The sequence below is a fragment of the Rutilus rutilus genome (genome assembly GCF_951802725.1).
Source record: "Rutilus rutilus genome assembly, chromosome: 8".
NCBI classification, from domain to species: Eukaryota; Metazoa; Chordata; class Actinopteri; order Cypriniformes; family Leuciscidae; genus Rutilus; species Rutilus rutilus.
The window spans coordinates 45,636,029-45,708,117 of record NC_140222.1 but is presented as its reverse complement, the minus strand read 5'-3'; the positions used below and the strand labels follow the sequence as shown (position 1 = coordinate 45,708,117).

General features: G+C 38.6%; 2 protein-coding genes across 3 annotated transcripts in view; one reads left to right on the top strand and one right to left on the bottom strand.

Moving 5' to 3' along the window:
• Positions 1 to 1,361, bottom strand: part of LOC311295841 (hydroperoxide isomerase ALOXE3-like) — a 23,125-nt gene extending 21,764 nt beyond the window's left edge. Inside the window, exons 1-2 of one of the 2 annotated variants that reach the window (XM_084417363.1) lie at positions 1,115 to 1,361; positions 449 to 492 (exon numbers count right to left, since the gene is read on the bottom strand). In XM_084417363.1, the coding sequence (XP_084273489.1) occupies positions 449 to 468 (20 nt within the window). In that variant the 5' untranslated portion in view covers positions 469 to 492; positions 1,115 to 1,361. The remainder of the gene's footprint in view (positions 1 to 448; positions 493 to 1,114) is intronic. The other variant, XM_084417364.1, reaches the window with a different exon arrangement.
• A 38,350-nt stretch (positions 1,362 to 39,711) lies between these two features.
• LOC311295674 (general transcription factor II-I repeat domain-containing protein 2) lies at positions 39,712 to 41,373 on the top strand (the record flags this gene model as incomplete). The annotated part of the gene is made up of 1 exon (XM_084417138.1): positions 39,712 to 41,373. The coding sequence occupies one exon, from the start codon at positions 39,712 to 39,714 to the stop codon at positions 41,371 to 41,373; it is 1,662 nt and encodes a 553-aa protein (XP_084273264.1).
• Positions 41,374 to 72,089: the final 30,716 nt, after the last annotated feature.

Below are 72,089 nucleotides of genomic sequence, written 5' to 3'. Positions count from 1 at the left end.
ATTAATTGCATTTTGGAAAAAAAAAAGTGTCATGAATTTATTGCATTTTTTGGGGAAAATTATTGCATTTTTGGGGAAAAAAAGATTTGAATTTGTTATGTTATTATAACCTAAAGATGCTATGTGAAAGTTTGAAACAGAAAATAGTGGTTTTCATCTTGCCACTTTCTTGGTAAAGAAAACACATTCTTACTCAAATTAATCAAAATGGATTTATCACGTTCTGGAACCAAACTATAATATTCAGAAGTAAACAGTGTAGCTGACTGAGTGTTTATGTCAGAATGTTTATTTTTAAACCACAACCTTCTTGGGGCTTCTTTGACCGATACAACCCTCTAATGTCACAATGTTTATTTTTAAACCACAACCTTAAAAAAAATGATGTATTTAACGATATCTTTTGCATTTCTCATCCAAACAACATCAAACTTGGCACTGCACTTACTCATGACCGTGGCAAGACATCTTTCGAATTTGAAGTCCATCGGACTAACGGTTCGAGAGATATGCGGTTAACAGACACACACACACACACACAGACAGACAGACAGACAGACACACAGACAGACAGACACACAGACAGACAGACGTTTCTGTAATTTATAGATAGATATAGATTTTTATATATTTATTAATTAAAAATTTCTGCTGCTCCAATTAATCTCAGTGTGCTCCCTTTAAGCTCATCCACTTTGAACGTCTATGTAATTACTTTGTAATCTTTAAAGGAACCGTATGTAAGATTGTGGCCAAACCTGGTACTGCAATCACTTTCAAATTACTGTAGAGCGGTGTATCCCCTCCCCCTCCATTTCTTACATACGGTTCCTTTAATAAATAATTTATAACTTACTTTCACAGCCTTACATTGACAAAATCTAGACTGAACTATAGACTTCGGAGTGCTTACACAGATACACACGAGAATGTTTGAAAGCAGGCTTCTATCAGCGGATCGGTTTATCAGTGGATATATTAGGGAGCCGCTGATAGACACCCACTTTCAAACATTCCTGTGTGTATGTGTTGTTGTATTTATATTCCCCTTAAATGACTAAGATTTCCATCACACATCTCCATAACCTTTACATATCAAAAGATTCGATATTACCTTCAGGTTTTGAGCGCTGTCCGCTGGTTAGAAATTCCCAAGGGGAGTCCGAGCCAAACTCAGTCTGGATCCGGGTGCTCTTGAAGCTCGATGGGATTGACTATCCAGGTTCAGATAATAGGTTTTAAAAGAAAATCACTCTGAGACTTGTTATAGAGAAGTTTACGAATCCCCACAATCGATGGAGAGTACAGAATAAAAATCAACATAAAACAAATATGAATAGTCTTCACCACGAGATTCTGCCACAAACTGGTGCGTCTCACAAAATTTATACTCTTCAGAAATCATAGGGTTTTCCCCTAAGCAAGAAGCATTTGCATTGTAAATAGCTCTCCTGTAGATTAAACAGTAGAGCGTTGGATCTTGCAATGCCAAGGTCATGGGTTAGATTACCAGGAAAAGCAATAATTGATAAGAATGTAAAAATGTGTTCCTTGAAATGCACTGTAAGTCACTTTGGTTAAAGTGTCTGCCAAATGCATTAATGCAAATGTAAATAAATAAACTACAGCATTTTGTAAAACAGTCATACAGCCATAGTCAGCTTCTCCCCCTCGGGTTTCACATATCTGAGCTTTTTGGACTTCCTCTTGCTGCAGTTTAGATGTATCTTGTTTACAGAGGAGGGTGTGTCTTCCAGGCAAACAGCATCCTGCTCTCAAAAGGTGTAAACTCTGAATGCAAATTCCCATTGTTAGCAAATATTTCCATGTGAAAATGTCTCACTTACTCTTTCAGACACTCAGCATTATGTATTTCTTGAGTCAGTTACTACTTTTACTCTTTATCTCTGAGCATTTGATGTTATTGTATTGATTATCTTTGAACTGATTATGTAATTGGCATGATACATTTACCTGACATAATAAATTGTTACATTTTATTTTATTCTGACTTACTCGGAAATTATTTTCCCAAGTAGATTAAACGTATTCGTATGTTACCGCAAATCTGCGTCAGATTATTTACGGACTAGATTCGAGTTTTGAGTGGAGCATAGGGAACACCAACTGTGATTTTATAGAGTTCTGGCTAATATTGGCATTAATTCAAGTGTACTTGCAAAACTAGCAAAATGCTGCTCGACCAACTTAAATAAGGTGAGTCTTACCTCTGTTTAATGTAATATTACTTTAGTCAAGTCTACATGGGAAACCATGGCATGACCAAACCAAAGGTACTATAAGAGATGTAATATTGGTCGGCATATAACTGTATTAGTGGCCATGACCTCTGTCTGAAGAAAATGTTACTTTAATTCAAGTGTATTCGAACCAAGGGGGCTGTACAAAATACATTAATCTTATGACAAGATGTTTTGTACCAGAGTTAGCAAAAGCTATTTTCCATCTGCTATTTTCCATATATCTTTGATTGTGTAAGCGTAAATGCGACCGTCTAGGGTATTAGCCAATTACCTCCGTTTAGTTACCCGAAACTATCGTGAACATAGTTTCCTGATCTGAATGGATAAAATATAAAGTAAAGAGTTGAATAGAATAATCAAACATTCCCCCACATTTAATGTTACTCAGATATCATTAAAACCTTTTTCATATATGGAGTCAGATGAAATAACGAGGTAATAAATATGAGAAAATGTATTTCATTTAATCTTGTGTTGTGTTCACCGGCTGGCGCCGGGGCAGCGGGTAGCACTTAGCTGATCGTGAGCGATGACGGGTATTAGCCGCGGGGCTAAGAAACCCGAGGTGCTGGTTTCGCTGGATGAGGAGGCGACGTGCTCTTAGGGCGGCTCGAGGCAGAGCTGGAGCGTTTAGGCAAGAAGTGTCTCATAGCTTGAGAAGACTTCTGTTCCTCGGTGAATCTCTCAGAAAACCCTTTCACAGCCGGGCCAAAGAGACTGATGCTGGAGATAAGTGAATCGAGGAAAGCCATCCTTTCCGCCTCTTTGATGTCAGTGAGGTTCAGCCATAGGTGGCGCTCGAATTAGACAAGGTTAGCCATGCCTCTGCTGATCGCTTGGGCGGTAGCCTTTGTAGCGCGCAGCTCTTGGTCTGTGGCGCTGCGCAGGTCACGGAATGCCTCAGGGTTCTGGCTTGGAGAAGTTTGGCCTGAAAAACTTGTAACACCGCCACGGTGTGCAGAGCCAATGCAGCCTGGCCGGAAGCTGAGAAGGCGCGTTCAGCGAGGGCTGAAGTGTTACGGCAGGGCTTCGAGGGGTGTACCGCTCTAGATCTCCAACCAGAAGCAGTGGGTGGGCAGAGATGAGCAGCGACTGCTTCCTCGAGCGGAGGTAGCTTCTCATAACCGTTTTCCACTGCGCCATCAACAGAGGAGAGCGTAGCGGAAGCGCTCGCGTATGCTGAGTATGACACGCGCCATGAGTTCATCGTGGACCTCAGGGAAGAAGGGCGCTGGCTTGTGACGGGGGCCTGCTGGTGCCCTGGCAGAAACCATCCATCCAGCTGACTCCTAGGCGGCTCCTTGGGCGAGGCCCACTCGAGACCGAGGTCTGAAATGGCCGCAGTGAGGATGCGCAGCATTTCGCCATCAGAATTAGTCCTGGTAGCAGCAGCGCTAGCACCAGACTGTGAGAGGGCGGGGTCAACCGAGCCGACCACTCTTCCTCAGACGCAGCAATGGAGAGGCTGTCGTCGTGTTCGTCGTCCGATCCGCCGAAGGAGACGTGTGACCGTCTGCCTCGTGAAGGCTGGATCCGCCTATGGATCCCTCATGTGTCAGAGGCGCCTCGCCATAGGATGTGCAGTTTCCGCAGCACAGCCAATGGGCGAGCTAAACGCTCTGCTGTGTTCGCTGTGCAGCTGCACTGCGTTTTAAATTATTAAGCTTCAGTAAATCCCACCTTTGTCGTTTGGCTATATTAGTTTGGAATAACATTTTACTATTCCAAATAAACTTTGAAAGGTGTTTATTGAAGTTTTTGAAAAAGGAACTTGCTAAATAACTAGGTATAGGTTGAAATAAATATAAGAGCTTGGGAAGGATATTCATTTTAATTACATTTATTCTCCCTAGAAATTAAATCGGAAGTAAACACCAGGCTGTCAAATTGACCTTGATTTTTTCTATAAGAAGGGAATAATTATTGTTTATAAGATCATCAAGTGAAGCTATGATAAAAATTTCAAGATGTCTGAAGCCATTGTCTGATATTTGGAAAGTGGAGATTAATTGTAGGTGTTCTTAAGATTTATTTTATAGCCAGAGAGACTTTTGTAATAAGAAATACATTCCAATAATACAGGAATAGACTGGTCTGATTTGAACAAATATTAATACGTCATCGGCATACAATGATGCTCGATCTTCTCCTCCCACTGTAATGCCATGGACATTTTTGCTCTGTCTAATAAGTTCTGCTAGGGGTTCAATGACTAGAGCGAAGAGCAAAGGTGAAAGGGGGCAACCCTGCCTTGTGCCTCTTCCTATGCAGAACGGAGTTGAAGTGAGAATTGCATTATTTTAAATAAATAGAATGAGATTCACAAACAAATGTAAAGAGATTCACAAAAATGATCAAATTCACAAATAAATAGATTAAGATCCACAAATAAATGTAAAGAGTTTCACAAAAATTTATAAAACTTAAAAATAAATAAAATGCAAAGAATTTGCAAAAAATATATATATATACATATATATATATATATTTACAAATGTGTTGTATGTCACAAACACAACTCTGGCATTTATTTGTGAACTGCTTCTTGTGCATTTGTAAATCCCCTAACGCAAGTGGACTCCACCCACCCTTTACTCAAGCCAATCAGATAACGGCCACATTGAGCTGAGCAATCGTGGCACGTTCTCGCTACAGCCAATCACGTTAGACTTTACACTCCGGGCGGTAACTGAATCTGATTCATTTAGAAGATATTTGCACCCTTGAAATGGAGCTGCAATCTATGGGCACTTCATTCAAATTGAACTGTTTGCGTGGTTAAAATGCCCATTTCCAAAAGACTGTTGGAGTTTAAGGCATCTTTTATATTTCTATCAGGATTACACCCAAATTATGATCATCACAGATCCCGAGCATCATAACACTCCCTACACCGCACTCAAGCGACGCGACACAGCGCGTCAAAAGCAAATATAGTGCCCCATTAGCTTCCCTGCTACCATAGCAGTTTCAAATAATGTAAAACTAATATGTTTGCAATGTTGACACATTTTGCCCATGACGTCTGTATTCTTACCTGCAGATATATGACTTGTCTATAATCTTCCTTATTGACCAGTGCTGGCTACATGAAAATTCATAAATCGTGACACTGGACGCAGTGCGACGCCATAATTCATTGATAATAAACGTATGCCTGTTCTTCTTCTGAAGTAGCGGCTATACACGCAACTACACGGAGGACACATAATCTGCACATTTGCTTTGTCCAGTGTAGACACGATGTAAGAAATAGCAAAACGGATGATTTTGTCTTTTAAATCACTATCGTGGTGACAAATAGCTATAGGACATAAATATTATGTAGAATACCAAATATCAGCCCAAATGACCATCACTAAAGAGTACATCTTTGCATTTATTTTGGATGCTGTAAGTAACTTTTACAATAAAAAAAAAATATTAAGTCTGATTCATATGAAATATTATTTGTGTGATCAAGTGTTTTAACGGATAAATAAATGCAAATCGCTTCTCTGTTGGGCATTTCACTTTTAAATGGATGATATATCTTGAAAGGCAACAACATGTCACACGTTTAAAAAGAACCCACCTATATATTCTCTACAAACAAAGGGAATCATAGTACAGGTATTTAATGTTTAAAATACTATTTAATATTTAATTCTCTGTAGATCATTCGATTCACAGAGCTTAGATTTAAAACTTGACTGAAGAAGTGGGAAAAGTGGTAATTTCACCTATATTACACAAACTCACGTATTTATCACGAGGTTGAATCCAGTTATTCATTAGTCAGCAACTTATTGATGCCTTTCTGTTCTATCATGAATAACGTCACACTTCTACAGGGTGGGCCATTTATATGGATACTCCGTAATAACATGGGAATGGTTGGTGATATTAAAGTCCTGTTTGTGGCACATTAGTATATGTGAGGGGGCAAACTCCTCAAGATGGGTGGTGACCATGGTGGCCATTTAGAAGTCGGCCATCTTGGATACAACTTTTGTTTTTTCAATAGGAAGAGGGCCATGTGACACATCAAACTTATTGGTAATGTCACAAGAAAAACAATGGTGTGCTTGGTTTCAACGTAACTTTATTCGTTCATGAGTTATTTACAAGTTTCTGACCACTTATAAAATGTGTTCAATGTGCTGCCCATTGTGTTGGATTGTCAATGCAACCCTGTTCTCCCACTCTTCACACACTGATAGCAACACCGCAGGAGAAATGCCAGCACAGGCATCCAGTATCCGTAGTAATGGATTAATAATAGTAATAATGCGCTGTTCTCATAACAGAGATTTAAGCGGCATTTTCAAAGGCTCATAAAAATGTGTCTTGGCTTCATACACAGTCTAATGGTCTAACGCAATCCATAACTCTAACGAAATCCAAATTTTAAACATATTTTACTTTAGCAATTCTATAGGCCTTAGCCTTACACTTCCTATTTGAGCCAATGCAGATGAATGAGCAAAGTTATTTGAGGGCAAGACCAGCCTGATTGTAAAGCCTAACGTGATTGGTTGTAGTGAGAACGTGCTACGATTGGTCAGCTCAATGTGGCCGTTATCTGATTGGCTTGAGTAAACGGAGGGTGGAGTCCACTTATTTGTGGATTTGTCTGCACGTCCACGCTAGAAGTGTTTCAAAATCCACAAATGTGTGAGGGCAGTTTTTGACATCTAATGTTACGGACATATTATCATGGTACAGTTCAGCCTGTTATTGATTTTTATTTCCTCTTCCCTTTTATCCAAAGAGACAGAACTATTTGCACTGTACTTATCAATGGGAAATACATTATGCTAAAATAATCTGTCATATACTGTGGCTCACATTAATGGTGTTGCTTGCAAGTCGCAGCAGCACGAATTACGTGACCAGCAACATATTTCTGCTTCAAATATTGTGCGTAGTTAGCAGTGAGTGGTGGTTTCAGACATTATCAAGTGCATTTGTCAGTGTCGCACTCGTACTGACTCTTATTCTGCCTGACAGAAAGAAAAGCTCGTAGCTTACTGAAGGCAGAGCGTTTTGACCAATCAGATGAAAGGGGCATTTCAGCGCCGCCCACGTGTGCACATGAAATATTGAACCCATAAACCGATTTGTAAACCACTAACGAAAAATGAAAAATCGAGCCAAAATCAAATTTTTCGTTTTTCAAACTAAACAAAAAAACGAATAAACGAGCTGATTTTCATTTCTTGTTACTCCATTCCAAACAGAAATGAAATGATCAAAAAGTACACGGACCCATGTATCATTCCTTCAGTCACTGTTTTTATTTAATATTGAAAGTAGAAAAAACAGTTCCTTTTTCGTTTTTTAATTTTTCCAAAAAAACGAAAAACAAGAATTCAGCTTGATTTTTCGTTTTTCGTTCTGAGGTAGAAAAATGAATAAATATATTCGATTTCTACACGTGGGCGGGAATGAAACGCCCCTTTCCTCTGATTTGTCAGCCGAAGATCAAACTGTCCCGTCATCAGGGGCACTTTCAAGTTAAAATCGGTGCGCAACGTTTTGCTACGGTTTCCGGGTTGAACGTCATGTTTCCTGGAGACGGCGTGCACCGGTGTGCAACGGGGTTTGAGATACGTTTTCTCTTGTTTGGTGGGTGTGTCAGAACTGCAGTCCAATCAGCAGCAACATGTATATAAAGCACGTGGTATTAAAGTGAACTCGCACAATGGGTTCAAGGAAAGTCATTTACAAATGTGTTTGATGCAGCTCGGTATACGCAACAACTGAGGATATTAGAAGACATGTTTGTCGTAAGTATATTTTAAAAATATAGGATATCAACATAATGATGTAGTTGTTTATATTTTTAGCTTCATTGCAAGTGTATGACATTTGGTATAGAAATAAACAATGGTAATTAAGTGCTTTTCCTAAAAATGAGAAAGAAAATACAGGGTATTAAAACAGTATGAACTACAAATAAAGTCAGTATGTGAGGCTAAATAGATGTGTTTTAGTCTGAATTAGGTAAGATGTGTGCTTCAGTTTCAGCAATCCCTTCACTCGATTGGGATGTTCTTCTCAGCTGCCATAGTTGCAACTCTTGCGTCATCAGAACAGTGTGTTCAACGCATCACCGGTTCTGTTTAAAAAACGTTGTGCAGTGTTTTGTCAGGGCTGAACGCAGCCCAGTTCTTCCTTAGTTCCGTACTGCAGAATAAGAGTCCTCCGCTGCTGCAGCTCTTATCTTGTTTAAAAAAATAATTAAATTAATTGTAAATTAAATATTTAAAACATTAAAACAAAAAGGAAAGAATAATGCATTGACTAGCCTATATATAATAGGCCTAATGTTCACACATGAACTGCATTCAGACTGACTATCTAACAACCGGAGAACAGAGAACAACAGAACACATGTAGGCCTTGAGTTTTATTAAAATGTATTAGCCTATAATTTAGGCTATATCTAAAGGATGCGCACTTGTGCGCTGTGCACCGGGTCATGTTGAGAGTAACACGCGCGCGTCACATCGTTGTAAAACAACGCATTTTATTATTAGCCTATTCAGAAATAGTCATCTTCATTTATATAGCGCTTTTAACAATGTAGATTGTTTCAAAGCGGCTTTACAGTAACAAACGTATAATTTAAGGTAACAGAGATTGTTTTGGCTTTAGGGCTGTAGTCAAGACCACCTTTGTCGAGTCCAAGACAAGTCCAAGACCAGGACTAGTCGAGTCCAAGTCAAGACCGAGTCCAAAGAGGTTCGAGTCCGAGTCAAGACCAAGTCCAAAGAGGTTCGAGTCCGAGTCAAGACCGAGTCCAGGACAGGAAAAAAAAAAGTCTGCTAAAAAAATATAGGCTATAGCCTATAGAAATTAAATCACTATGTAATAATGAAATAATGAATAATTTTAATTTTATTTAAAATAATTGACAAATTCAAAAAAAAAAAAAAAAAAAAAAATTATATAGGCCTAAAGGAGCACACACATTCGAAACGAATGTTTTTTTTTTCGAAACGACTGTCTGACTCTGATCAGCCTCACATTCTGTTCCTGTCAATCATACACGCGATGTCAACCAATTAAACTGCATGAGGGAAGGCCGAGCCAACTCACAGACACACACACACACACACACACTAGAGATGCGGATAAACCGCGGATCGGGCGGATGACGTGACGAAAAATAATATTTTAATTAAATTCAGGCGGGTGGCGGCTGAAGCAATCAAATGAAAAAAGTTTGCCACTAAGCAAACCTGCAAGTTATGAGCTGGGTTATTTTGTTTCGATATTAGCTATATTTTAAAACAGCCAGTCATTGGAGCCTAACGTTACCACTCGTGGAATAGGCAAAGAAAGAAAGGTAAGAAAAAAGTCGGAAACCTTTGCCCATTAATTAGATGTGCAAGGCAAGCAGGCTAGTTTTCGGGGTGTTATGGACAATCAAAAATGTGAATATTCACGTTGCACTAGCGGTGGACTTTCAGCGAGTTTATTTAAACATTTATTTTTTAAAGAGCCGTTTGTGAGTCAAAAGAGCCGGCTCTTTTCAGTGAGCTGATCAAACGAGCCCGTTCACGAAAAAGACCCGAAATGCCCATAGTTATTAAGTGGCCAGTGTTTCACTTTCCCTCCAATAATATTTTGTTTTAATATCGCGGCGACGTATGTGTGATTACTGGGAACATAATAAAGACTCCTGGACTCGGTCGAGACCAAAAGCCATATTTGGCAAGACCAGTGGCCGAGACCGAGACAAGTCCGAGTCCGAATACCAGCGAGTCCGAGACAAGTCCGAGACCATAGAAAAACGGTCTCGAGTCCGGACTCGAGTCCAAGACCGGACTCGAGTCCAAGACCGGACTCGAGTACTACAGCCCTATTTGGCTTTATAGCGGTTCTTTAATAAAGTTATTTTCCAGCTAAAGTTAGTTTTGATTGATTCGCTTCCGTCGCAACGATCATTTGTTATTAAATTAGGAGCCGCTAAGACAACACCATTCTCTCTACACAGACTTTAAACACGAACCTGTGAGAAACACTGATGGCGTTCACATGCGCATTAAGAATTGGTTCTATAGTTATGTGTGTTTGAATATATGTGCGCAGGTTTGTTGTTCCCTACAAATCAAGCCTTAAACTACTTGTCTGGGCTTAACATTTTGACATAGAATTTTGTCACTTCGGGATAGGTACGCGAAACCGAAATTTTCCAGAAAACGCTTTATCTGTAGAGTGGTAAAGGGATCCTCCATAGGGAGAGACTAGTTGGTACTTCAGCACTGCGTTGTCATCGGGTCCAGGCGAAGGTCCTTCATCAGATCTGGATACGGCCTGGATCCGGCAGGCTGCAGGAAAACCTCGGGATAAACAAAGACACTAAAATTAGCGTAGATGCCATTCTTCTTATGATGTAACGAGTACATCAGGAATCAGGTACATCATGGGAAGTGTTCCCGGTTCCAGCTGACCTAATCTATGCAGCCTAACATTGGATTATAGAAGTCTATAATGTATTATGTGAATGCTAGGTCAAAGAGATGTGTCTTTAATCTAGCTTTGAACTGACAGAGTGTGTCTGCTTCCCGGACAATGTTACGAAGATTGTTCCAAAGTTTTGGTGCTAAATAGGAGAAGGATCTACCGCCAGCAGTCGATTTTGATATTCTAGGTATTATCAACTGGCCGGAATTTTGAGATCGCAATAGACGTGAAGGACTATAATGCGTTAAGAGCTCGCTCAAGTACTGCGGCGCTAAACCATTTAGTGTAAGTAATCAGCAATATTTTAAAATTGATGCGATGTTTAATAGGGAGCCAGTGCAGTGTTGACAGAACCGAGCTAATATGGTCATACTTCCTGGTTCTGGTAAGAACTCGAGCTTAGAGTCCTGCACGGGCTCGGGTACCCGACGGGTGACCCGCAAATTTTGCTCAAACGGGTGAAAAATATCCAACTGTGTCGGATATGGGTGTGGGTCGGGTCTGGACACGGGGGAAACACGGGTCTAAACACGGGTTTAAAACAATCACATGCAAACGTAAAAATATATGCATATTTTTAGGAACACATCTACAAAAATATGCCTGTATTTCAAGTTGATAAATAATTTAAAATCCACATTTGTGCCCACGCGCCACGCCCTCCCAGGATCTATAACGGTACTATAGGCTACTTTCGTTTCACTTTTAAAAATTCATCATAACCGCGCGCGCGATCTGCTTGCAGTCGTCGAGATGGATGCTGAGGAGTTGAAGAAAAGAATAGCTAGTGGAGATTGTAAAGTTGTCGACAATACGTCATCAAAAATCAAGTCCAGTGTGTGGGAGAAATTTGGAGTTATCTGAAGAAAACATTGTGAACGGCTTATTTGCTGCATGCATTTTCGTGTTGGATAGCCGCAGATGTGGAACTTCGCTGAGGAAGCACGCAGGAACTATGGTAACAAACCAAGCAGTTTTATCGAACAGTATTTTTTCAAATTTAACACAGTTAACTATGTGTGGTGTGCAGGGCGTGTTTGAACGCAAAATTGTCAGATGTAGGCTAGATGAAATTGCGTGGCATAGTGTTTTAGCCGCGTCTGTTCGATTGGTAAAATGTTATAAGGCTACTCAGTTTTGTGGTAACGTTTGCCATGTTCTTCATATACCGGCCTTTTGACAGCTTCGGCTGAAGTTGTCCTTGTGTTAATTGTCGTGTAATAACTTCTGTATGACCTGGCAATAAACATTTTTGTAATTGTGTCTATAATGTGATTGGCTAAACTGATATTTCGGGTGCGGGTCGGGTGTCAGTTCTATTTTAAGCGGGTCAGGTCGGGTGCGGATTTTAATTAGTGCTGTTGTCGGAAAACGGGTCGGATGCGGTTTTAAGCACTGCGGGTATGGGCGGGTGCAGATTTACAAAATCGGACCCGTGCAGGACTCTGCTCGAGCTGCTGCGTTTTGGACCAGCTGTAGTTTGTTTATTAAGCATGCAGGGCAACCACCCAGTAGAGCATTACAATAATCTAGCCTTGAGGTCATGAACGCATGGACTAATTGTTCCGCATTTGTCAATGAGAGCATATGGCGTAATTTAGATATATTTTTAAGATGAAAGATTGGTATCAAAGAGCACACCCAGGTTCCTAACCGACGACGAAGACTTAACAGAGCAGCCATCAAGTGTTAGACAGTATTCTAGATTATTACGTGAGGAAGTTTTTTGTCCAATAATTAGAATCTCTGTTTTTTCAGAATTTAGAAGTAGGAAATTACTAGTCATCCAATTTGTTATATCAGCTATGCATTCCGTTAATTTTGTGAATTGGTAAGTTTCGTCAGTGAAGAAATATAGACCTGAGTATCGTCAGCATAACAGTGAAAACTAATGCCATGTTTCCTAATGATATCTCCTAAGGGTAGCATGTACAGAGTGAACAGCAGCGGTCCTAGTACTGAGCCCTGTGGTACGCCATACTGAACTTGTGATCGATGAGACATCTCATCATTTACTGCTACAAACTGATAACGGTCAGATAAGTATGATTTAAACCATGCTAGTGCAATTCCACTAATGCCAACATAGTTTTCGAGTCTATTTAAAATGTTGTGGTTGATAGCATCAAATGCCAGCACTAAGATCGAGTAACACTAATAGCGAGATACAACCACGATCGGATGATAAGAGCAAATCATTTGTGACTCTAATGAGAGCTGTCTCGGTACTATGGTACGGTCTGAATCCTGACTGGAAATCCTTGCAGATATCATTTCTTTCTAAAAAGGAACATAGGATACTGCCTTTTCTAGTATCTTTGACAGAAAAGGTAGATTCAAGATCGGCCTGTAATTTACTAATTCTATACACCACATCACTGGGACACATCTTACAGGCACATGGTTTTTCCTACCACTGCTATGCTGATGACACACAGCTCTTCCTCTCATTTCAACCAGATGATCCCACAGTAGCTCCACGTATCTCAAGCTGTCTGGCGGACATCTCGACATGGATGAAGGAACATCACCTGCAGCTCAACCTGGCAAAGACTGAGCTTCTCGTCCTCCCTGCCAATCCATCTCTACAGCACGACTTCACTATCCAACTAGATTCATCATCAATCACCCCTTCAAGGTCGGTCAGAAATCTTGAAGTAACATTTGATGACCAGCTGACCTTCACAGACCACATTTCAAAGACAGCTCGATCATGCAGGTTTGCACTGCACAACATCAGGAAGATCAGGCCTTTCCTAACTGAGCATGCAACACAACTTCTCGTCCAGGCCCTGGTCATCTCTAGGCTTGACTACTGCAATGCTCTTCTGGCTGGACTTCCATCATGTGCAACTAAACCTCTACAAATGATTCAGAATGCTGCAGCTCGTCTTGTCTTCAATGAGCCCAAGAGGGCCCACGTCACTCCTCTGTTCATCTCTCTGCACTGGCTACCCCTCGCTGCTCGCATCAAGTTCAAGGCATTGACGCTTGCTTACAGATCTATCACAGGCTCAGCTCCCTCCTACCTTCACTCACTCCTACGAGTCTACATCCCTACCAGAAGCATACGATCGGTCAACGAGCGACGTCTCGTGGTTCCATCACAGAAAGCCACAAAATCACTTTCCAGAACATTCTCATTCACAGATCCATGCTGGTGGAACACTCTCCCCACCCTCATCCGGAATGCAGAATCCCTGACAACATTCAAAAGACAGCTGAAAACCCATCTCTTCCGTGAGCACTTTACCTTATAAAAAAAAAAAAAAAACCTTTCCTTTTCCTTTAAATCCTCGCTTATCGGGCTGATGCTACTCTGAATAATGCCTGAACTTCGTATTTTGAGCACTTCTTGCGTTGTTTTTGCCTCTTCACTATGACTCGCTTAACTTAGTCCTAATTTGTAAGTCGCTTTGGACAAAAGCGTCTGCTAAATGACTAAATGACTAAATGTAAATGTACGATCAAGTTGCGGTTTTTTAACAAGCGGTTTAATCATAGCCAGCTTAAAGGTTTTTGGTACGTATCTATGGAGCCAGAATGGTGACTTTAAAATTTGGCATCAAAAATTAAAATTGGCATTGAAAACAAAAGCAGAACTGAAATGGGAAACATTGGCATTGAAACATTTGTATTGAAAACAGTTGTATTGGCATTGAAACAAGTATTGACACTGAAAAAAGAAAATAATTAAAATCTTACCATCTTATTCTTTTATTTTATTGGGATTTATTTGTATTTTTCAATGACAATCTTCAGATTTTTTCTTCATGTCACTCTTTTTCAGTGACAGATTTTTTTTACAATGTCAGTTTTTTTTTCAGTGTTACTGATTTCCAGTTTCAACTTTCTGTCACTGTTTTGGCGTGGAGAGGGGAGGGGTCTGAGGGAGGGGTCTGAGGGGAGGGGTAAGTAGAGCGTAGTTTGCATATAATTTGCATATCGGCATACTGAAGAAGTAGGCCTACGTCACTTTTCTGGAACCCGCCGTCAGCTCTGAAGCCTCTGGCATGGTGGCGTGACGAAAATGTCCAGTTCACCGGGAACTTCCAAACCGCAAGTAAGTTTTTCTCTGCCATTTACATGTTTATTCACATGCAACCTGGCCGGTTTGGTTAACTTTTAACGGCCGTTATGCTGTTTTTTTCTACGTCGACTGGAACATGTAAGTTACTAACATTAGCCGTGTTGGCTAACTTAACCTGTGGTTAATGCAGGGTCAAAAATAAACACCCGCCAAGCACCATATGCACTGAACAAGGCTAAAAGTCCGGTTTGGCAAAAAAAATTATTAACGTTAGGTGTCTGTTGGTAAATACTTGTTGCCGCTAAGTATGAATACATCACAACAGCGGCTAACGGTAACATAGCCTGTAACATTAACATTGACATGATAAACAGCAGGGGCCCGTTCTTCGTACCTTGCTTATTACATCCGAGATCAAATGACACATCCAAGATGATATCATCGTGCGAATCATGATCTGGCTAACTCGGTTCTTCGAACACACTTGCCGGATATGATTAGTATCGCTGGATTGAGTTATCTGAGATAATTGTGCGTTCATGCGCTGGTTTAAAGGGGATATATGTATCGATAGTAGAAACATTGATCAGCTACGCTGCTATTGGCTGCTCAGCGTGGCCAAAGAGCGCGCTCAGTTTTTCTCCTCAGCAGAGCAAGAACTAATAGTCGGAAGTTTATTCGGAAATTTAATGTTTAATCAAAACGCCAGGGAACACCTCAAAGTCTGCAAAAGCCAGGAGAGAGGGCTGGCAAAAAGTAGCAGACAATTTAAATCCGTTAGAAGTGGCCATGCTAGATGTTTTTATCACTTATTAGCCTATATTTTTGTATTTTTATAATTGCATAATTACTTTGTGCATTGTAATGTCAGTCACCATACTAGAACATGGGAACAAATAAAAGTGAAGTACAAAAATATTCTACATAATGGTCATTTTTAGTTAGATTATAGTCTATTTTATAAAAGGCACTGTTAAATAAATGGTTGTCTGTTTATAAAAGCAACCAAGAAAAAGGCTGAGAAAAAAAAGAAGAAAAGATCTTACTCTCCTACACTGTAAAATCATTTTTGCTGCATTAAATTAAGGCTGTATAGTCATTTCAACTGTTAAATCTTGAGTAATGATGAATTGCTTTGACTTGTGAAAGTGAAAACTGATAAACGTATCCAAGGTAATACTAGGTTATGACTCCTTTAATGTAAAAATACTTTGCCATGAGTTATTGATCACATTTTTCCCGAGTGTAGTTCATTGTAATGACATTGTGTTTTCCTCTTTTGTGCAATTTTACATAATACACCAACACTTGTATCTGTTCCCAAGAAAGTGGAGCTGAAATATGTGCAGTAAGTGGACATTTTCTAACTTTCCAAAGGAAAGAAAGAATAAGACTTTGTAATGTCCATTTGTTTCCATTGCACTGGACAGTGAATAAACCCTCTCAGATAACTGTCATATGGAGGAACTAGCCTACCTGCAAGTGCATAAATAACTTTACTTAATTTATACTTGTATGCTTTATGGCTGCAATATAAGTTGCAGGATTCCACATCTACAGAAAGGCCTACAGAAGAGTCTGCACAGACAGAGGACACATAGGCCTACAGGTGGGCAGTGGATAGCCAACTTTTCCTTTTTATTTGTTGCATGAGGCATGTGTCTAATATCTCTTGTTGCAGGCACTTGACCACTGGCTTTTCTTTACAAAGAACAATTGAAATAAAACTCAAGGAATTAAGCATAATTGTATTTTATTAAACATTTAATGAAAGGTTTTTTTTTTTTTTTTTTTTTTTTTGGCAATGTTGTGTAATATGGCACATGCAACAATGTCACAGGCCCTGTCAGGTGTGCAACCCTCAGACTTTTCAGACACTGACATCTTCCCTTTAGTTAGCTAAAGTTCATTTCATTGTGTGCCCTTGTCCTGGCTAGAGCTGCATTGTAACTGGTTTGGGTCAGGGAATGGGGTCATAAAACACCTGTCTGCAGGAACATGTCATAATCACCTATGAACAAATGCAGTTCTGTTAGGATCAGCATAAGTGTATGTAATACAGTGAGCTTGATATTTAATTGTGGAACTTTTCTTACCACTTTCAAATAATGTGCATAAATGTGAATCTCTGAAAATTCTTCAGTCATGCACAGATCCTGGCCATTTTGCTTTCACATTTGTGATATGGAAGATTTTAGTCAACTGCCTTTTTTATATATATATATATATATATATATATATATATATATATATATATATATATATATAATATTATTAATCTGGAATATTAAGAATCCCAATAGTAACTGGGCTGCACATTTACATTGTGAACCCCCTTTCTGTTCACATAATCCCCTTCATTGAGGCCTTGATGGCAGTCTATGGTCTAGCCTATAGTCTATGGTACCAATCACGTTAGTGAAGCCTGAGTGACATATACTATTACAGTATATGGCATGGTCATGATTGAATGATCTTCATAAAAAATTATGATAGCCTAAAAAAAACCTGCTTTAAAAAAAACTGCTTTACAACATTGGGTCTTCAGTGGCTTGGAAATGCCACCAAAAAAAAAACTAAAACTGTTTTTTAAACCTAAAAGCGCCAGGTAAAGTCCGAATGACACGAAGTTCTCCGCATCTCCAATAGTGTAAAGGAAAGAGCCACTCGCAAATAATTTTAGGGCAATGCAAACAGTTTGTGCTGTAGTTAAAGCCCGACTCCGACAAGTCTAAAATAAATGTGCGTTTCCAACAAATTAATAATGTAAACGACAATCTCACGAGTCACGAGAAAAATATATATCTCAGAAAGTGCACTATCGCGCTGCGCTGGACTTCCGTATCAGCTCCGCTTATGAAGCCGCAGTCTAATCCTGTTAACATGAAATAAGCTGCTCCCGAGCAGGTTTAAGATTGCGCACCTATTGCTATGACAGCAAGTCCAGGATGAGCGTCGAAGAACCAAACAATCCAAGATCATGCCAAATCCCCAACAATCAAATCCAGCTAACTGAGTTAGCGACGTACGAAGAACGGGCCCCAGGGCTTCGGCGGTGTAAGTTAAGCTACTGACATCCCCAACCACACGCACGCACATACACACACACACACATACTCACACACACCGGAGAGCCTCTCCTCTTTGAGCCGCTAGTTCGGCTTCAACGCAGGTAGTAACGTTACACAGTAACTCCTAGGGCTGCGAATATGCTTCTAGTAACGGTAAAAAAAAAGTTACAGCGGACTCTGTTTCCAGCGCGGTCATGGGGAGTCTGAGCAGCTACTGAGCTGTGACTACCAGCTCCATAATACTGATTTCTCAGTTTATCTGCCACTGGCAGATGAGCCAGAGCGTTAAATGGGGACCCTGTGTAAATGGTAGCTAATGTTAAGTCTCCAGCCCTGTTATGTTTTGCCGTTGTGTTTTTCACAAAGAAACTGGCCGGGTTAAAGTTAACTTTGAACGGCTGTTGTGCTGGTTCCACAGCGGTCCACTGAAACAAATGCTAAGGTAAGTGGTGTTGGCTAGCTAACCTGTGGTTAATGGTAGTTAGCGTTAAGTCTCCAGCCCTGTGATGTCTCCTTTCTTTTTCTTTAGGAGTTAGAGGCCAGTGCTATTACTGCTGCACAAGGCCTCATAAACGTGCTAACGCAAAACATTCAGCAGCATCACACCCCAGCACAGCAGAATCCAGTGCAGTCACATGAGCACCAGAATCGACAACAAGCACAAACAACAAAACAAACTGTGCATGAGGAGATGGCCAGGTGTCTTTAAACTTATTTGTGATCATATGTTGGACTTATTTGATGGAGAATTGTATTTCATAATGTTGATTTATACACTTCTGTTAACCTCCTAAACATGCAGGTCATTTCCTGGCTTCTTTACCAAAAGGAAAGGCAAAATCCGCTTTTCACCCTTACAAACCACTCCAGGGAAGCCGAAAGTCTGTAAGATATTCAGTGTGTATGTATATTTGGTGAATAAGGGCTGTACCAGCACGCCTTCTGCAGCTGAAGAGCTGGAGTTGAGCCAAGCAGGGTTGGGGAAGAGGTCCCTAACTTTGACGGATGATATGAGCCATGCAATGGTATTGCAACCACTCTTTTAATTGAAATTAAGCATCATTTTGGCATTACAGTACACACTATTATTAAACTTGTCAATATAGTTATTGTGATGCTATTACTATACAAAACAATTTAAAGTATTATACTGTTATTTGTTTTATTATACTGTCCTTTTTTAAACCTCCTTTTCCCATTTCTGTTATTCATTTCTCAGGTAAATAAAATTCTCATTGAAGAATATCCCAAAATGGAGGGGGTGGAAGGGTGGTTGTTCTACAAGGCTTCAGGTGCATACCATTTTCAAACACCTTTCATTTTGATGGTGCAGGAACACCAACATTCAAAATTCTTTCTCTCACGTTCTGTATATGCAGGTGGCCACAGTAGAAGAAAATTGCTTGCCATTCCTCCTGATGTAGACGGTTATACAGGTAGACTGACTCGCAGTGTTTCGGGTGCTGGGAAGACGACCATGTACATTGTTCCACTGCAGCAGGACCTTGATCTTGCTCCACTGCCATCTGATGCCACTGAATTTAAAAAAATGCCAAAGGCTGCATGCCAAGTGTGCAAAGAAAACATGCCTCTGCATATCCTAGCATTGCACATTGAGGATTGTATGGAGTCTGCAGCAGATGATGATGAGGTTAATGCATATAACAGAGAAGATATTGCAAAACAATACATATATTTGGTAATTAATGGTAAAATATCATCACATTGTTTTTGTCTATGGTAACACTATTTCCTAACACATTATCCCCTGGTTTCATAGACAGGGCTTAAGACTAGTCCTAGACTAAAATGTAAGTCTGAGCTGTTTCCACTGAAATAAACTTGCACTGACTGATCTTAAAAATATATCAGTGCCTTTTTAGTTTTAAGATGCACATCGGTAATGTTTTTTTTCTAAGCATGTTTATAAAAATTACTTAAATGTCCTAATTGATCTATGGTCTAATCCTGGCTTAGTCTAAGCCCTGTCTGTGAAACCGGGCCAAAATCTCAATATATCTGTGTATTGAATTGAATTGATTGAATTGAATTGATTTTTATTAAAGTGTCTTGCACTTACGTGCCCAGCCCAATTAGGCTTAAAAGACACTATCGACATAAAACAGACATAACATAGAAAGATGACCATCATACAAAGTACATAGGAAGATGACCATCATACAGAGTACATTACCATCATTTTCACAATATAAACAAACAAAAAGAAACACTGTCAATTTAGGCCAGGATATAAATTCCTTTGCCTAAGTTTCCACGCCTTTTCCACATATCTAGCCAAACTATAAATTTCATTTTCAAAGAGCCAGCTCAACATATCCCCATCCGTCATCCAAAACAAATCAGGCTTTTTATATTGAATTCTCTCAAACATACCCATTCTTAAATCATGATATACAGGACAGAAAAACAAAAAATGCCATTCATCCTCAACGACCCTTAAATCACACAAAACACATAGTCTGTCCTCTTCTGGTACACCTTTATAGCGCCCCACCTCGATCTGCAAAGGCAACACCCCTGCTCTGAGCTGGGCACACAAAGACCTTTGTAATCTGGTTAACCAACATTTGACATAAGGCTCTGTGGAGTAATCATTTTTAAAATGAACATAGCTTCTCAATTTGGACTTATTTAACACCTGCCATTGCCATTGCTCTTTATAGGAATTAAACAAAAACTGTCTGACCTGAGATATATTACATTGTAAGTTATTTGTAAATATATACTGTGCTTTTGCTGATGAGAGTATTCCAAGGACCTCCATTGACCAAGGATAGTTGTGAGCTTTATCCCAATTAAAAACTTTCCGAGTAAGTCTATCTTCAGTTAATCTAATAAGGCGATTCCATAATCTCATTACTTCCGCCTTTTGTTTCACCAAACAAGGCTCCCAACCCATATCACCCTCTAGCGCAGCTCTAGTAGTGAATCTGTGCACTCCAAGGAAACACCTCATGGCTCTGCTCTGCAATCTATTACATTCTGTGTAAGTGAAGACTAAAATATACTCCTAATGATGCTAAATTTGAATTTGACTTTAGGAAGCAAGAATTAAACCCTGTACCATAATAAGATAATAACATCATAAAGTGCTTTCTGTTTCTCAGATGTTTTTAAGACAATTGAGATCATCACTCTGCTTGCAAAAAAAAGTGTCTGGAATTTTTATCGTAACGTATGCATGTCGTAGCATTGATTATTTCTCCTATGTATTTATGGATACAGCTGTTTGTTACTTTACAGGACTGGCAAGGAAGTGAGGTCCAGGTTCTTTCTGTCACAAACTCACCACTTGTGCGCCCTAACAAAGAGTCCAGAGATTGTGGCCAGGTAATGATTTTGAGCTGATATCTTGAAAAATATAATTGCAGAGAGACCTGGTGCAATTGATTTGAATATATGTTGTCTACAGGATAGAAAGGAATGCCCTATATGTTGTGGCTGCTTTCCATCAGATGAAATTGTTCTGCATGCAAGCCTGTCTGGTGAAAGGTTTGCCATTCTATCTGTTATCATATACATTTTATTTCACAACATATTGTCTGTGTTAAAGCTGTGTCTCCTTGTAATATAATATAATAATCTACAATGTACTATATCAGTAATTTGGAATTAATTTAAATATAATTTGCATCTTTGTTTTGTCTTATCCTTCATAATGCACAAGAAACGCTGTGATAGCACAAGAGTGTAATGGCAAGGTCACTCAATGGGCATCTAGGTTTACAGATATGTCCAAAATAACATCAGTAGAATGCCTTTTTACTAGGGATGCACGATATTGCATTTTGGCCGATATTCAATATGCCGATATTTTCAAACTAATTTTGTCCGATGCCGATACCGATACCGATGTATATACACATTTTCCCCCTGATATATTTACACTTTAATTTTACTGAAGAGAAATCCAAGTCTCTCTAATGTACTACCTTTACCGTATTACACTCATATGTTGTAGATAAGGCAATACACAAGATAAACAAAACAATATTTCATTCTACCATAAATGTATAATTTTACAAATGTAGACAGACATTCACCCCTGAAAAATAGGTAAATTATTTCACTTGGAGAATAAATGATATGCCAGTGCCACATTTTTTTTTTAAGTTCAGACTTCAAACTTCAGTCCTTAGGAGTAAAATAAAGAAAAATACATTTTCAAATAAAAAATGTACATCTTCTCCTACTTGAACAGGTCTACCAAATGCTCCCGTTTTCGGTGCTGATGCAGTGGTGACGCGTTCATGTAACCTGTAAGGGTGGCACTGCCAATAAAGCAACTAAAAGCTGTCACAAAGAACCGCAAAAGTAATGATTATGAATATGTCGAATATTGCAAGGAGACATTTTAATTGATTTAATTCAATTTAATTTAATTTAAAGTTTTCTGTGTCGGCTGCAAAGATGAAGTTGACGATGACTCGCGATCTTCGCAGTAGTGAACGTGCCAGAGAGAAATGCACATTTCGGATTACATAGTTTTCTTTCGTTTTGAATTGTTCTGTTTAAAAATATGATTTCAAGCGTTCTGTAGATAATAGATATATTTCTCAGGTCTGTGAGGCAAGTAGGCTATGCTGAGTTTCGTTTCATTTATGAGACTAACTCCAGTTCAATCGCGGGCGCCTCCGTGTCGTGATATCTATTATCTATTATCTGCTTTACTTATTATTTATTAAATCCAGGCAATTGGTTGATGAAACATTGATTAAAATTAAGATACAATTAATACAAAATGAAATTCACTTAGAAAGGCTTTGTGCTTTCTGTTTGAGGTCTCTGTGGAAGTTTTAAAGCAGTCTCTTTTAGTGCCGCTTTCAGAGCGCTCACATCCGTAACCGAGAACTGTCACTGTTTTTCCTCATAAATGCGAACACGAAAAATAAAATAAAATGAATATTTTATGCTCTGTGGAGAGCATAGTAGCTTGGAGAGCTTACATTAGTAAGCTACAGGACATCGTCTTTCAAACCATGACCTGCACGAAAGAGAAAAAAAATTACTGCGTCATTGTACTGAAGGGTTACAAATTTAAGAATCTATTTCAGATATGCTTCCTTACATAACATCACGGTGAAGAATACTGATTTTAGCTTTACAGATAAGACTCAAAAACAACTCAGCAAAGTTGCAATCTCTATTGTGTTTTAAATGAGTCAGATCACTGAGATTCTCACCTTTCGGAGCCCAGACATTGTAGCTGTAGGGGAGACTTTCACCTTTGTCTTTAATGGCTCTGGGATGGCCCTTGGAACCGGAGTTCCTGGTATGCTGAATAGGTATGCTGATTAAATTGAGACTGCCAGTCTGGGGCGGGTTCCTTAACCTGTATACTCATTTACATGCTTTGTTTGAATTTGTCTCCACCTTCAAAAGTCCCTCCTCCTAAAATGCCTATAAGACACCATGTAAATTTATATACTTTAGATTATGTTGGATTCCTGCAGCCATGAAGTCCTCAATAAAGAATAACTTTGTTTGAACGTGATCCCAACGTCTCCTGGTCTGCTTTGAAGAAAGAAAAACTTTACAACAGTACCCAGCACTTCTGAAAATGCACTTGTGAATGCATCTCTGTCCCCAGCACATTTCAAACCAAACTGACGCCCATGCTCGAAATGCCTCCACATGTTGGAAGTTTACGTTGCTGGCGCTCATGCTACGTTCACGGTCGTCACATGCACATAGGAAACACGCCACCCTATCGGTAAGGCTCATCGGCAGAAATATTCATATCTGCCGATGCCGATGATGGTCATTTACAGCTTTTATCGGCCGATACCAATGTTGTGCTGATATCATCGTACATCCCTACTTTTTACCATTGTTTTTCAGGTTTCAGGTTTTTCAAACCCTACAGGATGTAGTAGTAGAGTTGTATCTCTTTATGATTGATACTATTATTTTTTTGTGACTTTCTGTTATTGCTTTACTTAACCTTTTTTGTTTTGGAAGAATACAAAGTTATATGTAAAGTGGACTGTGGTCTTTCTCTGTGTTCCTATCTGTGTAGTCAACCCTCCTCCAACCACCCCAGCCGGATGCTGATTACATAATGAGTATCCTAGTCCCTGAGCTGAGTGAGAAGGGAAGTCCAAGGCAAGCAAGAGAAAATGCCATCATCAACTTCCTCCAGGACTTTCTACAAGACCTGGAAATCACAGGTTTGACTTAAACTGTCTTTATCGCATGTTGAAGTACTATACAAATTTGCTATGCAAACAGCTGTTACCTAAAATGAGTAGAGCAGAATGTACATTTCATGTACAAAAAGGACCATCAATATATTTCTTTTTAGAAACATTAATGTTGTGGTTAGTGGCGGGTGGCAATGTTTATGGCGAAATGGTCCAGGTTTTGAACTTCACTAGAGACTTTCTGGACTTCACAGCCCTCCACAGCCCAAAGACATAAGTCATAGATCTAAATACATGTTTCTTAAGAAAAAAAAAGACATTTCCACCATAAATTCCCAGAATACAGGAATATTGTTTAAGCTTAATGTGTCCCCTCCAATGTTGAATGGAAACATATCCCTGTAGTGACAACATAGTATACTACAAATGTAATCAAAAGATTTCATACTGTATATCTCAGGGGTGGGAAAACTACGGCCCACGGGCCACATACGGCCCGTTAGGCTGTTTAATCCGGCCCGTCGAGTATTTAAAAAAATGGCTTAAGATCGCATTCATTTTTTGCCTTTTTCTTGCAATACTTTGCTTTATATATATTGCGTTGCATATATTTGACAATCGGAATATCAGATATTTCATGCCATAGCTAACAAATGTAAAAAAGGAAAAATGACATAAAAGCAGATCATCATTCATTCAGCGCTGTTGTGGCTGCGGTGTGTCACGTAACAAGCTAGACGCGTCACCATGGAAACCAAACAGACAGGCATAGACTTGGTGCACGTTAATGTTTATTTTTTTTTTTTTTAAACTCACAGAGAAAAAAATGTTTGGTAACCGCTTGCACACATGTTTAGTTTTTCCTTTGATTTGTCTGCTATTTAGTTTTGCTACTCTGGATTTGTGGATGTATCCTCCTTTATCGCCCGGCTTTCGACTAACGTTACGCTCCCCTGTCTGCCATGTACAACCCGGTTTTGTTCATTAAATGTTCTGATCTGCCTTTGCTTTTTATGTTTTATTTTATTATACTTAAAATAAATTTGTATAATCGTTTATTTCGTTTTTTTTTTTTTCACAAATGTATGACTTTTGGAAGTGCAAATTGATTGCAGTTTTAATAAAGTTGAATTAACGTAACCTTCTGTCATTTTTACTCTTCTAAGTGTACACTTAGGTGTTTTGTTTCTAATTTACGGTTAGGCCCATTAAATAATAATAATAAGGATAAAACATATTTAAAAAGTATAGGCTATAATTATCAAACATCTGACTAATTAAAAATTAACCTCAAAACATAACATATGCTAAATGGGGGATATCTAGCATAAAAAAAATGTATTGTCAGAATGTCGTCTCTCAGTTGTTGAATTTCGCGCAGACGTTGCCACAACCCATGTGTTTGCTCAGCCCGATCTTATGAAAGTTCGAATACCACGAATTGTATTTGTAGTTCTTATGAAACGCAGTTTTCGCGTGCATATGATACGCACTTAAAGGGATAGTTCGCCCAAAAATTAAAATACGGTCATCATTTACTCACCCTCAAGTTGTTTCAAACCTGTATGAATTTCTTTTTTCTGCTGAACACAAAAGAATATATTTTGAAAAATGTCGGTAACCAAACAGTTGATGGACCCCATTGACTTCCATAGTATTTTTTTTTTTTCCTACAATGGAAGTAAATGGGGTCCATCAACTGTTTGGTTACTGACATTTTTCAAAATATCTTTCAAATTATTTCAAATATTTTTTAAAAATTGCACTCCGCACCCCTAATCCTAACTAATGGGTTTACAGTGCGCAGCATATGCACGCAAAAAATATATATTTTTGGCGTATAAATGGTACGAGAAATTTAATTCGTGGTATATATACGCACTTTCATGAGATCGTGTTTCATAATCTGCTACTGGGCCGGCCCTCTGTCAAATTTTAAAACCCAGTGTGGCCCTTGAGCCAAAAAGTTTGCCCACCCCTGGTATATCTGGTGTTCTTTTGGATAACATTATTCTAGGACTATTCCTATCATTGTTTTTTTTTTTATCTTTCAGTTATTTCAGTGAATTTTAAATAGAAATTAATGCAGCAAGGTTAGTTGAAATAGGCCTTTGGGATAAATCGTGTAGATTGGTAAATAGGGTTGGCTTCCTGCAGTGTTGGATTTTTACACCATTTTACTCAACTACTCTGATTTGTTTTATCATGCAGGTCAGAATGAAGACCAGCAAATGGCACAAGCCCCTTCTTCCATCAGAGAAGGCAGATTTTAAAATAAATCTAAGATTTGAACACCACTGTAATGAAAAAATGCCGGGTCACCATATTTGTTTCCCACTTGTAAGTGCCTGCACAAATACAATAACTATTCCTGTTGAACATATTAAAACATACAAGGAGTTCAGAGATATAATGACAGTAGACATCAGAATGGGTAGAGACTTCGGGCGAGTGTAGAGGTCATGTTTTTTGACCACTGATGTTTACTTCCCCAAATCAGGCAGTATTGTGAATATTTTTGGCATTTCTAATGGCATTTTTGTTAAAGGACAATTCCGGTGAAAAATTAACCTAGGGGTAATTAATGTTTACCGAGTCGATCGTTCTCTGGGATGTGTTTTCATGATAATCGAATGTAAAGAGTTTTATCTCTAAAAACAGATTAGCTTATAACACTAGTATATGGGGCATAGAATAAGTAAAAGTAAATCGCTAGTTAATACCACTAACAAGGCTCAAAATAGCCTCACACTAAAACGGTAGCATAATGAGGGTCCCTACATGCAAACCGAAGCATTGCGAACTTTGTAAGTGTACAGACAGTTTAATAAGAAGATACTTTATAAAGACAGTACATTACGCGTATACAGGCAGGAGCCATCTTGGAAAACAGTCTCGACTAGTCGAGCCACGAACACCGTGCTAAGTGAGATGAACTGTGACTTGGAATCTCATATAGTACGTTGTTTCTGGAAGAAAGCACAGAGAAAATAAATAAATAAATAAATAAAAATAATTATAAAAAATAATTTAAAAAACTTAATTCCTATCGACCAACTCACTTAGCGTGGCGTTCGTGACTCGACTAGTCGAGATCTGTTCAGTGAGCTATTTATTATTCTGTGAGAATCTTAACAAAAAAAGACAGCTAGCACAAGTCAAACCATAAAAATAGCTCAACATTAGTGTTTGGTTCTCCCATTGCATTGGTTTTTTAAGTTGGGACCACTGCTAACCATTTATTTGAAAAAGGTCATTTAAGAACTCTGTATTTGCATTTTGTTTACAGAGCTCTGACAAATGTACATGTAATATGAACCTTGAAATGTGATGCTGTTCCTCAATTCAGCGTTACCTGTACTATTGAAAAGTTGAAATTGTTCAGTCTTCCACATACACATTAGTTTCAACACGTGTATGGCAAATTCATGTCATTCAAGTGGAATCAGCTTTGTAGGGGTTTACGTTTACTGAATCGTCAGCAAAAAAGAAACTTGGTTGATGTCAAAACAATAAATGGACATAATGCCTATGGCCTTTATCATTTTTCTTTTTCATTGTGAATATTAACTGAAGTGTTTTACCTGAGTGTCTACAGCATTATACTGTAAAGGGGAACTGATGTGTTTTCCACTGGGAAAAAAAAAAGCATTTCACTGAAGATCAAAGTGTACAAATCCACAGCTTTATTTTAAATTCTTCATTACCAAGATATCATTAGCAAGACGCCAGTTTAACATATCTGCACACACTAGATTTAAAAGTTTAGCCAATAAAAACTGTTGAAAGTTGTGGGAGGTTCATTTGGTTGTTTAAAACAAGTAACAGCAGAATAAAACAGTGGATATCTTTACCATGGCAGACTGAGTTGTTTATATACTGCATAGTAAAACATATATCCTAAACCATCCCCACAATAGTTCTGCACAAATACCTATTCATTCAAGCAATTCCAATTTCATTTGTAAGAATCAGATAAAACATTTTTCAAATCACAAAAAACATTGAACATCTATATTGCAGACTGCATGTTATCCTGCCAAGTTTGAGTGAAGTGTTACATAGTCAAGCTCTGTGGTCCTAAATGGTTTAGCTCCGCAGTACTTGAGCGAGCTCTTAACGCATTATAGTCCGTCACGTCTATTGCGATCTCAAAATTCCGGCCAGTTGATAATACCTAGAATATCTAAATCGACTGCTGGCGGTAGATCCTTTTCCTATTTAGCAGCAAAACTTTGGAACAGCCTTCCTACCATTGTCCGGGAAGCAGACACACTCTATCAGTTCAAATCTAGATTAAAGACACATCTCTTTGACATAGCGTTCACATAATACATTATAGACTTCTATAATTCAATATTAGGCTGCATAGATTAGGTCAGCTGGAACCGGGAACACTTCCCATAAATCCTGATGTACTCGTTACATCATGAGAAGAATGGCATCTACGCTAATTTTAGTGTCTTTGTTTATCCCAAGGTTTTCCCGCAGCCTGCCGGATCCAGGCCGTTTCCAGATCTGATGAAGGACCTTCACCTGGACCCGGTGTCAACGCAGTGCTGAAATGCCAACTAGTCTCTCCCTATGGAGGATCCCTTTCCCACTCTACAGATAACGCGTCGTCGGGAAAACTCAATTTGCGTATCTACCCCGAATTGATAAAATAAAATAAAATTCTGAATCAAAACTATAAGGAAACACCAGTAATTTGTTTAGGCTTGGCTTGTAGGGAATTCCAAACCTGCACACATATATTCAAACGCACATAACTATAGAACCCGTTCTTAATGCGCATCTGAACGCCATCAGCGTTTCTCACAGGTTCGCGTTTAAAGTCTGTGTAGAGAGAATGGTGTCGTCTTGGCGGCCCTAATTTAAAAACAAATGATCGTTGCGACGGAAGCGAATCAATCAAAACTAACTTTAGCTGGAAAATAACTTTATTAAAGAACCGCTATAAAGCCAAAACAATCTTACGTTAAATTATACATTTATCTCTGTAAAGCTGCTTTGAAACAATCTACATTATTAAAAGCGCTATATAAATGAAAATGACTTGACTTGACTCAAGCGCAGCCTTGTAAATGTCTTTTCCATTGTCCTGGGTGGGAGTGATAGGATTGATGGCTGCCCTCAGTCCAGCCATAGCCTGTGGCCCCAGAGGTAGAACTACTCCACCAGCGGCAGCAGCATCTTCTCTGTCAGGGTTGAAATCCAAGAAGTGATCTTGCAAATCCTATAAATGGCAAGTAATTTTATTATAACACTTTGCAATTGCCCTTGTGTACTTCACACATTTGATCTTCAAAGAATTCATTATAATTTGTTGAGAGTACGAAAATATTGAATATACATTGCCGTTAAAATGTATTTAGACTTCTGATTTGATCTATTTTTGCATTATTTGTCACAATTGTTTCAGATCTCAAAATATGAGACAATGGGTAAACCTGATTAAACATAGCTTGGATTCAAGATTTTTGAGGTCTACCTCTAGATTCTCTGGAGCAGCCACAGGATACTGGAGCAATCCAATGGTACAAAGTTGATTGGGAGTCAGGTTTTGTTCCGTTCGCAGAGGATGGTTATCCCACCCGGCTGTAAAAGTGTCGAAGTCTATTTGGAGGCGTGGTACAAATATGTACTGGGCACAGAATAACTGAAGGCTGTTGGAGGGATCAAGCAGGCACTCATCTTCAAGACCATGAAGTAGCTCATAATATACCCTTGTTACTGCCATCCACACATCACGCCATAAGCGCTCCACCCTTTGAGATCAAAAATACAAAAAGTGCACCGTATTAATATTAGAATCACAGCCAGGGGTTCACTGCCATCCATTTCCTAGGTAACCAAAGGTTGAAATAATCTATATTTTGTGTTGAAGTCTCTCCCTATGGAGGATCCCTTTACCGCTCTACAGATAAAGCGTTGTCGGGAAATTCGTTTCACGTACCTACCCCGAAGTAACAAAATAAAATTCTGTATCAAAATTTATAAGGAAACACCAGTAATTTGTTTAGGCTTGGTTTGTAGGGAATTCCAAACCTGCACACATATATTCAAACGCACATAACGGAACCAGTTCTTAATGCGCATCTGAACGCCATCAGCGTTTCTCACAGGTTCGCGTTTAAAGTGTGTGTAGAGAGAATGGTGTCGTCTTAGCGGCCCCTAATTTAATAACAAATGATCGTTGTGACGGAAGCGAATCAATCAAAACTAACATATTTATAACACGGAGTCGGCTTTGCAACCTTGGCTTAATTAAGTATACATGAGATTAAATAATGATCTGAGATGTTTTAACTCTGCTTCAGAATTTCAATGGCATCAACATCTATTCCATGTGACAATATTAGATCTAGAGTATGATTACGACAATGAGTAGGTCCTGACATGAGTGGGTCAAATCAAAATCACCAACAATTAGTACTTTATCTGCAGCCAGTACTAACTCTGATAGAAAGTCAGCAAATTCTTTGATAAAGTCTGTATGGTGCCCTGGTGGCCTGTATACAGTAGCCAGCACAAATCTCAAACTGGATTTATCTCTAACGCTACATAACGTTACAGATAGCACCATAACTTCAAACGAGTCTCGTGTTTATAGTAGTAATCTTGCGGGGTGGACTCATTTAAAGTAATGTAATTGTCTGGTTTTAGCCAGGTTTCTGTCAAACACAGCACATCTAGATTATAGTCTGTAATCATATCATTAACAAAAAGTGCTTTTGAAGAAAGGGATCTAATATTCAGCAACCAAAGCTTTATCATTTGTTCATCTGCATTATATTTGTTTTTTATTTGTTGAACATCAATCAAATTTTTACCCTTAAATGGGTTTGGGAGTTTATTGTATTTCCCAGGTCAGGGAACAGACACAGTCTCTATATGATGATAGCTAGGTAAAAGAGGCTCTATGTGATGGGATTTATCTGACCTTGGTCGAGGCCGCTAGCAGACGGTCGGTTTAGCCAGTCTGTCTGCTTCCTGACCTGAGCTCCAGATTGTCATGTTTGAGCTCTAAGACTATGTGCCATATTACTAGATAGAAGAGCAGCACCATCCCAGGAGGGATGAATACCATCTCTTTTCAACAGGTCAGGTTTGCCCCAAAAACATGAAGCCTATATTATTTTGCGGACACCACTTAGACAGCCAACCGTTGAGTGAACACAATCTACTAACTATCTCATCACTCCTGCGAACAGGAAGGGGGCAAGAGCAAATTACAGTGCCTGACATCGTACTTGCAAGTTCACACACCTCTTTAATATTAATTTTGGTGATCTCCGACTGGCGGAGTCGAACATCATTAGTGCCGACGTGAATAATAATCTTAGAGAATTTACGATTAGCATTAGCCAGCACTTTTAAATTTGCTTTGATGTCAGGCGCTCTGGCTCCCGGCAAACATGTGACTATGTTCGCTGGTGTCTCTATTTTCACGTTCCGTGTAATAGAATCGCCAATAACTAGGGCACATTCAACAGAATTCACAGTGGGTGTTTCACTGAGAGGGGAGAACCTGTTTAATGTTGTAATCGGAACGGAAGAGCAGTGTTTTGTCCCGCGACTACAGCGTCTCACCGTCACTCAGTTGCCCTGCTGCATGGGCTCTACTTCAGCTGGAACCGAACAATGTAAAGAGTTCACTAAGCTAGTGTTTAACTCACTGTGTTTGTTTTTCTGATTCTGCTAACCACAGGACTTGAAAAAGGCAAAAAAAAAAAAAAAAAGACGGCAAACAATGATGGCAGATTAACAGGCTAGCGGAAGGCTAGCGATTGTGATTTAGATTAAAGCTAGCGAAGTCAGATCAATGTGACAGAAAAAATTAGATAATATCAGATATCTGGTTGATGAGTACGATTTAGTGATATAAACAACAAGGAGTGATAATAAACAGAGATTCAAAACGGAAAGCTATATGGAGCCTGCAGACGCAAACCACACGGCAGCAATAATTCCACCTTAGATTCAGAAATATACAAAACCACTTTTTAAGGGCAAAAATCAGCAATCTGCACGTACCGGTAAAACTCTTAGTGAGTTAACTGCTTTGTTCAGCAGCCCAATAGCAACAAGTTTAATAGTTAAACATCCAAATTAGGGATGCGCGGTATACCGGTACTGCAAAAATACCGGTATATATTATATTTCAAACGGTACAATATCATAATTTTGCTCAATTCGGTATTTGATGCGCTGCAGTTTCGAAGTTCACCGCTAGGCGGCAGTGCGCTACCCAAACAGACGCGGGTCACTTGAAACCGGCAAAAAGTGACAACGGAGAAACAAGATGGATCGAACTGATAAAGCTAATTCTACACGCCCGCAATTAATCAATAAAGAAGGTAGTAGGAGTGAAATATGGCATTACTTTGCCTACAGAGGTAATGAAAAAGGTGAAGCTACAGACGTGAATGCACCACTATGCAAACGCTGTTTGAAATCATGTGTCGCAACGGGAGGCAACACTTCAAATCTGGCAAAGCATTTGTCTCTTGCTCATCCTGATTTATTCAAGGAGTTCAGAGATCGACAGGTGAGTCCATCATTTAACTGATTTAATTTAGACTTATTCACAACACTGATCAGCGCACTAGCCTACATAACTGCTTATCAATGAAATAAGATACAGTAAACACGAAAGCTCGAATGTGCTTGCATGACACGCTAGAACCAATGAATGAAGTTTAGGTCTCATAATTTTTGCACTTTCAAACAATAATATATTTATTGAATTTGAATGAATAAAGAGATTAGTAATATCAATTTTAGTATTAGTGATAGTAAAATAAATGGCATATTACTATTACTGCCGCTGTGGCGACCCCTAGAGGAATCAGCCACAAGAGAGAGAGAGAGTAATAGTAGTAATATGAATATTACTAATATTAATGTTAGAATAACACTTTACAATTAAGCTACATTTGTAAACATTCATTAGGTAACCTGACCTAACAGTATTATAACATTTATTAATCTAGATGAATCAGTAATTATTATTTAAATATACTAATACTAGTTTAGCATGTTAACATTACTTTATGGAATGCATTAAACTAATTTGAACCCAAACACAAACCAAACAGTAAGCAAACCAAGATGAATAAATGCTATAAATGTTGATAATTCTCTGTTGATGCATGACAGCTAATGGTGTACATGTAATTTAAAATTTCCTTGTTTTGACACCCACAGAAAGGAACAAAAAAAGCTACTTCAGCTTCAGGTAGCCAGCCTACTATTTCAGAAGTGCTAGCAACAACAAGGAAATATGAAAGCCACTCCAAAGAAGCAAAACGACTTAACAGAGCTGTTGCAGAGTTTATTTGCATGGACCAAATTCCCATTTCTATTGTTGATAAAACCGGGTTCAGAAACCTTGTGGAACAGCTTGACAGAAGATATGAGATGCCAAGGAGAAAATACTTTTCTGAGAAAGAGATTCCTGCTTTGTACAACGAAACAAGGTCTGTGCTTGAATCACAACTGTCCAACCAGCCTTACTTTGCTTGTACTACAGACCTTTGGACGAGTCGAACAGTAGACGCATATATGGCTGTTACAATTCAGTTCATTAGTGACTCTTGGGAAATGCAGTCCTGGTGTCTGGGATGTGCTGCAATGCTTTCAGATCACACAGGAGAGAACATCAGGGAGGTCCTTGAAGAAACAATAACTCAAACATGGAAACTGGATATGACACGCCTGAGTGGAATCACAACAGATAATGCATCCTCAAACATCAAAGCATTTAAGGGGAATTCTTACCACTGGGTTCCTTGCTTTGGCCACAACCTACATCTGGCAGTGAACAAGGCTACAAGTCTGGACCGTGTGGCATCGTGTCTGTCCAGGCTCAGAAAGACTATATGTGCATTTTCTAGATCGAACAAAATGACAAGGCTTTTAAAAGAAAAGCAACAGCTCCTTCACCTCCCAGACCACAAGCTGGTTCACGATGAACCTACCCGTTGGGGTTCTACATTTGATATGGTGGACCGTTTCTGTGAACAGCAACAAGCCATCTGTGCTGCTTTAGCAGAAAACAGAAATAAGTGGTGCCTAATGCCTTCTGACACAGACATCACCACTGTGGAGACAGTGCGAGAGGTCCTGGGCCCACTAAGTGCCTTTACTGATGCCCTGTGTGGAGAAAAAGAGACAACACTTTCTTCTGTCATCCCTGTGATGTGGAAGATACTTTCACATGTACAGGACAGTAATACAGACTCGGTGCTAACCTGCAACATGAAAACAGAGATCAGGAAAGATCTGGAAATGAGATACAGCAATGAGAATTTACAAATACTTCTTAATTCAGCCACCTTCTTTGATCCTAGATTTAAGAACACATTTGTAACTAAGGAGAAGGAAGTGACAGAAGTACTACTGCAAAAAGCTGCCACAGCTGATCTCTCTAATATACAATCAGTGATGGAGTCAACTCAGGCAGAGCAGGAAGAACAAACTGCTGCCAAAAAACAAAAACAAGACTTGGGTAGCCTCCTGTCTTCTATTGTATCAGAGAAAAAAAGAAAACAGGTGGGAAATGAAGATGAATGTCAAGCCAGGAGAGAATCTCTAGAGAACCCAGTTGACAGACTGAACAAAGAACTCCAAATGTACAAGTGCATGGAAGAGACCAATGCCACAGAAAACCCACTTTTCTTGGTCCCCATCCTTTCAATGTATGCCAAATACTACCTTTGCATTCCAGCATCAAGCTCAGCCTCTGAGAGAGTTTTCAGTACCTCTGGCCTCATCTGTAGCCCACTAAGATCCAGACTATCAAGTGACAATATTGACACATTAGTTTTCCTGTCCAAAAATCTGCAGCTGTCAAAGGAGCTGTCAAAAAAATAAAGATGTGACGATATGAACACGTTTTTTTTTCTTTCTGCAAAATCAAAATTGAACCTATGTTCCCTCTAGGTTTTTTTTTTGGTTTGTTACATTGATACGTTTTTGTTTTTTTGCACCATGTGATAAGGAGTAAAGACTGACAAGATATGAAGATATTAAACTATTTTAGTAGTATCTTTTCAAAATTTAACCTACTGTATGTTCCCTGGCTGTAGGTTTTTTTGATACTTTTGGTTTGTACATTTGGTGCAGCAGAGTTTCAAGCAGTGTTTTTTTAATAAAATTGTTTCAATTCATTTAACTTTTGAGGCTGGTTATTGGTCACCTGTGGTATCGATTTAGTATCGATACCGAGGTATTAGATTCTGGTATCGTACCGAAGCCAAAATTGTAGTATCGAGCCATCCCTAATCCAAATTGCAATGATCCGGTTTGTATTTTCAAGTTTGTAATTGTCCGTAACACATTGTGCTCATAGAATATACTTTATAGTTGTTTGTGCTTCTACTTGTGCACATAGGCTATTTAAGTTTATTCTTTAAAACCTATGATTGCTTTACTGTAAGTGTTGTATGAAACACTTAGGTTAAAGTTTGTAGATGCTATGCATACTAGGCCATGTATCTTGTGTAAACTGGATTAATTGCATAACAACTTCAAGTTACATGTGTGACTATATTGAATTTGTCTCCTTAGTGGACAACTCTGCTATTTTCCATATAGCTGCAGTAAAAGCACGTACAGGAGCATAGAATTGCCATGTGGCTACAATGTGACTCACAATTGCATTAACCATGAAAATGCCTTCCTCACAACAGGATTCAGTAACTCTGAACTTTGCACTTTAACATGCTCCTTAACTGAAACATTGGTGTGGGAAGCTAGAGCCAGATCACACCTCATACTCACATTCTCATGCTGACTCCCTGTTACAACAACAAGACCAAATGTGCATCACAATTGTAAAACCTCCTCACCTTTGTTTGGGGCATGATTAAATTTACACACACACAGCTAAATGCAGCCACATAGATGACACCCTAGCCGCGTTTCCACTGTCGGGCCAGTGCGAGTCAGGGCTTTAAACGTGCCGTGCCGGGCTAATAGCCTCGGACCTGTAACACCTAGCCCGGGGGTCGGCAACCCGCGGCTCTAAAGCGCGCAAAAATTTTGCACGTACTTTCGCACGTACGATCACACCGGTGTGATCAGTCTAGGCTGGTCCCTGGAGCGTACGATCACAAGGGTGTGATTAGAACGGGCAGTGCATGACGTGATCAACTGCTAAATTCAATGAGCCAGAGACAGGCGCGCTCAGAGCTGTCATATGATATATCACAACTTTTCAGTGTTTTCAACCACATAACGTTTTAGGTTTCAGACATTTAACCCTCTGAGGTCGGCAAACGCGCCCCCGCGTTTTGCTGGATTTTTTTCACATAGAAGCAACATAAACTTAAAAAAGTCCGTCATTTACGGTCATATTAATAAAATAAATACATGATTATAAACTATAGAGGGTCTTCTTTTTTTGTGTACACTCACATTAACATCAAAACCTTGTTTTTATTTTTAAATAAATAAAATAAACAGGGTGCGCTTTCAGCTCACTCTGTCTCCGCAAAAATCTTTTTGAAACAAGTCTGGAAAATGAACTGAAACTCAGCTAATACTTATCACACAACCATGAAACATGCGTCTAAAGAAAGCTTTAAATTTCTACTTTTAAATAAAACAATTCACATTCAAAACAAATATTCTCCTGCAATGTAATCTGTAAGAAACTAAAGAGAAGTACAGTTTCTCCCGTCTCACCTAATTATCGGTAATGAGTTCACACCCACTCGCAGAGCGCGCTATTCATAAGATAATGAGCTGAGGTGATCTATGCAAAATAAGGTAAACGCCCCCTGAAATGCCTTAAAACCAGCAAGTTTCATTTATTCACTTTCCTGTGCTGTTGGAAGATGACACGAGTTCAAATTTTGCTCAGAAGAAGAGCAGGACTCTGACGACGAACGTTTGTATTTTGAGCGACGAACGTTGAGCGACTTGATCCAGCCGTGGATAATATTTCGGGTAAGTCTTTTTAAATTTACTTGCATTAGTTGACACATGTTCGCATTTATGAGGAAAAAACAATATTACGTGACAGTTCTCCATTATGGACGCGAGCGCTCTGAAGCAGCACTAAAAGACTTTCAAACTTTCACAGAGACTTCAAAACAGAAAGCACAAATCCATTCTTTAAAACGAATTTCGTTTTGTTTTAATTGTATCTTAATTTTAATATTATTTTCATTAACAAATTTCCTGGATTTAATACATAAAAAGTAAATAGGCTAGCAATCACAACATAAGGTGCTTGAACTGGAGATCATCATGAATGATGAGGAAGATTGTAACTCAGACGAACGGCAGCATGTTCAAGAGTGAATTGATCACGCCGAGTAAACACCGAGTTTTCACGTGAGTAAATACGTGAACTCAAGTGGTCTAGTGGTAGAACATTTGCCTAGCGTGTCAGAGGTTCTGAGTTCGAATCTGCACTCATAGTTTTTTTTTTTTTTTTGTCAAATCAGATTATGTTTATCAGTGGTTGTATATCAGGCAGAGACATGTGTGTGTGTGTATTTTGTTTTGTAATTTCACTGGAACGAAAAGAGAGTCTCCACAACGGATTGAAGCGCGCGTCCGAGTGAAGACTGCGCGAGCCTAAAACAAACACAGTATCCGCGTCTGACTCGCGGGAATCCACGGCGCAAACCTGTGAGGGGCTGTGTTTTCTCGAGCCCCATATCAGCTCAAGAAAACAAGTTTATTCAGATCATTACTTGTTTACACCGTCTCGCAGCGCTGTGAGGAATAATAATAATAAGGGAAAATGTCCCTCAAAAGGTAGATGTAAACAAACTATTAAAAGGTAAATATAATTTTTTTTTCTTTAAATAATTTTTATTGTGTTTTATTAGTAACAAATTTGGGGAGAGGATAAATATTCCAAAACTGAAAATACAGTATGAGAATTTACTGCACAATTACTAGACATGTTTACCTTGGATATTATACAATTTACAAGCACAATTTGTGGAAAAAAAAATGTATATAAAAAATATAAATAAAATTTATTTTTGTGTATAAATATATACACATGTATATGTGTGTGTGTGTATGCACATATATATATTTGTATAAGCAACGTATTAAACTGCAAATTAGCATTTATATTCCTTATAATAAAAATGAAAGACCTATGTTACAGACATATGAAAGACAACATTTCGTTGATTAGTTTTGGATAGATTATACATTTTTACTGTAAAATATCTGCCACCTCAAATAAGCTTTTATTTGCCAATTTTTTTGTCAAAAATAATCAAATAATCAATCAAATCCTTAACTTTGAAATATGTATGATAAAATGTATACTTTAGTTTGTACAAAGAAAGATTACACTTGAATTGTTGTTTATTTAAATATTTACAAGGTAGATGTAAACAAACTATTAAAAGGTAAATATAAGCCTTTTCTTTAAATAATTTTTATTGTGTTTTATTAGTGACAAATTTGGGGAGAGGATAAATATTCCAAAACTGAAAATACAGTATGAGAATTAACGGCACAATTACATGTTTTCCTTGGCTATTATAGGCCAAATTGCAAGCACAATATGTGGAAAAATAAAAAAGAATTGAGATGCTTCCAACTGTTGCTCTTGCATTCTTGTGGCTCAGTGACTCACCTGAATGAATGGCTCATTAAGTATGCGGTCCTCAGGTGTGAACCACTACATATGCATGATCTGTGACGCCCACTCCGCATATGGCCTTTCCAAACAGAAAGTGCTTTGCAAAATTCAAATCAATGTATTGTGTTATGTGAAGGATTAGGCAGGGTGATTTTCACATAATTTTGAAGAAAAAACACTAGGCGATGACATCCATTAGACAAAAGTCTTATTGGCACATATTTAGTGTGTGTTTTGTGGTCTTATTTCAGAAACTTTAGTTTTTAGTTTTTTCAATAACCACGCATAAACATTATTCTCTCAAAAATGCAGACATGTACATTCTTGTTGCTCACATATTATGGTAGCCCTGTTTGTGCTAAATAGTGTGTAATTTTTTTTTGCCATTACTATGTTTATAAGCAACTGAAAAAAGCACAAATGTCAGGGCATGTCAGAACATCTCAAGGACCCCAAAAACACCTCAGACCCCAGAGGGTTAAGTACTAAAAAAACAATATATTTAGAGTTTGTAAAATACACACTGATGTCAAAGGAATTAGGCAATAATAATCCTTTCCATTATAATTCGACACGTTTTATTCATATCAGATACACATTGTGTAAGTAACTTTAAAGTTTACTCTATTCATCTCCCAGTTCACCAGCCACAAACTTTTATGTATTTCGGGAGAAGTGGATGAATTCACGTGTTGTAAATCCAACAGATCCGATTCTCTGAACTGCGTCTGCGGCACAAACTAAGATGGCGGCGCCCATCGCGCATACAGCTCAACTAACGCGATCGTTATAAAGGTGTTTAAACAACAAAACACTTCCACTTGCATATATTTGACAATCGGAATATCAGATAGTTCATGCCATATCTAACAAATTTGTGAATATTTTGAATGAAAAAGGAAAAATGACATAAAAGCAGATCATCATTCATTCAGCTCTGTTGTTGCTGCGGTGTGTCACGTGACAAGCAATGACGCGTCACCATGGAAACCATAAAGTGACACATTCTAAATAACGGTCGCCTTGAAAAACTCTATGGAAAAAACTCACGTTGGGGGTTGACAAACAAACAAACAAACCGGCGGGTGTGTCATGGGCCATGGATCCCAAGGGGAAAAAGAGAAAGATAGTTGAGGAGAACAGAGGATTCAACAGTTCTTGGAACGAATCATTTGCTTTCATTGCCAATGCGGAGGGATTGCCTGCATGTTTGCTTTGTAATGAGAAGTTGTCAAATAACAAAAAGAGTAATGTGGAAAGACATTTCCAGGGAAGGCATGCTACATTTGCAGCCAAGTACCCAGTTGGGAGTGAGAGAAAAAGTGCGATTGCATTACTTCTGGAGAAATTAGAGGAGCGCAAAGATAAATTTAAGAAGTGGATTGCATCTCCAAACTCCACTACTGCTGCTAGTTTTGTTGCAACCCGGGAGATAATAAAGCGTGGGAAACCGTTCACAGATGGTGACTACATGAAGGATTCATTCATTAAAATATCAGAGCACCTATTTTCAGACTTCAAAAACAAAACCGAGATAATACAGAAAATTAAAGACATGCCTCTCTCCGCAAAGACAGTGAAGGAAAGGGCCATAAAAATAGCAGGCAACATCACCAATCAGCAAATCAAGGACATTAATTCAGCTCCAGCATACTCAATTGCCTGTGATGAGTCGTGTGATGTTATCGATATTGAGCAGGCAGCGCTGTTATGCAGGTATGTTAACTCTGATGGGCCGCAAGAAGAAATGATCGAATTAATACCACTGAAAGGCCAAACACGCGGGGAGGACATATGTGAGGCTGTGCTGAAGTGTTTAAATGACAATGGAATAAACACCAACCACCTGATTTCAGTGGCTACAGATGGGGCACCCAGTATGAGGGGATCACAAAAGGGGTTTGTGACTTTATTACAGAAAGCGTTGGATCGAGATCTGCTTGCATTTCACTGCATCTTGCACCAAGAAGCACTGTGTGCACAAACATTCCCACCGGAGTGTATGGAGGTGATGAACCTTGTCATCGAGATGGTGAACAAGATAATTGCAAAAGCATTAAACCACCGTCAGTTCCGTGCATTGCTTGATGAAGTTGACAGCGAATATTCCGATCTCCTGCTACACAACAAAGTCCGATGGCTGTCCAGAGGTGAGGTTTTGCGTCGCTTTGTTGCTTGTTTAGAACATGTGAAAACATTCCTGAAAAGCAAAAACCTGAACTACCCGCAACTGGAAGATACCGAGTGGCTGGAAAAACTGCACTTTATGGTGGATATGACAATTCACCTAAACATGCTGAATAAAAGTCTCCAGGGGCGGGGAAACACTGCACTGCAAATGCTGGAAGCTGTTTTGTCATTCGAGCGCAAGCTGACTGTATTCGCCAGAGATGTAGAGCGAGGCACGCTCTCTCACTTCCCCTCCCTGAGAGAGTTCAAAGAAGCATATCACGATCACACACTCAACGGTGATTATTTACAAGGTGCGATCGTGGATATGCAAACTGCATTTGGGAGCAGATTCAGCGACTTCCGAAAGGAAAAAATGACACTATCTTTCCCTGTCACTCCCCTGGAGATTGACCCGTCCTTGTTGAACACATTCCCAGGAGTAATTCAAGCTGACCTTGAAATGGAAATGGCCGATTTAGCTGACAAAGATTTGTGGGTGTCCAAGTTCAAAAGTCTGACAGCCGAACTTGAAGACGTCACTCGCCAGAAAGCCCAGCTTGCCCAAAGCCACAAATGGAGCGAAATTTAAAGCCTCCCAACTATCGAGAAACTTGTGTTTGACTCATGGAATGCTCTCCCTGACAGTTATAGGAACATGAAGAAATATGCATTTGGAGTATTATCCATCTTTGGATCAACATACCTGTGCGAGCAGATATTCTCAAACATGAACTACATCAAATCCAAGCACCCGCCTCACAGAAGAGAGCCTGCAGTCCTGCATGAAGATTAAAGTTACATCTTACATGCCGATGTTGAGAAGCTGTCCAGTGATGTCCGAAAACAGAAGTCACATTAAACGGGTAAGAACACAATCACACAGGCACATATTTAGTAACAAAGTGGCTTTTTCATTAAGTGATTTCTGATTTTTGTCAGCATATATTTGGAATGACACATATTATTGTGTTTTGTTGCTCAGGTCCGAGGATGGCTGCATTATTGTGCGTGTCAAAAGAGAAGAGGATGATGCTGCATTTTACCCTTGCACTGACTTACTTGGCAGAAATTTGCAGAAAACTAATGCACAGAAATCGAACTTAAACTATTATTTTTGTCACGGGCATGATTGGGCTGCTTTTATGTTTTTAGTGTGTTTTATACTGTTTTAATGTTTTATGCATGGTTTAAAGACTTTTCCAGTTCATTTCAAAAGGCTGCTGTTTTATTGCACTCTATCTGTTGTATTGAATTGTATTGTATTATTGAGGATTGAAGAGGACTGCATTTGCACATTTTGTTGTTTTTTCGAATCCTAAAGTAAAAATGACATCAAAAATCTGATTTCTTTATTGTATTTCTTTAATTTCATCAATGCAACGAAACATAATACATTACAATTATAATGGAAGTTAAACTTAAAGCACCATCGTACAGCAGAGTAGTCACGTGGTGCGTCATTCTCTCCAGGATGCGCTGCAGGGAAAATAAACATTTAGGGCCTTATCTTGCACCCAGCGCAATTGACTTTGTACACCGACGCATGTTTCATTCCTATTTTGCACCCGCGCAAAGCACGCTTTTCCCTCCACAGACGCACGTCGCTAAACTAGGGAATGAACTTGCGCTCCCTGGGCGGTTCAGCGCAAAAAAGGAGGCGTGTTCCGGCGCAAACAATCCCTGATGATATTTTACTGTTCCATAAAACAATTGCGCCACTGGCCAGAAAAAAACTAGGGCCCTATTTTAACGATCTGAAACGCAAGTGTCAAAGCGCAAAGCGCAAGTAACTTTGTGGGCGGGTCTCGGCGCTGTTGCTATTTTCCCGGCGGGATAAATGACTCTTGCGCCCGTCTATCTATCTATCTATCTATCTATCTATCTATCTATCTATTAGAGAATCAAAGTGTATGCGCGTTGTGCACGCTATACATTATGGTCAAGCATGCGCCCTCATGCGCAAATTCATTCCCTAGTTTAGCGACGTGCGTCTGTGGAGGGAAAAGCGTGCTTTGCGCGGGTGCAAAATAGGAATGAAACATGCGTTGGTGTACAAAGTCAATTGCGCTGGGTCCAAGATAGGGCCCAAAGTCTTAGTGGCGCGTTGCGTTATGCTATTTTAAGGGCGCATGCTTGACCATAATGTAGCAATCCGCCAAGGAAAAAGCGCGCCTGCTCTTAAAGGGAATGTGAGATGTCGCTCTGATTGGTTTATTTCACGTTACGCCCAAACCACGCCTATGAGTAATGAAGCTACTTCAGACCAACCCCTTTTAGATTTGCGCCGGGCGCAAGAGTCATTTATCCCGCCGGGAAAATAGCAACAGCACCGAAACGCACCCACAAAGTTAATTGCGCTTTGACACTTGCGTTTCAGATCGTTAAAATAGGGCCCTATATCATGAATGCTCATTATGTATTTGTAGCCTACCTATAATTTTGATACTAGGGGGCTAATAAAGCTAATATAGACACTTACAGCATGTGTTGCCTTCATTATAAGGCTTATATAAGGCTTTTAATTTTTTGCGGCTCCAGACAGATTTTTTTTTTTTTTTGGTCCAATATGGCTCTTTCAACATTTTGGGTTGCCGACCCCTGCCCTAGCCCAAAACCATGGTGCACTGTCGGGCAAGAAGCTCTGCAGCGCTTCACTAAAACATGCCTCTCTGGAACAACGTTGCACAAACCCATCATTTCACCAACAAAAGGACATTTTATCAGAAAACTAATCAGAAAGAAATCGAAAATTAAATTTTTATGACGGAGCTAAATATGGATATCAGACCGTCTGGTATAAAGAGACGAGACGTAGCCCACTGACAGGTAAAATAAAAACATGATTGTGATAGCCATATTTATATAATTTGTCTAATTTCTTAAAGCGGTCATTTACCATGTTTACTATGGTAACGTTAATGGTTAGCACGCATAGTCTTTTGCATTGCGTATAAATATTTTTGCCTTATATATGGTGATCAGAATCCACATTGTATCACAAACAGAAGGTATTCAAACATGAAAGGGAGTTTTGAGCTAAAATTATATTAAAAGTCTTTATTCCTGATGTTAGCTGGTATATGGAATCATCCAGCCCTGTCGTCTCCAAACTCAGGTGAACTCCTCCCCTGTTCGTAACCACTCCTCAAGCCTGTGCCGGCCCACTTTGGACCAAGGTATTCGGCGGGCCAGAAAACCCTGGCTGTTGGTCCCGAGGAAGCCCCGGAAGTGACAGTGGAAACGCGACTGACCCCGGTACGCACGAGCATGCCCGCTTTTGGCCCGACAGTGGAAACGCAGCTCATTTGATCTTCACACAAAGTCAAAGCAGCAACCATCTGATTCTGCCTCACAAATTGAATGTATACAATGTTATTTGAGTCTTTACATCTAGATTGAATTATAACTGTGAATTTCATCCTGTTATTGTTTGTTTTGTTTTTCTTTGGATTTACTTTTTAAGTTATCATTTTTCTCATATCAAAATGTGTGTTAGTATTTCTCATTTTTACCATAATAAACAAATTTGATTTATCATTAATACCGTTGAAACATTTCTGAAACTTACTTGATTTCTGCTTATTTGTATTTTGTCCATTTGACTATATTGAATATTTTTGAACATCAATTTATGTGAATCTTTGTGTTTGGTTACACTGAATATTTTGCTGATACTCTTCATGAAATGGTCATTTGTTATAATGCAACTTATTTCAATGTTTCCAAAAACAGTGCAAGAGCTTGTAAGATCTTGTTTTATTCTCACTATGACCACTTTATCAAGTACATCAATTTAAGGGCTTTTAACCAGAGACAGATTTTAATCTGGCCATATCAATCCTCTGACCAATGACAAATGCCACATGTATGCTTTTGCTGTTTGTTGTGCTATATGTTCTTTTAAGATCACAGGATCCCTGCAACCAAAGTTCACATCCTGTGTCCCGTCTCAGAAAGAGGAACCAGCGTTTGCTCCCAGATTCAGTGCCTGTTCTTGTGGAGGTGTGAAGTGTTCGATGGATGATTTGCATATCTATGAACGGTGCAACAAGTCAAGTCAAGTCAAGTCATCTTCATTTATATAGCGCTTTTAACAATGTAGATTGTTTCAAAGCAGCTTTACAGAGATAAACGTATAATTTAAGGTAACTCCATCAACACCATTTGATGGAACCTCCTCATGCAGGGCTGAAAGGACAAGGGCTGAAAGGACAAAGACTGAACACTGACCAACTGCTATTGCAACAAGCCTGGACAGAAAGTCTGAAGATGACATCTACACACAACAGAAAGCATGTCTTTATGGATTGTGTCACCTTTGGACTCCATGTGTGTGGCCAACAGTGGAATTATAGGATTGAAAATAATCCAAGATATTTCAAATTTACAGAGACATTTGCTTTTACTGAAATGAACAAAGACATTTGTTTTTGCTTTTTCCACCCCCTCTTTCTTACCCCAAAGGCCTGAAGGCCAAAATGCATGGACATCGGGGGCTAATGAATTGTCACACCTTTAGTACAACGGGGAAAGTTGTAATTATCTGATTGGTCAGTTTGAACGTCTTACATTTGGGTTAAAGTCACATGGTCAGGAAAGGATAAAAGAAGATTGTTACTGTTGCTCTGGGCTCTTTCTCTCTTCTAAAGTTTCTCTCCCTCTCTCTTTCTAGTAACATTTTACATATATGCTGGGTACAAGTTTATTTTAATGGTATACGTTTTTATCATCTCATACATCTATTTTGTAACAATTTTAAGTTTAACCATAACCATATTGTCATTAAACCTTTTCATTTACAAATGCCAACTAGATTTGATTTGGTACTGACTTTGAAGTGCTAACTATTGCAATACAATATCGTCACTCTCTATAGCAACGCTCTCCCACATATTAAGCTATTGTAACTGCGCTTAATTCCGTCGTTGGTATAAGTGGCAGTGGGTGGAATAGACAAGAAATGTAGTTTTCTACCATCTTGCTGACAACATTTCTTTAGTCATTTGGCAGTCTTGCAGCCTGAACCCCTGCAGGAGATCCACCCTTACACTCTCAAGGTTTGCATGTTAAACATTAGCAACATTGTTTGGTTGTCTCTATCAGAGAAGGTAATCAGTAACTTGAAACCAGTTGGACCAGAACGTCCTTGATTGTTGATTCAAGGCGTGTTTCAGCATCTCACTTTTGGGACTTCCTTCCATTGAGTATTAACTTTTTTGTGAGGTCATGTGATTCTCTAGAAGTCCTCTAATTATCCTAGATAAATATTCAGATTATTCAGTTTGATTGTAACTTATTCTCACAATCAACAGTAAAACCTGCATTAAAGTATGGTTAAAGGTGTTTCTTTATGACAACAGAGAGAGATGGCATCAGTCCATTATAACAGCGCGTATTTCCTTTTCCTCTGTTCTCATGAGCGTTTCAGCTTACACCACATTTCAGAACAAAAGAGCAGAAAACTGATCCAGACTAGGAAATAATCACACTGATTCTCTGAAAAACAGCCATACATCTCAACACGATTTACGGGAACTCGTGGAAAAGTGACTCGGTGACTTTAACTGGCACAGTATCTACATGTTGAAGTGTACCTGGGAAGTCTCTGTCACAGCCATGTTCATCTGCAAATAAACTTTGACCCTTAAATCACAATGACAAAATTACACATTCATATACATACAATATGAACACGGAAGTCACTGCAAATAGATTTTCTATTGGGAGTGCAGGGAATCAGTATACTGGTGAGGATCTGCAGCAGGTGTGGTGATGGCTGACTAAGTGCAGGTGGGGACCAGGAGGAATACTGGGAAATGTGCTGACGGGTTACTGAGCTGGTGACTGTGACATCTCACTTATGTAAGTTTTATTTTTACAAGAGGGAAGCAGAATAAATATGTCATTGTATAAGAGACGATATGATATACATATTCTGAGTCTGGTGAAACTCTAGAGGACTTTTGGGAAACGTTCTAGATAAATTAACCGACAAACGCCTGTCAGCCATCATCAACTTTAACCTCGACTTCTGCATTTCCTTCTACAGTCACATTTAGAAAAACATTAAGCCCAAATATTCTCACCGTTCAGTGAACCACAGGAGTCAGTAAATCTCAGTGATTCTCATCATACTGAACAACATTCAGTGTAAATAACTCTTTGTGTCACCAGTCACCAGTTTTTGCCAGTACGGAATCCAAAGTCGTGGTCTCCTCCGCTCACGCCTTCGTCCAGAGGTGTCGCCACACTTGGACTAGAGCCCGTGAGACTCTTCTCCAAGTGGGGGCGCGCACCAAGGCTAAGGCCGATCGCCACCGGTCGAAGCCTCCCGTATACGTCGTTGGTCAAAAAGTGTGGCTTTCTACCAAGAATATTCCTCTCCGATCCGTATCTAACAAGCTTGCTCCCAAATTCATCGGCCCGTTTTCCTGTCACCAAGATCATTAGTCCGGTGGCAGTCCGACTCAAACTTCCTCCTGCGTACAGGAGAATTCATTCCGCCTTCCATGTGTCTAAAATTAAACCTGTGTTTTATGCACGCATTAATCCGCCAGTCCCGGTTCCCCCCCTGCCGCGCCTCGTAGATGGGGAACCAACGTATTCGGTTAACCGTATTCCGGACTCGAGACGGAGGGGACGCGGATTTCAGTACCTGGTGGACTGGGAAGGTTACGGTCCGGAGGAGAGAAGTTGGGTTCCTGCTAGAGACATTCTGGATCACTCCCTTATCGATGATTACAATCGACAGGTAAGTCCGTTGGGGAACGCCAGGAGGCGTTCCTAGGGGAGGGGGTACTGTCACGGTTTATGAATTCACTGTCTCTCTCTCGTCTAGCGTGCTGTTGTGTGTGTGTGTGTGTGTGTATGTGGGCGTGGTCACTGATCATCGGTGATCAGTAGCGTCAGCTGGTTTCAATTGTTTGTCCCTTTATAAGCTCAGTAACTGGTGTCTCATGTTGCCAGATCGTTGTGGTTTCCCGGTGTGTTTCCCGTGCCTGTTCCTGTGTTCTTTGTGTTGGATTGGATTCCCCGTATCTTCGTTGTTCCATAATTAATATCTTGTATAATGTGAATGAGGTTATAAAAAACCTGATACAAGTGGGACAAAAATTATTCAAATGATGATCATCTTCTGGGAATGTGAAGATAATAAACAGTTTCACTGGTCTGGCAGTTTTAAAGTCCGTTCAACCCCAGATTAAGTTTCAACCACTTAACAAATGATTGCTCTTTCGCTTTTCTGAATATTCACCCTTCCTGTCGACTGGTTACAGCAATGATCAAACAGCCAAACTCATTGATAATAAGAAACTTCATGCATCTCAAGCTCGGGTGTGTCTGTGAATGTAATATCCGTGTGATCCAGATAAACTGGTAATTAAATTTTCACTAGGAATGCAAGTAGTGATGTCCGGTTCGTGAACGAATCGTTCTTTTAAACCGGTTATTTTTAGTGATTCGGTCAAGCCAGTTCACCAAATCGGACTGAATCGTTCAAAACAGTTTGCGTCTTGAGTCAGCGCTGATCCACAGTTTTCTAAAGTATAACAGTCCCTCCACCTTGAAATAAACCAATATTCCAGAGTATATGTTACTCCAGTAACTCCAACAGTTCACTGAGCTGAGACATGTTGATAGAACTGAGAGAACTGATGAGCACAAGCAGCTGTACTGAGCATGCGCATACTACTGAACGTACAGGTACAGCGGTTCTCGAATCACCAGTACAGAATCGAGAACTGTTTCTTTCGGACACATTCGACATTCTGAGAACCGATGAGCTGAGTATGCACTAACATTTTTTCACCCTCAAAAGAACTGGTGAACCCTTTAACGCATTGGGGAAAAACTACTAGTCATATATTTCAAACCTTAGTTAAGCAAAATTATCTTGCATACTATAATGTACTTAAGGCATCAAGAGTAAAAGTAAAGGAATTCTGGAGGAAAAAAACTTTGTCAGGGTTTTTATGATGTTTCTGCTTTTATATTACTGCATATGTTGCATTTTACTTCTGAATATTTTCAAGGTTGATACATTTAAACTATATACTTTTGTGTAGTTTAATGTAAAACAATGCATCATATTGTAAAATAATTTTGTAGTGTTGCTGTCCCGTGTGGGAAAATCACTTCGAGTATTAACGTAGTTCCTTACATACCACCACTGGTTATTTTGAAAATTAAAGTAACAAAATGTAGGCCTATTGTCACAATATTAACAAATTGTTGCTAACTACAGCTCCGTCCCATTTCAAAGGGCGCATCTGAAGCGCTCGGACCGGTCTAGCCTAAGGAGGACTGTTCTTGTCGCCTAGCAACAGTGACTGACAGCTGCCGATGACGAGCGGGAGTAACATTCGCACTGGACTTTTTATATTCAACTGGGTTTTATATTCAAATAGGGCTGAAAACCTGTGTAAATATATTTACCATGGTCCATTTATGTGCATAATAAAAATGATAGCCTACACTAGCCTACAAAATCGCATCAAGGTAAGATATAAATGAACATTTGAATCTTCGGCTAAGCCGAAAGTACGTGACATGAAACATCCTTACCATGTCCTCCAATAAAATTATAAAACATAAAAATGACAATAGCCAATTCTGGCTCCATAGCTGTTTACTCAATTATATCAAATGATTTATCAGGATGGCAGCATACTCTCGCACCGTTGCTTGGCGCCTGGAGCGGTGATCGGGAACACCTGGCTGCTCAATTAGGAAATCCTACGGAGGCTACACGGTGTGTCGTTCGGAGGACGCATAGGCTGCATCGTCTGAAGTCCGCAGCCTTCGAAGGATGCAGTCTTCACATTGGGACACAGCTTATGAGTTACACAGCCTCGGAGAGCACATGGACACTGTTGAGAGAAGACGCTCTTGTTTCCTTCATTCTTTCCAGCTAATATTGGTATGTTTAGAGGTGTTCATTTGGTTAAAGTTCACTGAGTAATGAAGGCAATATGTTGCTGAATTTATTATATGTATTGTGAGTTTTCAGTGACGCACATGGAGCTAACAATTGATCTGTGCACCGTGTATAATGTGGAAAAAGATTTGCACAACTGATAATATTCTGATCAAATTGTCCCATGTCATTTCAGGGTCAATAAATACAATCATTGGAAGCCATCTTGCTGTCTGAAGTGTTTAATATCTTCAGAACTGGATCTGCTGGATCTGATAAATCCATTCTGATTTATCAAACTATTTCTAACCTATAGTATTGCAGTTTTGCTCTTCATTTCATTCCATTTAATGTGAATTATATTTATTTACCAACAACAAATAGAATGCATGAGTTTCCTTGCAGTCTTTTTAATTCTCAATATACACATGGCAAAATGTGAAAAAAAAAACTATACATTTTCAACATGCAGATATTTAATCAAGTATGAAACTACAAATTCACAGTTGAGAAAAAAGCTTTAAGCTGTAGTAATTGCAACTTTTTGTCTTTATATTTCTGCAGTTGGACATGCTGACTTGGAGAGTTGCTCTGTCAATTTGTGTTTCCTGGATGGCACAATGATATTTGTCAGTTGATATAGGATGTGTACTGTGTGGTTTGATCAAACTCTTTATCTTCAAAGTATTGTTCAGCCTGTCCAGCTCTTTCAGTAGTGTCCTCATTCATCGCACTTGTGTTGATCTCCAGTGAAGCTATAGGCTCAATTAATGATAAAGTCATTGTATGTAGTAACTTTCATTTCTAGTAGTTCAAGCAGAAAATCAACAATATCATCATTAGATCTGTTGCATTTTACATCAACCAGTGTGCAAACAATGCTATTTCAAATTTTTGCTGTAAAAATGTTGTCAGAGGTAGATTTTTATGATGATGTTTCTATGTTTTAACTTCTATTGCAGTTGGTTTGAATTGAGTTTAACATTTTGGACACTATGCCACTTATGCCACTTTTTGGACGCTTATAGCCACAAACTGAATAGTGGCATGTTACTAATGTGATGGTTTAATTGACAGACATGTTAGTTATTTGTGCACCAATTATTTCACAATTTTGAATACCCTTTTGTAATTGTTTTAAATAATCATTGTATTTATGTTTTTTTTTTTTCCATTTACTCTAAATAGTTTTTTAACCCCTAATGTTTTTAAATGCACTTTATAATGTTCATTAAATTGATCTCCTCAGCACAGACAATACAAATTTCAATCATTTTTAAACCCCTAATCTTGTATTAATGTAATTCTTAACATTGTCTACATTCAAAATTGTCATATGATACCATTGTCAAGACAATGTTCACTCCAGACTGAATTATACTGCTGTTTTGTCTGTAAATAGTTTTTTAATCTGTTTTTAAATGCACAATTATTTTAATTCAAAAGATTTTAAAATGGAGTTTTCTTATCCATATGATTAATGCTGAAAAAAAAATCAAGGTTTATTCACATCCATCTTTCAAATATAATTGTATTTATTTGTATATTAAACACAACAAAATGGTACAATTGACTTTTTTTATTTAAATAGTCAACAATTTCATACATCACACATTTTATCTATTTATACTATATATTCAAATTTACCAACACAATTCAATACTACAGCAGGGCTCAAAATACATACATAGAAAGTAATAGTTCACAATTCAGCACCGTATGTATAAAAACCAATGTGTGAACAATAACAAAACATGTCTTCAAGTTAGCACATGACATTGAGCATAAAGTAATTTCAACTAAACATATCTGATATACTATAGCTGTGTCCCAAAGTGAAGGCTGCGTCCTTCGAAGGCCGTATTCGAAGGACGATTGCGTCATCGCGCCGCGACGAAGGCTAAAAGCGATGCCAAATGCACCCTTCTTTCCCCGTGAAGGGAAGGATACAAAAACGGATCCTTAGTGGCCTATCCTACCCCATAAGTCATCGCGCGCCGGTGACGAAAGCATTTTTATTTGAAAAAATGGCGTCCTCGAGTTCGGTGGGTGAGGGAAAATTCACTTTTAAATGTAAGTATTATGTTTTCATTTATTTAAATAACTAGCGAAACCACAGTCAAAAGCCACAAGTTTTTATTTCTTTTAAACTTCATCTTAACTCATTTGTTACCATTGGGTGGCTTTATTTGTCAGGTGGTTAGACGCAAAACTTTATAATTACTGCTAATTACTTTAATAATTTTCAGTGAGCAAGGAGCAGACCGCTCAGTTTATTACACTGCGGTCTGAAAACGACCATTTATTCACCGGGGTGAAAAACTCCGCCAGCGTGGCTTGGAGGTAAGACAACACATACTTGTAAAATTTGCAGTAGTCTGTCTCACTTGTGTATTATAATAAATATCACTCACACTAGAAAACCCACAACAATAAGAAAAGCAGTAGATGATGCAATGGGTTTCACTTTTATGTGTTTTTGTAGTGCTGTCATGCAAGTTATCTCTACAAAGGTTTTAACCACATTTGAGTATCCAGAAATATGATTTCTAAACTATTTTGAATGCATGTCCTGATGTGTCTTTTTTCAGTTTTAACAATGCACTAATGTTAAAATTTAATTTGCACCCCTGTGTTATAATTTTTCATTAGTACCCTTTTCTGCTTTTTTAGAGCAATTCTGGAGAAAATGGGCCTGCTGGGGAAGGTAACCCCCATGCAGGCAAAAAAAAAATGGGACAACTTAAAAACAAAATACAAAGTAAGACAGTTAATACACACATCTTTGCTGAAATGTATTGTGCTGTTGTTGTTAACAAGCTATGGTTAATTTGCCCTGCCTTAGGATTGCAAGTGTCCTGGGACAGGAGAGGGAGTGGGTGGGAAACCCACTGCTGAAACGTGGCCCTGGTTTGTCCTCATGGATGAGGTGTTGGGACAGAGGCATTCTGTCAACCCCCCTGTCCTCATCACCTCAATCCCTGAGGACACACCAGGGGCCAAGTTCAGCAGTGGGTGGCCACAGTGAGGAGGAGCCAGCACCCGTAGCAGCAGCAGCACCACCAGCACCCACAGCAGCAGCACCACCAGCACCCACAGCAGCAGCACCACCAGCACCCATAGCAGCAGCACCAGCAGCAGCAGCAGGACCCGCACCACCACCACCACGAGCACGGAGAAAGCGGGACTATGAGGAGGAGATGCTGGACCTCATGAGAGAGGACATGGCTCTGCAAAGGGAGGCAGAGGAGAGGAGAGCTCGAGAGAGCAGGGACCGGATGGACAGGCTGTTTGCGCTTCTTGAGCGCATGGTGGAGAAATAGTTTTTTTTTTTATATATATAAGAGGATTTTTTATTTAAATTAAATGGAAAGAGGAAACTTAAGTTTTGTACAGTTTATTTTTGTAATCTAAGTTATATTAAATGATGTATTTTTTTTCCAAACTTGTGTACAATTTATTTAAAATGAATAATAAACATTACTTTTGTTCCATTTCTGTGCATTGTTTATTTTTTAAGTAACTTGATGTGTTGGAATATGAAATAAAAAGGAACAGTTCTTGACATTGCTTATTTTTTTTAATGAAAGGTTTGACAGGCAGTATTTTATACAATAATAACATTTTGAAAAAATAAATAATTATATAGATAACGTTTTTTATAAATAATAACCATTTACAACATAACTTAAATATCATCTGACAAAATAGTTTTAATGAACAGTACATAAAACAAGATTTCAGCTGAGCAGGGAGACTCTGGTGGTGCCGCTGGACCCGGGTGGGCTCCACAATAGAGACGCTGGTAAGGCCTCTCTGCTGGTGGGACATCATCTAGGATGGTCTCCAGAGTGTATAATTTCAGACTGCATAATTTCCACTGTCCACTGCATTGTCAAACAACAGGTTTGCAGGGCTGACTCAATCGACGGCCGCCATCTCACTGAGATCATTTCAAAAAGAGGGAAGAATAAAATAAATTCTCATCCTCAAATCAAAGCATCAAAAATTTCAACATGTAAGCCCATTCTATGGACATTAATTTTTGGTTTTGGCCATTATAGCTTTAAACTTCTCTGACTTGCCTGTTACCAGTAATCATGGTCAATGGGAACCTCCTCCAGGGCAGACACCACTGCAGAGAGCTGGTCACGCCAGGGAGCCCCACTGACCGTCTCCAAAACACGCTCCCCCTCATCCTCCTCATCATCCTCCTCATCATCCTCCTCATCATCCTCCTCCTCATCATCCTCCTCATCATCCTCCTCCTCATCATCCTCCTCCGGGGCCATGATGTCACCAACCCCAAGGCAGATGTTGTGGAGGATGGCACAGGCTGTTATGACCTGAAATGAAAAAAACAAAACAAAAAAAGATATGGTCTGGAAGAAAGAGGTTAATTAAGTTTTTAGCAAATGTATTTTTCATTTAACTTACATGAGGTACAAAGGTGTGGTGCACCTCCAGCGCTTTCAGGAAGATGGATCTGAACCTGGTCTTCATCATCCCAAAAGCACGCTCTATAATGGAGCGTGCCCTGGAATGATGGAGATTAAAGCCCTGGGCGCCCACACCTCGTACTGGCCTCTTGTAGGGAGTGATGAGGGGGAGTGGGTGTTGGAGACACGGGTACCCTCCGTCTGCGAGGATGAAGTGCCCTGGAGGAGGGTACACTGACCTCCTGTACAGTGGGCTGTGGTGGAGCACCCGTGCGTCATGCACTGACCCCGGCCAGCCCACGTAGGTGTCAATGAAGCGGCCCTGATGGTCACAAACAGCCTGGAGGATGATGGAAAGGAACAGTTTCCTGTTCCTGTAGCTCTGACCATCAGGGCCGCTTGGAGGCTTGATGCGGACATGGCAGCCGTCGATTGCTCCTGCAGCTTTCAAGAAAGCTCTGTGTCTGGCCAGCCCTGCAAACCCACGGCAAACTGCCTCCAGGTCTTCTGGGGTGTTGGGGAACCGAATGACCTGGTGGCAGATGGCCACCACCTCCTCAGCGACCCGGTGGACAATGCGGTGGACAGTGGAACGAGGCATGTCAAATGCTCTGGAGACGACCCTGTATGATGTACCAGACACCAGCCAGAAAAGAAATACCAGGGTCTCTATTGTGGAACCCCATCCGTGTTGCCGGTCACTTCTCAACAGGTCCAGCAGCACTCTCAGGGCCTCCCTGCTCAGCCGAAAATCAGGTCGTGTGTCACGGTCATTAAAGAACCCGTCCAGCACTGGCACACTCAGGCTTATCCTGCAGTACAGGGGTCTGGTCTGATTTAGGGAAACAAACAAAGAGAGATTGTGACAAAGTAATTGTTGGAAGATATAGTGATACTTAAACTACTTTTAGTAAGTATTAATGGCACATTGGGGAAATTTTAGTAGTTATATTTAAAACTTTACTTATGTACAAGTGTTATCTTGCATACTTGTATTTAATTTACTTAAGATATGAAGAGTAAAAGAACAGTTAAGTATTCTGCATAAAAAACTGTTTGTCAGGGTTTTTATATATGTTGTTGCATTCATATTACTGCTTGGCTATGTGTATGTTGCATTTTAATTCTGAATATGTTGAAGGTAGTTATATTTTAATTTACTGTTGAATAGTTTACTATAGAACAAGTTATCATATTGTAAAATACCATGGTTTTGTAGTGTTGCTGTCCTGTGAAAGAGAAAAAAAACCTCATTACTTCACATTTGTATGTGAATACTTAACAAATGTACTTGCTTACAGTCAACCACAGGTTATTTTGAAAATGAAACGAGCACAATTTTTAGGAATTGTTGCTATACAGATGCATCATGCCATATAAAAGGCTGCATCCGAAGGCGAGCGGGAGTAGCCTACCTATATATATATATTAAAGAGGTATATTTCACTGTATTTATTTAAGAAGTATATTTCACTGTGTTTATTTATTGGTTTGTGTTTTATGCTTCGACTGCGTTAAAACAAAGCACGCTGGAAACATGCCTGAATAAGATCACCATGATCAAGAACATAAAAATACATAAAAATCGCTGGTAGTTGGGCTTCGCATTTTCGTAAGGTAACTTAGCCTATAACTAAACATTTGAACAGCTTTATGTGTATTTTGTATTTTCATAAGTAGCCTATCATAACATGACTCAAGTACAGTCTCAACTTGTGTACTCCAGCAATTAAGGACGCAACTTCTGAATTGGGATGCAGCAAACCAGTTTACTTTACCTGGCCACGGTCTTGACAAAGCCGGAGATACATCACCCGGCGGCGCCTGGGATGAAACATCCCCACCATCTCCTCCAGTAAAACATAAAATAAGAAAAATAAAATGATGTAGTCTTGCTCCATGTTTATTTTTAATTGATGCCGCGTAGGATGGCAGCTCTCCTATCGCACCGTTGCTAGGCGACAGCATAATGGGGAACACCTGGTGGCAATTACAATCCTACGAAGGCTAGACTCGGAGCGTCCTTGGACGGCTGGGAAGGCTGGGTCCTTCGAAGGACGCAGCCTTCACTTTGGGACACAGCTTATGTATGTTCATCACCTTCACGTCATCAGCCATCACTGATAACTCATCACCTGCTTGTCATTTATCACCATAGACACTAATATTCATCACAGCTGTCTCACTTCTTCTTCTTCTTCTTCTGATTCTTGGCAGATGACTATTTTGTAGTATACCGCCACCAACTGTACAGGAGTGCGTAATACCATGCACGTCATAGAATCTAGGTTTCTATAAAAAAAAAAAAAAATTATACCAAAATTAAATAGGCCAATTATACCCTTTTCATTAAACCAGTATTATTAAGATAAATAAATAAAGCTTTAAGTCTCTCCCTTTGTCATGCCATTTTCTTCCAGAATTTCATGAATAGAGTTCTCCCCTTCCATTTGCTGCCAGATTATTCTATTATCATTATACTTCTCACAAGTAAAAAGTACATGATTAACATCTTCTCTGTCTTGGCACACTATGCATAAACCATTACCCTTTCCTACTATATGTAAAGTGGAGTTTAATCCTGTATGTCCTAATCTAAGTCTGGTATAGACCACTTCTTCCCTTCTGTTTAGATTCAGTAAAGTAACCCTTTTCCCTGTCACATTCTTCTGAGATTTATGGTAGTGTCTTGCATTAAATTCTGCCTCCCATTCCCTTTGCCATTTTTGTACAATTACTGATTTAATTATAGACTTGGCTTCACCCTTACCCACTGGCACATTAATTCCTATATATTTGTTTTCCAACATCTTTTTTGCAATATTATCCGCCTCCTCATTACCTTTAATGCCTATATGAGCTGGAACCCAACAAAACTGAATACTGATCCCTAGATTCTTGAGTTGTAGTAACAAATATTTAATTTCAATGATCAAATCTTCTCTTGAAGAGTGACCTGTATCTAGACTAAGTAAAGCTGCCATGGAATCTGTACATATAATATTTCTCAATGTCTTAACCTCTTCAATCCACCTAAGGGCTGTTATTAACCCAGTCATTTCAATAGAATATACAGATAAAAAATTATTTAGTCTATACCCCTCTCTTTTGTTAAATTCTGGGATATATATCCCAATACCACAGTGCCCATTTTTTGGATCTTTTGATCCATCAGTATATATTTGAACATATCCATTGAATGATGTTTTTAAATATCCCTGGCAATATGCTGCAAAACTTTTTTCATTTGTATACTCATTCTTTTCTTTCAGTAATTCACTCTTAACCTCAGGTGATGGAAGAAACCATGGGGGAACCGCACTTAAAACCAGTGAAGGACTAAATTTAAATTCTTCAACTCTATATTGTTCTGCTATACTGTTAATGTTCCAGCCAAACCCTTTTGATTCTGTGTGATACTCCCAGCAATCATTAAGAACAGAAATTGCTGGATTATTGATACTTCCCATCAGCCTAACCCAATATGTTAGAGACAACTTAATATATCTTAGACTAAGTGGATATTCTTCAGATTCTACTAATAACGCACTTGTGGGGGTTAGCTGTCTCTCTTTGTCTCATCATCACCTTTTGTAGTTCCATTCTGATCAATCATCCTTTGTGCATTCTTGTCTATTTAATGTGTCTGTATCCTGCCATATGTTCACCTTGATTAAGAGAAAACTGTTCCACACAAAACGTTCTAGCTTTGTTCAGAAGGAGAAAGATTGTTCAGCCTGCACCCTGACACACAGGTTAGTCTAAATATATCTTTAATGATTTTTAAATTCAGAATATGACTTTAATATTTTATTTATAATATTTTGTGTAATTTAAAAGATACTCAAACTAAATCACAAAACATATGTCTGATAATTATAACCACATCATGTTAAATCATGTGACTCCTGTAAGTGATAATCCTATTATTAAATCTTAAAATGTTTTTTTTTTTTTTTTTTTTATGTGCATACAATATTTCTTATAGATATGGCAAGTCCATCAAATGTTGTTGGATATATACACAACGTCACTAACATAAAACAGGGCCCCAAGAAACATTTTTTTTGACGCAACATTACAACAAAAAGACATCACTTCAACAATCAGAATCTTCAGGTCTGAACTACACGGGCAATTCAAATCATCAGAAAATGATCGGTGAGTCAGTTACACATGTTATTCTTATGAAAAGTACATTCACAATGACCTTTTAGCTCTAAACACATTCTTAAAAATGGTTCTAAACCATACCATGTTAAAATGATTTGATTCATAAAAATTGCAGAACCCTTCCAGCTAAATAAAACAATATTTGTAATGAAAGCGCTAGAACCCATGGTGTTATAAAAATACTTTTATTATGTTAGATTATTCTCATTAATATTAATAACTGTATGTGATAAATATTTATTTGATTAATATTAATATATATTTTTTCCTTTTGAATTTATTAATATTGGGGGTTTGTTTTACCCCTCAATCTTTGAGATGTAATTTAAACTTATAGCCTCAAGATTGATTTAGTGGCTTTAATGATCTTGTGACTGGGATTGTTTATGCATGAAGATTGTATGAAAATTTGAAATTTAATATAAAAAGACATTTTAAGATGCTTTAAATTGTTAGAATTTGAGTCTATAATATTTGTTTTAATTATGAATCTTTGATAAAGACATTTGATTTTATTTAAAAAAAGAGGGAACAGACAACCATGAACTGTAACCTAAAGATCCATTTTAGTATATGATGATTTATTAGTACCATACAGTTATAAAAAGAAATGTTACTAAAGTGCAAGAAAACTTAAAACAATCATCTTTTTAGATTGTGTGACTTTACTCTTTAAACTGTATACCAGACAACTAACTATATTTCCTTAATCCATGCAACTCCTAGGAGACCCATTAAGCTGGAGAATATTGTGATACAACCTTCGCAGCTGTATTCTGGGAAAGTAGACATTCTTTTCACAAACACGTCTAAATTATTGTGTATAAGAGATGCTGGATTCATTTACAACACGCAAAAAAACAGATCTGAAAGTGTTTACATTGGAGCACATCCTTAAAACCAGCTCCCAATATGAACGAGTAAGTACATTTTATAAGAAAATTTGAATGTACAGTATCTATTTTAAATGGACTTAATCACATATTACTTAAACATTAACCACTATAATAGAAAGCCCCTTATGAACTTTGATTCCACAACTTGAATTTATATTGAATTAAATGTATGTGTGCATGCTGACACGAGAGAATTTTCAAGTTAGGTCCTAACATTAGGGGCTGTTTAGCCACACTTGCACATTTTACACTTCAAAAGAACATTGAAGCTGCATTGCACACCACTGTCTTTCAAATATATGGTGTGACTTGGCAGTATGACACTGTTTGTGACGCAACATCATCTGCAGAACTGACTGTGTGGGGCGAGCACTGCCTTGAAGTTGACCGGTGGTACAGCATGTCAAACATCTCCGTAAGACAATACAACAACAAACCATACTTGACTACAACCAAAGACACAGAATTCAGAATCATTCATTCTCAAGACACTGCAGTCCTTCTTCCAACCACATCTTCAAACAGTCAAAACTGTGAAATAATTGGTGCACAAATTACAAATACTTATATCTGTCCATTAAAACACCCCATCAATATGTCACTATCAAGCTCAAAAATACTGTGTGAGAAATGTAAAACTCAATTCAAATCAGCTGCAATACAAATGAAAACTTTCGGGAACTTAACAATGAAATCTACATCTGGCAAAATATTTACAGCCAAAATTGGCAATAACATTATTGGCACAATCGTTGACTTAAAACGCAGTAGATCTGACGACGATATTGTTGATGCACTACTTGAATTACCAGAAATGAAAGTCACAACACATAATGATTTTTATCATAAAGATTGAGCCAATTGACACCAACACAATAACTGATGATAGAGCTGGACCATCTACACCTTTCTTCCAAGATACAGACTTGGATCAAGACATACTTCAAATTCATACACCACCACAGAGTACACATCCTACACCACCACAGAGTACACAACCACAGAGTACACATCCTACACCACCACAGAGTACACATCCTACACCACCACAGAGTACACATCCTACACCACCACAGAGTACACATCCTACACCACCACAGAGTACACAGAGTACACATCCTACACCACCACAGAGTACACATCCTACACCACCACAGAGTACACATCCTACACCACCACAGAGTACACATCCTACACCACCACAGAGTACACAGAGTACACATCCTACACCACCACAGAGTACACATCCTACACCACCACAGAGTACACATCCTACACCACCACAGAGTACACATCCTACACCACCACAGAGTACACATCCTACACCAACTGACACATCTGATTATGCAATTCAAGACACACAAACTGACATTGAGACGCCATCACCACCAGTACAAGAACCAAAACACACAAATAAAAAGTTGAGATCTGTAGGCATGCAATTAAAAACAAAGAAATTATTTTTTTTCGCTAATATATTTTGATGTTAGCTTTTTTTTTATTTATTTTTTTTTTATACCTTTGCAGGTATTTCTCATTACCATTGTTGGTATGATTATATTTGATGCATCTAATGTGTTTTTTTTTTACATTTGTAAATATTTATAATTTAAATGATTGCATGGAAGAGAATTTTTCATTTCTTGTTGAAAATATACTTTGTATTTAATTGGTTTAAACTAAGACCAAAAGTATCTCTTAAGCCCTATTCGCACGGGATTAATATTACCTAGGGACCTCCGGTAATTTGTAATAATCGCAGAGGTCGTCTGTGATTTTTATCCCGTGCGAATCTGCCATGTCTGTAAAAATTCCCCCGAAAATTACCTACCGTATTTCGGCCAACACAGGGGTCCTCTGATAATACCAGTCCCGTGCGAATCCCCATGTTTGTGATTTGGGCTGTTTTTCTGTGAGCCTATCGTTTCCTAAAGAACGTAATAACCATTATGGGCCGTTTAACAGTCCATTTTACGTCTGTATTAAAACTATATTAACAATCAAATCTCTCGATATGCTCTACTCCAATCCGATTATAGTTTTTCTCCAATAAAAACTATGAAGTGCTGCAAAAGAGAAAACAAACTACAATAAAGACGTGATCCGGAAGCTCAACTCGGACCGTTGTCATGGAAACGTCAAATTAAGCATTTTGGCGCAACATGGAAGCTCTTTTGGAAAGTTTGGACGCTTTTTGTGGTATTGTAGTCTGTATCGTGGAGCATTTCTTTGTCTCACACGTCCTCTAAAGACATCCATCCTGTAAGTATCTCAAGAAATCAAAGTGTGAAAGAGTAAAAATTATATAAAATGAAATAAACCAAATAAAATGAATATAAAAACAAGCCTATCGCGACGTTTCGGTATTTATAATACCTTCTTCAGGCAGGCTTGTTGTAATATGGACAAAGAATAAAAGAAAAAGAAGATATATTATATTTATACAATAATATGATATTCTATAATATATATAATATATTTCTCTAATAAATTGGTTTTAAATAAGTTCTTTTTTTGAATTGCAATACTGCAGCGCGATCTTCGTTTCAGCACGTTCAGCCAGTGAAGTGTGAATGGGTGGGCGCGCGCTGTAAAGTCCGTAAACTCGAGGGAATTACGAACATTTATTTGCCTGTGTGAATGAGCCACCAAAAACACAGACGTCAGGGGGTAATTTCTTAATTACAGAGGTCCAGGGGTAATACTAATCCCGTGCGAATAGGGCTTTATTTATACAATATATTTTGTTTATTCTTGTGATCATATTGTCAAGTATTTATAGGTAGTGTTATATTATATATGTTGATGTTACCCTTTTGTTTGATACCTTTGCAGGTATTTGTGATTACCATTGTTGGTATGATTTATAATTTATGTATGTAATGTGTTATTTTTATTTGTTTTTTACTTTTGCAAATATTGATAATTGATTGCATGGAAGAGAACTTTTTGATTTCTTGTTGAAAACATACTCTGTATTAAATTGGTTTAAACTAAAAGCAAAACTGTCCCTTTTTTATAATACAATCTACTTTGTTCATTCTTGTAATGCAAATTAGAATTTTCAGCATCATTACTCTAGTCTATAATGTCATATGGTTTACAAATCATTTTAATATACTTATTTTCTGCTCAAGAAATGTTTCTTATTACAGAAAACAGCAATGCTCCTTATTGTAGTTTGAAAACTGAAATACAGAATATTTTAGACATGTTCAAAAAAATTGTTAGCTAATAAATACAATTTAAAAAAGAAAAGAATTTGCTGCATGAAAATGTTTTTCATTTGGCATAAACATCTTGTCAAGTATTTATGTATTCATAGGTAGTGTTATGATACATATTTTGATTACCTTTGCAGGTATTTGCGATTACCATTGTTGGTATGATTATATATATTATAATTTTTTTTCATGTAAACATGTTTAAATAATGATTGAAATGACTGCATGGGAAAAAAATCTATTTTTGCCAAATCTATTTTGCATTAAATTGATCTAAGCTAAGAGTAAAACTGTCCCTTATTTTTACTACGATATATTTTGTTCATTCTTATAATGCAAAATTGAATTTTCAGGATCTTATCTCTAGTCTTTAATGTCATATGTTTTAGAATTAATTTGAATATGTTGATTTGCTGCTCAAATGTTTTTATCACTAACAGTGCCACCTACTGGTCATGAGATATGGAAAATGCATATTTTGGCCAATAACTTGAAAACGGATTGTCAGAAAATAAACTTGGTGTCTATCGATTCCTTGGGTCATGATGAATCCGTGGATATCGTTTTTGCCATGATGGGATGTACCACGTGTCCGCCATTTTGAATTTTGACATAATTTGCAATATCTTTTAAACTATTTGAAATTTCTTCACCAAATTTGGTATGGATCGTCATTAGCATGGCCCGAAGGTACATGAGAAGTCTGATCACAGCGCCACCTAGTGTTCCAGAGATATCATTGTTTTTTGAAAAAACACATAACTTTTGCCAACATTGCTTGAAATTTGATTTCTTTATGTCAATATATTCCTTGGCTTATGCCGATTTCAACGATATCTCATATGTTATTTTTCAACAATGTGACTGGCCGCCATATTGGAGCGAATGTAAAACAGTTTTTTCGCTACTCCTCCTTCAAAATTGGTCTAATTTTGTCCAAACATGTACTCAAATGATCTTCGGACTGAGCCGCATAAAAGTACTGTCCCCGATTTTTTTTGCTATACTGGAAAAAAAAAAGTTATGATGTCGCAAACTTAATGAGGTCGACCCATAATTGGTTCAGAGGCTGTAACTTGTGAACAGTTTGTCACAAAATCATAAAATTGGTGTCTATCGATTTCTTGCGTCATGTCGAATCCGAGGATATCTTTTTTGCCAGGATTGGATATACCACATCATAAGCTACATTAGCTTTAAGATAGCTTAGCATGCTAATCTGGTTAACTTGCTTTTGTGTGCTCATACACTGAAGCTCTCCTCTGCAGTTAGTGATTGTATGTCCTCTGAGTGGTGCAATCTGCAGCTAAACCATGTATCTAGAATCCTGAACCATTCTGGTTGTGGGTTCGAGTCCCATGTGGGATGACTTTAAAGTTGTGTATAAAGTTGTCATTTAAATTCCTTCTGGCTCCGCACTGCTGTTGGTGCTTAAATGCTTGCTGTGCTGCTGTAATTGATGTGCTTACAGTACTTGCTGTGCTTGATGTACATTAAATTTCTGATGTTTTGCTCTTCTGGCTCCTCATTGCGCTACAGCGGCTTTTGCTTGCTGTGCCTTGCAGGGCTTGGCCCCGTATTGCTGCTTGCAGCTATATTTTTTATGTGTTTCTTGTTTTGCTCCGAATTGTAATTGAGATTTTTCTTTATTTTGTCTTGTGCTCATTTTTGTGTGTTTTGTATGTAATTTCCTTTCCTTTTGTTTAGGTTTAAGTTTACTTTTGAGTTACAGAACAAGATTGAAATGAATATTGGTTTTGTGTATTCTTATTTTAAGTTTGTGAACTGACTGTCTTTCTTTGGGGGCTGGCTTGTACCAGCTAGTTAATGTTTATTGTTTGTTTTTTTCTCGTAAACAGCGCAATGAAGAAAGTGTATAGAGGAGGGGTTTAGCCGCCGTTTAAAGGGGTTCACAATGAGTGCTGTGCTTATTGAGTGACCTGACTACACCAGAGTGGGTGTGTGTGGATATTAAGTGTGTTGTGTGAATTGAGGGTCACAGCAGGCAATCTCCCTCTCAATTAAGCTTTCTCGTGTATTTGTTTTTTTGTATTTATTTTTTTTATATTGAAGTTTTGTAAAGTGTTGGTTCTTTTCCTTTTCTTTTTGACATGTGAATATTGAGCCTTGATGTTAATGTATTGATGGTTTTAAATTTTGTATTTGAATAAAGCTGCTTCATCTTTAGTACTCCCTGGCCTATGACTCTCTGCTCACCCATTTCTTTTGGTTACGAACCTGTGCGCCTCCTGTCTTGGGGCTGAGTTCCCGGTGTATACCGGGTGGCGTAGTCGACCGTTATATTGTTGTTTCATACAGTTCCCGCAAGTACCTGACGCCACTGGCTACATATGTATCCTTCCTTTCACGGGGAAACGAAGGGTGCATTTGGCGTCGCTTTTGAATCAGGGTAGCCTTCGTCGCGATGACGCAACCGGCCTTCGAATGCGGCCAATCGGCCTTCAGAGGATGCAGCCTTCACATTGGGACACAGCTGATATTTGCGTGTACGTCTCCATATAAAACAAATGGAGACGTATACACGTGTGTTATCTGTCGTGCTTGTCAGTCTCGTCGCCGAATGAAACATTTCGAGCGCCATAGGGAATTGCGGCCGCTACACAGACTGCTTCACGCAGCCACCACACACACACATACACGCTCATTACACACGCACACACCCATACACAAACACTCGTTTGGATTATTTATTTTTCTTTTTACATTTTTATGTCTTTTCTTTTTGTTGAAAACTGAACACTAAAAACTCAGTTTAAAAAAAAAAACTTTAAGACATTAGTGAATCAAGGACTCTCGTGATGTTGTTGTTTGTTTGTGAAATCTTGAACTGAACTTGAACAGCAATCTACTTCCTGTCTGTTTACCTTACATCTTTCGTCATTTGTCATGTGAGGTAAAGAAAAAAATACAAACTCGGTGAAAATTTTACTTAGTGTAATTTTTTTTTGTGTGCAAAATGATTTCCTAAAATATATATATTTTTTACCAAACCCTTCAATCTCTGAATGTGTCATTTAAGCCCTATTCTATATTATTGTGGGTATTTGAAGGAATTTATTTTAATTTTTTGTGTAACAGTGGTTTGAGTTACCTTCGGGGAAATTGAACTTCATTATGTGGCAATACAGAGAGCCAAACAGTACTGAGGAGGTTACAGTCTAAGTGGAACCTGCTCCAAAAACACAGACTACGCCACCCTGGGAATTTCACCCAGAGAATGATTCTTCTTTATTTCCTAATTGCAATACTATTAATCCCTTAAGGACACACAGGTAAGTAAACAATTCAGCCAGAGACGAGGTTCAATTTTTAAAAGAGATAACAAATTTTATTCAATAATTTAAAACAATTCAAAACACATTCATACTTGCTGCTGAGGCTTACCAGTGGAGGAGAAAGGAGTCACCAGGCACCAAGGAATCCCAGGAAAGGTCACCACGTGAACACACACACAAACACTGAAAAACACAGTGAACACAGCAAAGAAAACGGGGTAGACAACAGCACACAAGAGGGGGATACCACCACCCAGACACCAACACCACCACCTTCAGCTCTCAGCAACTGAAACAGACACACACGATCAAGGGGGATTCACTCAACAGAAAAAAAGAAAAAGTCAATATAATATTGAATAAAGTACAATGGAACCTTGGCCAAGGAAGACAAATTCAACAATAAAACAGGATAAGACAAAATATAAATAAACATTAACTGGATTAGTTTATCTAATGAGATAAACTAAAATCACTGATAAAGAAACAAAATAGAAAAAAAAAGCAAATTAACTAAATTGAAAACAAAGTAATAGAAAAGAAATATAAACACTTAACTCAAATTATAACTGTAAAGAGCCAACCCCTTCAACTGCATCCAAACAGTTAAAACACTGGCCCAACGTCAAACTAGAGGCTCGCACAGTCAAACGTACGGCCGTGAGAGTCCAGTGCCCGTGATTGCCCAGTAGCCGTGAAGGCAGAACGGGCGGGCAGCGATCGAGTAGAGTTGATGATACCATATTCAAAATATACACGTTAACAAGCAACACTCCAGGACGGACGTGCAGAAATCAGATGACGTTAAAGTTGATTGTACAATATTCAAAATGTGCGTTAAACAAACAGCAATCCAGGCAAAACAGCAGCTAGTGAATAAATACTCTGCGGCTGACGTCAATCTCCAGTTGAACCAGCCCAGTTCCTGTTATTTATAAAATAAAAATGAATTAACCCCAAATCAAACAAATAAATCCTACATCATGTATCCTACATACCGATCAAGCAGCGTTTTGTATCACCCAGGAGGAGGCAGCTCAAAGGGTACAAACAGTACAGGCAGCTTTCAGTAACATCCGCTTTTAAATGCGTTGAACGACGGAACAAAGGGCTGGCCCGCCAACCGGAGATCTATAAGCATTCAATGCATAGTAAACATAACGGCAGCCGATACCAATGGAATAAGGGCAAAGACAGCAAAGCCACTACTTTACCTACAGCAGAGCAACACCCGGAGTGAGTGACTCGGAAGTATGACGCACTTCCGTCACCCGCGAGCAAGAGGGCAGTCAGAAGGACTACTACCTGTATTTATAGGGGGAGCCTGTGGCAGTAATTGGTAAAAAGAACGCCAGCTCGTTATGAGTTAACTCATACTGCTACAATCACATATATATAATTTTTTACTTGACAAGTTTTACTTGACAAGTTTTAGTTGTCTTGCGCCCGAAAAATTCAAATTTGATTTGGGGCTGCCACCGTTACATAAGTGGCGCCCGAACAGGGACATGAAACTTAAATAAACCTTGACGACTTGAAACTTAAACACGTAAACCGTGACCACTTAAACTGGTCACTTGAACTTTGAATTTGAGTTTCCCTAAAGGATTACTTAAAGGGTGGTTATTGTCACTTGAAACTGCCTATTTTTGTGTTTGTGAAATTGTGGTATATATATACACTGAGCTGAAACTGCTTTGTTTTTTTTTACTGAAAGGTTTTGTGGGAACATACTTTTTGTTTGTGAACTTGCGTGTTGTTAAATATATATAATTGTGTTACCCCTTAGTTGTTTTGCTGCCAAACTGATTGACCGAATGAATGTGAAAGCTGTGGAAATAATCATTTGTGTTATTGAAATCTAATTATTGATTTGTGAAATTAAGAGAATTGTAGTGTGAATTGTTGAATTGGACAATTGGACAAGGCAAGGCAAGGCAAGTTTATTTATATAGCACATTTCATAAACAATGGCAATTCAAAGTGCTTTACATAGAAGAAGTTAAAATAATAAAAAGAAATAAGAATAATTAAAACAGTTTAGAAAAATAAAAAATAAAATACAGTACAAACAGTCGGACGAGCAGCACTCTGTATTTAGTTAAATGTTTTTCAAGACCATGTCAAATGACTTTATTTTGATTTGACGCTAAAATGCTACTGATGTTTATTGTCATCTTCTAACCATCTATCCAGTATATTGTCTCTATTGTTTTGTGGTGCAGACGATCCCCATTCAGTCTCAGTCTCCCCCTGCACACATTCACACCTCTCCAGCCTGGTTATGGCTCGAAATATGCATTTCTTTTGTCTGCATTATAGCTACTAACGACTGGCTATTCACAGGCTATTCATAGGGTTTCAGTCCCTAATTTCTTTTCTCAAAGTTTACCACACATTTTAAACTGTATCAAATGCATTTCTTGAATAAAGACACATTTCAGGTAGCATTCAAAAAATAATAAAAGTATAACTTCTAGGTAGCAGGTGCACCTAGGGCTAGCTAGCATGTTAGCTTAGCACACCATCAATACACGACAATTTATGAGATTAAAACCATGTTTGTGCTCTAAACGTACTTTTTAACGCACGTTGAGTATTTTAAATAATCTTCTGTGATCTAATTTGGCTTCAGATAAAAAAAATCAGACAGAAAATATACTATTGGATAGTGTTCTGCACAATGATAGTCTATATAGATTAGCATAACATTATAAATATAATCTATTATTATGAAAATACCTGGCATGGCTTGAAAAACACAGGTAACTCAAATATCAGTGCAATCATCTTTATTGTCTTCAAAACATCTGTATCTGCATGTTACAGCGCGATCTCTTGTTAGCTTTGTGTGTATCAGTGACGTCCTAGAACAGGGGTGGGCAAACTTTTTGGCTCAAGGGCCACACTGGGTTTTAAAATTTGACAGAGGGCCGGCCCAGTAGCAGATCTCATGAAAGTGCGTATCTATACCACTAATTTTATTTCTCGTGCCATTTATACGCCAAAAATGTTTTTTTTGCGTGCATATGCTACGCACTGTAAACCCCTTGGTTAGGATTAGGGGTGCGGAGTGCGTGCCTATTACACGCCATAAAGTGCGTATCATATGCACGCGAAAACTGCATATCTACAAATACAATTTCGTGGTATTTGCACTTTCATGAGATCGGGCTGAGCAAACACATTTACGTTGTGGCAACGTCTGCGCGAAATTCAACAACTGAGAGACGACATTCTGACAATAAATTTTTATGCTAAATATCCCCCATTTAGCATGTTATGTTTTGAGGTTGATTTTTAATTAGTCAGATGTTAAATAATTATAGCATATACTTTTTAAATATTGTTTATCCTTATTATTATTTAATGGGCCTAACAGTAAATCAGAAACAAAACACCTGCAAGTGTACACTTAGAAGAGTAAAAATTACAGAAGGTTACGTTAATTCAACTTTATTAAAACTGCATATGTGGCAATCAATTTGCACTTCCAAAAGTCATACATTTGTGGAAAAAAAACGAAATAAACGAATATACAAATTTATTATTAAAGTATAATAAAATAAAACATAAAAAGCAAAGGCAGATCAGAACATTTAATCAACAAAACCGGGTTCACGTGGCAGACAGGGGAGCGTAGTCGAAAGCCGGGCGAAAGGTCGGTAAACGGAATCAGTCAGGATACATTCACAAATCCAGAGGAGCAAAGAATCTAAATAGCAGACAAATCAAAGGAACAAACTATTCAGGTGTGCAAGCGGTTACCAAAGATTTTTTTTCTCTGTGAGTTTCCAAAAAAGGAAAAAACATTAACGTGCAACAAGCCTATGCGCTTAAGTTGCTGTCTGTTCAAGGAGTGCTGAAATGTCAATTATTCAATCGTGTGCAACGTTCTGTGTTTGCTGGGATATTAGTTAAGTTATATGATGAACTAATATAAATTACATATGAAACTCAATACCTAAAAGGTAAAGATTAGACTACCTACCTACCTTATTCAGTTTCAATGAGAACAGTGTTGTTGATCACCCTTTTTTGCCAGCGCATCGAAGTTTGGTGTCAGTTTAGTTGTGGCAATTCTCAGGACCGATCTCAGGTGATCATCAGTTAACTGGGATCTGTGGCGTGCTTTGTTGATGTTCATCACGCTAAACGTCTGCTCACAGACGTAAGTAGAGCCAAACAACACCAGCATCTTCTGTGCCAACTGCCGGATGTTTGGAAACTTGGTTTCGTTGAGTGAAGCATAAAACTTATCCACGTTCAAGGAGTCGAACCTCTCCTTTAAGACAGAGTCACACTGCAGATCTATCAATTCCAATTGCAACTCCTGCGGCGCTGTTTCAGAGTCCAGTGACAGGGGACATGACACCAGCTTAAGTGACTTCTCAAATTTTTTCTAAATCAGAGAATCGACGGCAAAATTCTCCATGCAGGACATCCAGTGATTTGCTGTATTTCTTCGCATGTTGAGAGGCCTCTTTCAGCGTCGCTAGTGTGGGGAAATGAGTGAATGTGTTGTTTGAAATTTGTAGGGGTGACCCCGAATAGTCGAAGATTCGATGCTTCGATAGGAGGAGCCTGATTCGACTACCGATCTCATGGTCGAATCTTCGCAGAGGTGTTATGAAACGAGGATCATGCCCCTTTGGCTATATGAGGGCGCTCAATTTCACATAGAACTAGCTTTTATGTCAATACGTTAATATTCAGCCTATTATGATAATGCTGTATATAAAAATGTGCAAAGAAAGAAGCTTTTAATAAAAAATGTTTAACGTGCGTGAATAAATCCAAACACCCCGTGACAGATTTAAGTTTCACTTTCGATCCGTGACCGACAGAGGAGCGTCTTCGCGGCAAGGATTTAAATCTTTAACAATGTCTGGGATAAGAAAATCTAAAGTGTGGATGTACACCATCAGAAAGGATATTCTCCAAGGCTGGATTTAGCATCAGGAAAACCATTATCGCACTTCCGCGGCCAACGTTAACACGTTTCACGCATAGACTGGGTTTCACGTTAGAATGTATTTTATCCGCGCGCACAATTTGAAAAGACTCCAACGGACACAGTCAGAGTGAAAGACTGGTTTGTTCTCTCGATCAGGTAGGGTACAAGTGATTTCAAAACTTTTCAGCCGGTTCTAATTTGATTTTTGGATGCTGTGAACATTTTTAGCTAAAAAGACTGCCTCCAGTTTAGCATTTATTGTTGTTTCTGCAGTTAAAAAGACAAAGTTGAAAATTCTGGCTACTATCGTTATTTTAATAATTTCTTTATTTTAATTTTATTTATTAATCTGTCAGGGTTATCTAATCTAACTATTTGTGGCTTGTGTTTTGAATATATGTTCCCCTGCACTTTAGGCATTTTACACACATTTGCTCCTCATCTTGTGACTTGATTCTAATTTATTTCGCTTTGTATTTTTTTATTTATTAGAAAGGTATAGGCCTATTCTGTTCTAATTTAATTTTAGTAAATTAATTGTTTATTTTTTCGGTGCATATGTTGTGCTGTAGGCTGGCCTGCTCGCACAGGTAATTTAGCCGATTTAATTTGATTTGCATGTGAAATGCAAATCCTGTCTGCAGTGTGGCCTTTCTGGAGTTATGTTATTTCTTAGTTTTATTGATCCAAAATGTTTTTATACATTTTCTTCTATATCTTTGTGTGATTTTCTGTACATCGCGGCTTTGAAACGTTAAAGCCCCGCCCCCAAACACATGATTCGACTATTAGTCGACTATAGGCAAGACATGACGATTCTGATTCGACTATGAAAATCCATAGTCGGGGACAGCCCTAGAAATTTGCCTTGAGAATAAAGTCAGTTTGGTTTTGAAGGCTTTCACATTTGTATGCATGTCATGCACGAATTGATCTTTCCCTTGCAGCTTCTCGTTCAGCACATTCATGTGTGCCAATATGTCAACAGCGAATGCAAAATCACAAAGCCAGTCGGTGTCGCTCAGCTCAGGAAAATCGTCAGCCTTCCCCATTAACTCCAAAAATGAGCTTATCTCCCCTTTGAGCTCCCACACTCGTTGACATGCTTTCCCCAAACTTAACCAACAGACATTAGAGTGGTACAGTAAGTCCTGGTGATCAGCATCAGTTTCTTCAAGGAATTGAATGAATTGACGGTGGTTAAGTCCTCTTGCTCGAATGAAGTTAATGAGCTTTACGACTACCTTCACTACATGATCAAGCTGCAATACAGACTTGCACAGAACTTCCTGATGGATTATGCAGTGCAGGATATGATATCCAACTCAGGGTTTTCCTCTTTCACCTTATCCTGGATTCTTTTCAGCAGCCCGACGTTTTTTCCTGTTAAATTTGGCGATCCA